The sequence below is a fragment of the Phaenicophaeus curvirostris genome, chromosome 6, assembly GCF_032191515.1.
Source record: "Phaenicophaeus curvirostris isolate KB17595 chromosome 6, BPBGC_Pcur_1.0, whole genome shotgun sequence".
In the NCBI taxonomy this organism is placed as follows: domain Eukaryota; kingdom Metazoa; phylum Chordata; class Aves; order Cuculiformes; family Cuculidae; genus Phaenicophaeus; species Phaenicophaeus curvirostris.
This window is the reverse complement of record NC_091397.1, coordinates 5,924,141-5,996,229: the sequence shown is the minus strand read 5'-3', so window position 1 is coordinate 5,996,229 and position 72,089 is coordinate 5,924,141. Positions and strand designations below refer to the sequence as shown.

General features: G+C 37.0%; 1 protein-coding gene across 1 annotated transcript; it reads right to left on the bottom strand.

Annotated features, from left to right (window-relative positions):
* Positions 1-24,071: 24,071 nt before the first annotated feature.
* LOC138721810 (sodium channel protein type 5 subunit alpha-like) lies at positions 24,072-63,721 on the bottom strand. The gene is made up of 25 exons (XM_069859257.1): positions 63,452-63,721; positions 61,947-62,065; positions 59,515-59,604; positions 58,306-58,434; positions 56,744-56,835; positions 54,491-54,697; positions 53,836-53,899; positions 53,037-53,181; positions 51,554-51,748; positions 49,620-49,811; positions 47,438-47,540; positions 45,528-45,766; positions 45,250-45,402; positions 43,718-44,071; positions 42,524-42,973; positions 40,485-40,596; positions 39,454-39,608; positions 37,629-37,802; positions 36,307-36,444; positions 32,873-33,127; positions 31,748-31,801; positions 30,678-30,819; positions 28,559-28,659; positions 27,509-27,773; positions 24,072-25,785 (listed from the first exon to the last, which is right to left on the bottom strand). The coding sequence occupies exons 1-25, from the start codon at positions 63,719-63,721 to the stop codon at positions 24,635-24,637; spliced, it is 5,349 nt and encodes a 1,782-aa protein (XP_069715358.1). The 3' UTR covers positions 24,072-24,634.
* Between the last annotated feature and the right edge of the window lie 8,368 nt (positions 63,722-72,089).

The window sequence follows — 72,089 nt, the reverse complement described above, 5'->3', positions numbered from 1 at the left end:
TGTATGGGATCAAGTGAGATCATGTAGAGAGAAAAATCAGAAGGGCTAAAGCCCAGCTAGAATTTAACTGGTCAATCTGTGAAAGATAATAAAAAATCTTTCTACAAATATATCAAAAACATAAGGAGAGCCAAGGAGAATCTCCATCCTTTATTGGATGCAGAGGGGACAATAGTGACAAAGGATAAGACTGAGGTACATAATGCGTTCTTTGCCTCAGTCTTTAATAGTAAGGTAAGATGTTCTCATGTTCTCTGGGTACTCGGCCTCATGAGCCAGAAGACAGAGAGGAAGAGCAAAGCAAAGCTCCCAATATCCATAAGGAAATGGTTAAAGACCTGCTCAGCCAATTAGACATTCAAAAGTCTATTGGGCTGGATGGTATCCACCTGAGAGCATTAAGGGGGCTGCCAGAGGTGCTTGCCAAACCCTTTTCCACCACCTATCAGCAGTCCTGGCTGACTGGGGAAGTTCCACTTGACTGGAGGCTGGCAATTGCTACACCCATTTACAAGAAGGGCTGGAGGGAGGATCCAAGAAACTACAAGCCTGTCAGTCTGACCTCAGTGCTGGGGAAAGTCATGGAACAGGAGATGTTGAAAGCTATCATATGGCACACGCCAACACAACTGGATGATCAGGCCCAGTCAACACAGGTTTATGAAAGACAGGTCCTACCAAACTAACCTGATCACCTTCTATGACAAGGTGACCCACTTACTGGATGAGGGAAAGGCTGTGGATGTACTGTACCTGGACTTTGATAAAGCCTTTGACATAATTTCTCACAGTATTCTGTTTGAGAAACTGTTTACCTCTGGCCTGGCTGGGCACAATGTTTGCTGGGTAAAAAACTGACTGGATGGATGGGCCGAGAGAGTGGTGGTAAATGGAGTTAAATCCAGCTGGAGGCTGGTCACAAGTGGTGTCCCCAGGGCTCAGTGCTGGGTCCAGTCTGTTCAATATCTTTTTCAATGACCTGGATGAAGGGATTGAATGTACCCTTAATAAATTTGTGGATAACACTAAGCTGAGTGGAAGTGTCGATCTGCTTGAGCAGGGAGTCTCTGCAAAGGGATCTGAACAGGCTTGATGGATGAACTGAGGCCAGCGGGATGAGCTTCAACAAGGCCAAGTGCTGAGTCCTACGCCTGGGACAGAACAACCCTGCACAGGGCTATGGGCTTGGGGAAGAGTGGCTGGAAAGCTGCCTTGCAGAGAAGGACCTGGGGGTGTTGGCTGACCGCCGACTGAACGTGAGCCAGCAGTGTGCCCAGGTGGCCAAGCATCTTGGCTTGTACCAGAAGCAGCATGGCCAGCAGGACCAGGGAAGTGATCCTGCCCCTGTACGTAGCACTGGTGAGGGCACACCTCCAACACTGTGTTCAGTTTCAGGCCCCTCACCATATAAAAAGACATTGGAGTCCTGGAGCATGTCCAGAGAAGAACAATGAAGCTGGTGCAGAGGCTGGAGAACAAGTCTTATGAGGAGCGTCTGAAGGAACTGGGATTGCTTAGCCTGGAGAAAAGGAGGCTGAGGAGAGACCTCATCACTGTCTACAACTACTTGAAAGGAGGTTGTAAAGAGGTGGATGTTAGTCTCTTTGCCCAAGTGAAGCCAGGGATGAGAGGGAAAGGCCTCAAATTGCACCAGGGGAGGTTCAAACTGGACATTAGGAAAAACGCCTTCACTGAAAGTGTTATCAACCACTGTAACAGGCTGCCCAGGGATGTGGTTGAGTCACCATCCCTGCAGGTATTTAAGGGATGGGTAGATGAAGTGCTTAGGGATGTGATTTAGCAGTGGACAGATACAGTTGGAGTGGATGATCTCAAAGGTCTTTACCAACCTAGTGATTCTATGATTCTTTGTATTTGCAATAGAAGCACCACATATTTAAATAATTAGTACTGATGTAAAAACTCAGATGAACAATCCATCTTGGTGGTGTCAGCACAGGAACAGACAGTGTCCAAGCATAAGAAGATATAACTCATGACCCAGAGAGTCAGTACTGAGTGACATTGTGGGAAAAAAATTGCTTCATCTGGTAATGCTTGATATCAAGTACAAAGTCCATATTTTATGCCCGCTTTTCAGGATACCAAAATTATACTAGATTATACTAGAAAAGTGCTTTGCATTGTTTAATGGAGAATTATGGTCAAGTATTGAATAGGATCCATTCAACTGTGTGCTGATTGTGTCCATACTCTGGCAGTGCAGTGAATACAGCATTCTGCCTTAACACTGTGAAAAGCTTCAAAACAAGGCCATGAGGTGCACATATATAGACAGTGAAAAAATTTAAAATTGTACTCAGAGTAAGACAATCAAGACCTGCATCCTTGTGCTAAACTCACACAAAAGCTCTTTAAGGAAATTCCTCTAAAATATTTTCTTTGCTTATGACCTCAAGAATGATGCTGTACGGAGTCCCAGACCTATTCAGTGAGTGCAGTCCAACTTATGGACTGGTCAAGGACTTTACCCAGGATCACTGCTGAATCTGCATGGGAGAAGATGACACACAGCCAGCTCATTCCATCCATGAGCTACCACCACCGCTTCAACGTGTCCTTCAAAGTTGACTCCATCACTAGCAGTCAGAGTTTAATCTTGGAAATATTAAGCTGTCCTTGCTGGACAATATCCAGATGACCTGCTCGTGCACCTTTCCTCTCCACAAACCATATTCAACATGCTGAACTGTAGGAAATCACTGCTCTGAGAACAATCAGAGGCCAGTGATAAACTAACTGTGGAGAAACCTTTTCATTTTGTAGTCTGCTTGCCTCTCCAGTTAAATAAGCACACAAAATTATAAATATGGAAAGTAACTCTTGCTTCCAGCACAAAATAGTAACATTTCTTGGAGACAACGAGGACGTTCAGACAAGAACACTCATTATTTTACACTTCTCAAAATCAAGCTAACAGTCTTGTAGCTGTGTGTAATATTATAGCAAAAATGAAAACAATAACATCTATTCCCAAGTTTTCAAGTCTTCAGCTAGCCAAAGTGGTATTTGTTTAGTTGATGCTCAGAGTAATTTAGATGTTGTGGTATCAGTAATGAGAGCTGTGAATGATACATGAAATGACACCATTTCTCTGCAATGCACAGAGGGAATACAATAATTAGTTTATTCTGCTTTGTGCCAAACCTTCCACACATATCCATCCCTCCACGGAGCACTTCCATAGAAGTCTACCTGATCTCAAAAGTTCACCATTAAAATTCTGGATTTGTTGCAGATTTCCTTGTGGTTTTCTCTCCTCAATTCCGTGAAACCATCTTCCAATTCCAGAAAAGACTCTTAGAAGGCAAAGCAAAATCTAGGAAGACAAAGTGTTGCTAGCTAAAGCCAAGGATGGGGAAATAGGAGGAAGCATGAGGGCGTGTAGAGTCTGCAGGCCCTTGGCCAGAGATGGAACCAGTCAGGGGAGTCTTTCTTGGTTGTTTTCTAAATTGCTCCACAGGTGAGCAAACATTCTCACATGATAATAGTGAAATTTCCACTGATGGCAGCTGCCAGCAATGAAGTAGAATATTAAAGTACACTTTTCATTCACGGGCAATTCTGAGCTACTTAGCCTTGTCCCAAAAAATATCTAATTATTAAAAATGGAGCAATCCAGAAAAAAAATGTTTTTGATTCATTCAAATGTCTTTAAAAATACCCACAAAATTATTTCTGTTACTCATAGTCTCAGGGTAGCATACAAAGTACAGCTCAGGCTTATTTAACTTTTATATGTCCAGGGCTGGATTTACCAATTTGACCAAAAGAAGTAGAAAGAATTGACATAAAACCATTTTTGCCCTTGATATCATAGAAACAACAAAGTATCATTTTGGCCTTTTTTGAAATACCTACAAAACAGTGTGACATTTAATACCTCTTTAAAGTGAAATGTTTTCTTTTCCTTTGACTGACAAGACCAGAGAATGCTTGATAAAATTGACATGATTTAATAATAATAATAATAATAAACCAAAAAAAAAAGTATATATGAATTGTTCTTTTAGCTATCAAATGTATTTTCTATGAAGTATTTATCAAATTTCAAAATGTGTAGCCAGGTAGCTTTCCAATGTAAGATTGTTTTCTTCCAGACATATTTTTCTCTTTGGGAATATTCATTGTGACTAGGAAACAAGGTTATTGTCAAAGATGGTTTGTTTCCTTCTCTTACTATTATGATCACCTCCATTTAATCCTCAATTAATGAATGAAAGTTGTTCTCAATTATTTGGTTTCCTGGCTTCATGATTTATTATGGAAAGGACTGAAAACACTTTGACAATTACTGTGATCAGCACAGCTGAGGTAATTATTGTGATCAGAGTGGCGAGGATCACTTTATTATATTTTTTTTTAGATTGGATGGTTAATATTCTTGTCAGTTAAAACCATACCTTTGATTTAAAAATGCTTTCAGAATATGCATAGAAATTATCTCTTAAGTAGCTGGAAGACTGTATGTGAAAAGCCTTGTTCTATTGGAAAAAAACCCCACATTTTTGTTGTCTTCAGCATAGTTGATTTTTCATCTCATCCAGTCATAATATCCAATCCCTACAGAGCAAATTTAGGGAATCTAGACTGATTGAGATGTTTGTACCTCCTGTAATTATTTCAGGAGCCAAAACCATCAATATAGACCTGGGAAATCCATGTCGACTGAGTTACTATGGAATCCCTGGGCTGTGTTGCATCTTTCTAGATCTGAATTTCCAGGAAAACAGGCAAAACTTTCTTGAACTGAATAAGAAAAGGTTTAATTGAGAGCAGTTCTGAGCTTATGTAGAACTGTTCTATTCTTTCCTGTATTTTCTGTATTCTGTGAGGCAGATTATTTAATCAAACCAAACTGACATTGTCTTAATGATCTTTAAAACATGTATGAAACTAACTTGTATATCAACACATGCAATTTTTTTATTATAGAATAATTCAAGTTGGAATGGAACTCAGGAGGTCTCTAGTTTCACCTACTGCTCAAAAATGGAGTTTTAATAAATAAATGGAAGAGACAGGTTAGTGCTCAGCCCTCTCTTAAACTGAATACTATGTGTTCCTAGAAATCCTGAATGAAATAACATATCTTGATTCAGAAGTGCCAAACCAAGAAATACGTGGTCTGGGAGCAGATCTAAGAATCATGGTAAGAGATGTGAACTTCTCATCTTTCAGGAGAAGGAGGAAGGGAAATTCTTTCAGTTCACTAAGCTTAGTGGGTTGGTGGATCAAAGGAGCATGTGCTGCAGATTACATTCAGCAACCAGGAGCAGGAAAATCATGATTTTTAGCCAAATATTTTCTATAGTGCTGGACTGAACCTTCTGTAGTTTAAATGGATATTCAAGCTGTGCAGCAGAGAAATTCACTTCCCTCAAGGAATGAGAATTAAGCTCTCACTACCTAGAATTCAATAAAGGAATAAATTTTTCCCCAAAATCATAACAAATGTCAAATATTCCCTGAAATAAGTAAGAAAACATTTAATGTGTAAGTTAATAAAAAGCAGCCCAACAAAAAACCTTATCTTTAACATACAACCTAAATTTTGATTGCCAGAATTTCTATCCACAAGTTGTACAAAATTTTCAAATTACATAGCCTTTTGTTTGTTGTTTTTCTACACAGAAACATTTTTCTAAATAGATTTAAATGTGTCATCAGAAGTCAGTTCTGAACAACACATTTGCATTACGTATGTCATTTAATAATATTATTTAATAAGGACGTGTCACTATTAGATTCCTCACTTTTCATTATTAACTTCACTGTTTGGCCTTTTCATCAAAACAACTTTTCTCCATCAATAAGGAAAATAGTCTCTGGTCAAGTCAGTAACAAAGAAAATCAAAATCTAGTGCAACAAGATATCAGACCCTATGGCAAGAACCATGGCATGAACCTCCTGGGCACCTGCTTCTGTCAGGTCTCTGTTCTGGTTAATTCCACAGTTTATCATCCTTATCATCCTAATAAAGCATGTTTACATAATATACAGCTCTATTCGACTTAAAATCATTTCCCTGGAAGCTTACCTGTTGTCTGTGTGGTAAGCTGAACACATGCATGCAACTCCTAGCGGATAACAACTATTGCAGCTGCTTCAAATGCAAACCTGAGGCATTTACTGTCTTCTGCTTCATCAGACAGACCTGTTTCTGTGAGTTTTGTTTTAAAACTTTCTTCTTTTCTATTGCTAATTCACCCCCAAACAGCCAAATCTGTGTTCTCCTCTTCATTGCATCATTTGTTAGTATACTTCTCCACTAATATTTTATTAGCACCTACCCCACAATTTATCTTGATAAAAGCACTCACCACAGTTCAATATTTTCAACAAATAAAACAGATTAAAGTAAGCCTTTATTTACAAACAATTCAATTTAAAATAGCAACTGTATTTCTTAAGTCTCAATGAATAAATTTTATTTATTTTATTTTAGTCTATTTTATTATTTATTTTAGTCTGCATCAGAACAATTTTCTTAAGCGTAAGGGAGAGTGATGTTAGAAAACTTAAGGTTATTGAAATTTGCCTGTCTTGGAAATGAAAATTACAACTTAGGAATCTGATTTGTTTATATAAAATATATATCTCTGCCATTCTTATGCATGGAAGAAAAACTTTACTTATATACCTCTTCATTCTTTTTTGTGTTATTTTTGACCCTAATTAACATGTCTTAGAAAAGTAAGAAGTCAGAAATATAGGGGGAACTCCCATGCAAACATATTGCACTGGAAAGAATAAATATTCACTCCTCCCCACTTTTGTTTTCTTTATATGCCACTCACCTACAAAAGAATGTTTCGTCTCAGTTTCTTTCACCTTTTTAGGCAAATAAGAGGTCAATAAATCCTATAGAAGACCTTACCACAAACCACCTTTTGTCTAAGAAGAGAAAGTGCAGTAAACCGCAGGACTTACATTATTTTCTATCTCCTCTAAGTGAAGGTTCAAGGAGTCACTTCTTTCTATGCCAGAGAAACATAGCTCAGCCAAGTTATCTCCCAAAGAATAGTTGGAAAAAACTCCTCACTGCCTTTATCATTTCTATTTCCCCTTTCAGCAATCCCTCACCACTCTGGCAATTCTCTTCCTTCAAGGACTGTGTTATTTGTACATGGGGGGTGTTGAGGGAGGCGTCTATTTAGCCATCAGAGTAACTGACGTGATTATATGATGTCTCGTGGGAAAGATGGTAATGTCAGTAAGCAAAGCTGGGGAGGCTCCAAGCAGAGCTTTTCTTTAAGACACTGTTCCATTCCTTGATTTCTGAGTGTCTTTCACAGAAAAACAGGAGTGAAGCAGAACAAAATGGATAGAAAACACGGGGGCAGATGTGTTTGTCAGCCTCACTTTGAGAGGCTGCCTGTCCGATAACAGTTTTTTATAAAAGGCATTGGAATTTACATTTTATTTAAAGATCTCAGAAAATATATAATGCCGGATCTATAAATTATACTGAAAGACTGTGATTGAAGTGGGTAGGAGGCAGGAAAACTGAAGACATTTACCTCTCTCTATTTGTGTGAATATACACGTGTGTGTATATGCATGTATACATAAATAAAATGCCAATGCATATGTATGATTCTTATAATAGTATATTAAAGAATGAAAGATTCATAGAATCATAGAATGGTTTGGGTTGGAAGGGATCATCTATTTCCAACAACTCTGCCATGGGCAGGGACATATATATAAACGACATATAAAAAGATTAGGTGGGGAACCTGGAAGTCTTCACTGACTCCTGAAACCTACAACTCCTCCATGGCTGAAGCCACTGTAGGGCAAGACTTAATCTTTGAATCTATGTCTGCACTACTCAAAAAATGTGACAATGCTCATTCCCTGTCCCTGAAGCTAAATGCAACAGTAAAATTATGTTCATAAAGCTAAATTTTCTTATGCTTCAAAAACAAGGAGGGAAAACAGAAATCCTTCTTTCCAAGGAGCAACTCACAATTTTAGAGGATCCTGCAGGAGAACAAAGATTTCAGTTACTGAGTGTACTCATTTCTCCATGTGGTTTTGCTTAGGGACACAGACTGTGATCTTGCTTATAATCAGTCTGATGCAAAGGATCCTGAGTATTCTACTTCTGAATTACCCAGGCTGCTGAACTTCTTAGGGCAGAAGGAAGATTCTTTCTTTGCACTAAGCACTGGTGCACAAGAAAAAAAAAATCTTCAGATACTAAAGAGAGAAGTTAAGGCTAATATATTCATTTCAGATTGCACTTCATTTTGAGAATGTCCAATGTTTCACCAAGTTAAAATGGTATGAATCAAAGAAACAAGAACCAACTGACCCCTGGACAGAATATGAGATGGTACCTCTGCAGCATGAGATTGCACTAAAAATGTGAGCACTGTTTTGAACCAGAAGAAATGGATGCTGGATCCTTCCCTATATTAAATACAATCAGGACCAATGAAACAGTTTTCTGTCTCATCTGTATTTCCTCTTTGGCAGCTTTCATTGAAATGGAAAACAAACTTTCGAGGAAAGAAGTCTTGCAATATACTGAGACAAATGCTATGATATTTTCTGTTGAATTTGGGTTGATTGCTGATCTATCTTTATCTTCTTTCAAAGTAGGGGAAAGAAGCCATAACAGTACACCAGATCCCCAATTTTGATATGTTGGAGGAACACTGCTGTCTTTTGGCAAACACTTTGGTTCATTAGGCTCTAAATTTAATGAGAGTGTTGCTGTAGGAAGTTAAACTGTCTCAGATGCTTTGGAAAGGGCACTTCATAGGAGATTTAACTTAATGGGAGGAAGCATATTTGTAATGATCAGGAAGACTATCCACAAATGAAATTAGGTAATCTCATAGCAGGTTAAAAGAGGTAAAAGATTTATTAATTCATCTGGCTTCACAATTGTCACTCCTATCACTTTAAAATAACATAACTTATAGAAATTAGCGTATTCAGATCAGTAAAATGTATATCAGACTTCATGACTCGGTTCTTGTTATCTCTTGTTCTGTGTCTGTCATAGGTCTTAAATAGATTTAAAACCATCTGACATTAATTTTGTGAAGTCTGAGCTATGGAGAACTTTGATTAGATATCCATGAAAACAGGTAAAGTTCATCTCCTTTATACAAATATCTACACCTTGCATTCATGTGGGAGGAAGGGACATACAATAAGGGTAGATTTTAAAAGATATTTATGACATCCAAAGAAACATGGATGCCCAATACGATTTCCAATGTCTGAATGACATTGCAATCAATATGACAGTTTCTAAACACTTTTAAGAATGTGGCTATGAGCTGTCTTGAAAGTCAGTTACGTAGATAGCTTTCATATCTATCTCCAGCGTTGATTCACTTGCACAATTTACTTGCCTTTCAGCTAAAGTGACAGATGAAGAGTAGACTTGAAACAGCAGCTAGTCTTGTCTTCCTGCCTATTAGTTATCCTCTTCTGCTTTAGGGGAAAGACAACCCACATTTTCTAGAGACAAGAAGGAATTATTGTAATCTATGGAGGAAAAAAAGCAGGAATGGCCTCCCATGTTTATCTCAGATTTTCCCAGGTCCCCACATTAACCTTGATATGGGTTAGTTACTTGTCAGGTCTGTCCCAGTCTGAATCAGATACAAACTTAGCTGTCAGTAACTAAAAATATCCCAGGGTGTTTTTGAAGGACACAACTCCCTGTGCGAGCTGCAAAAGGCTACAAATAACAAGAAAAATGCAGTAATAGAATAAAATGCATGTTTATGTGAAGGTGAGATAAGTAGCTATCTATGTTCTGTTGATTGTGGTGATGAACTGTCCCCTGACCATAAGCAAGAATTTAAGATGTGTTCCACCTCTTTTTAATTATGTGGGAAGGAAACAGAGATGCTCTGCTGGACAGGGAAAGGAAAGCACCTTTGGCAATGACTTCTCCTTCCCTGCTCATAATTAAATTCTCATTTCACCCACTGTACTCACAGCTGTGCTGCTTGAGACCCCTCTCCTGTATCAATACGAAAAGTGAAGAATGTCCAACCTTAGCAAATTCAAGTTAATGAGAGCAGCTGGAGAGTAAATAAACCTCAAGCAAAAAGAAATCTGAAAAACTACAAATGCAAATGTTGCCATGACAAAATCACAACCTTGCTGTATGAAGAAGAACCAAAAAGCATACCCCATTTGTAAAGAAAACAAAAAAGAATACTACTATGGACATAGTCCGTAAAAAATCTACTTGTTTAGAGGGAAAACGTATAGAGATATTTGAAATGTTGGGCAGTATCTGCATTTGCAAATGACACAGAAACGGTTTAATGCAAGTGGGCAAATATTTATTGTTAATGGATATTTGAACTGAAGGAAAATTAATACTTAAAGACAAATGAAACATATTCATGTGATGTAAGTTTGCTATTAGAAAAGAAGAATACTCATTAAATGTAAAGTAGTTTAATCTACAATAAAGTTGAACAGTCAGCTTAAAGCGAGACTCAAATTGCCCTTAGATTTTACCCTGCACCGTGCAGCCATTACTTTGGGGTAGGGAATGGGTACTTAAAAATAGCACAAAATGCCTTCATTTTTCAGTTCTTTTAAAAATTACCAACTTATTTCTGTATGATTCCTGATGATGCTGTAATTGGTATGTGTATACATACCTATCTGTAATGATAAATTATGCTATTTTATAGTAATTTAAGATATTATGAATGGAAGATAGATAGTAAAAAATTATATATTTGGTGCAGCAGTCAGTCATATCTATCCAGGTTTTTACATAGATTTCATCACTATAGTAACAGGGACACAGAATCACACAGAATCACACAGAATCACAGAATAACCAGGTTGGAAGAGACCCACCGAATCATCGAGTCCAACCGTTCCCATCAAACACTAAACCATGCCCCTTAGCACCTCGTCCACCCGTGCCTTAAACACCTCCAGGGAAGGTGAATCAACCACCTCCCTGGGCAGCCTGTTCCAGTGCCCAATGACCCTTTCTGTAAAGAATTTTTTCCTAATGTCCAGCCTAAACCTCCCCTGGTGGAGCTTGAGGCCACTCCCTCTTGTCCTGTCACCTGTCACTTGGGAGAAGAGGCCAGCACCCTCCTCTCTACAACCTCCTTTCAGGTAGTTGTAGAGAGCAATGAGGTCTCCCCTCAGCCTCCTCTTCTGCAGGCTAAACAACCCCAGCTCTCTCAGCTGCTCCTCATAAGGCCTGTTCTCCAGCTCCCTCACCAGCTTTGTTGCTCTTCTCTGGACTCACTCCAGAGCCTCAACATCCTTCTTGTGGTGAGGGGCCCAGAACTGAACACAGGATTCGAGGAGCGGTCTCACCAGTGCCGAGTACAGAGGGAGGATAACCTCCCTGGCCCTGCTGGTCACGCCGTTTCTGATCCAAGCCAAGATGCCATTGGCCTTCTTGGCCACCTGGGCCACTGCTGGCTCATACTCAGTCGGCTGTCAACCAACACCCCCAGGTCCCTCTCCTCCAGGCAGCTTTCTAGACAGACTTCTCCTAGTCTGTAGCACTGCACAGGGTTGTTGTGCCCCAAGTGCAGGACCCGGCATTTGGCCTTGTTAAACCTCATGCCATTGGTCTCAGCCCAGCGGTCCAGCCTGTCCAGATCCCTTTGGAGCCTCCCTGCCCTCCAGCAGAACAACACTTCCACCCAGCTTAGTGTCGTCCGCAAACTTGCTAAGGGTGCACTCGATGCCTTCATCCAGGTCATTGATAAAGACATTGAACAGGGCTGGACCCAGCACTGAGCCCTGGGGAACCCCACTTGTCACTGGCCTCCAGCTGGATTTCACACCATTTCCCACCACTCTCTGGGCCCGGCCAGCCAACCAGTTTTCCACCCAGGAGAGTGTGCGCCTGTCCAGGCCAGAGGCTGACAGTTTCCCAAGCAGAATGCTGTGAGAAACTGTGTCAAAGGCTTTGCTGAAGTCCAGGAAGAGCACATCCACAGCCTTTCCCTCATCCAGCAGCCGAGTCACTTTGTCATAGAAGGCGATCAGGTTAGTCTGGCACAATAGCAAGTACAATGGCAGCTTTAATTGGGAGAAAGCAGATGAGTTGCAAAAGTGCAATCATTTTTGCATACATCTCTGGAATCTCACAGCACCAACAGATTTAGTAAAGATTAAGTTTTTCATCCTTTCTGAGATGCTAGATGTAGTATGGAAATCTTAACTGTAAATTCCTTTCACATTTCACTACCATCTTCTTTTAAGGATAGAGCATGGGTTTTCATTTTGTAACCAATACTGGTTTCTCATTTTGTAAAGACGCATCAATCAGAACCGTTTCAACTGCACTTAGAGGAAGACTAAATAGTGAACGATACTGAAATGTTAATATCTAATGTGTAAACTGGATCTGAATTCTTTATATAGGAAAGGAAAAATATCAGTGTTGTGATACTCTCATCTTCACTGTTGCTAACAATATTTCTTGTTAAAATTCTCTGTCAGATTTCAGATATTCAATGCAGAATTGTATAGCCGTTAACTAAAAGAAACCCTGTGTACTCTAAGCAGCATACCTATAACTAAAATAACAAATGATAGCTTTTCAGTTGTACGTACCGCAATTTCTAATGCCAGGCAACACAGACTGGGAAAAAAAAATCATTTTGCACCTTCTGTGTATGTACTATTTCAGTATAACAATTTCAGTTAATTTAGGATTGCTTAACTGGTGTGATTTTAAACAGATAAATTAAGAACCATGTTGTCCACCTTATGCCTTCTCTTTCCTAAGAAGAAATCAGAATGATTAGATTCATATCATAAAATTTTCCTTTTTTGGGATGTGTTGTTGATGCTATTCTGTCAATGAAAAAAATATGGTATAGAAACTAACCTTTAAAATGCATAACTGCTTGTCAGCTCAGAAGCTGTGTTCACCTGTACAATCTACAAAACTAGAACATTTTTAGTGTTGGGGTTTTTTTAAATAACACTTTTATAGTACAATGGAGACTGAGAGCTTCTGGTCAAGAGGAGAGACACCCATAAATTGCTGTTTATGGGGCAAGAATTAACATATGTGAGATTCGTAGCCCAGTCTGAAACCGAGGAAATTATGCTGCAGAGAGCTTTTAGTGATTTATGAAGACCTTTTACTGCACAGAGATTAGAATAGCTTTTGTTATATATTACATTGCTGCTTTGTTTTAAAAGAATAGCTGAAGCCATTTTCTGATCCACATAATAGTAAAGTCTAAATGGTATAAAGTAGTTAATTGGCATCTTTGTCAAAATAAAGACCTGGTATAAAGGAATCTCATTTCCTTTTATCAGAGAATGAAATTACAAAGAAAAAATCATGATGATGTAAAATTCAGAATCTTTTGAATGGATAATTGGTATTACAGAGTAACAGGAAATTGCTTTCTTTGTAAGTATGAATTAAAATCATTCAGTTACATACAGTAATCTTCAGCTTTCTAAATGGTCCAATGCACATTTCAATCAGGAAAATTTGCTTATCAGCTACTCAAATGGAAAAATATGGATTGCTCTTTTCTCTCTCCTCAGTGGTCTATCAAAATAATACTAAAAGAACTAGGGTAGTGAAGTAAATCATGATAGAAAATTAATATTCCTAATAATATTTCATCAAGCAGAATTAAGTATATATAGAGATTTGCCTAGCTGTATCACACACTAGATATTTATTCTTTTTTTTATCCATTATATTTCTATTTTTTTATGTGGAAGCAAAACACAAAAATCTGATTATCTGATGTAAATAAGAGACAACTATAGTTAGTTGGAGATATAGCAGCCTAGAATGAAGGTCTAGGCTGATAAGAACAAACTATATCCTTCAGGATCATCCAATTTTAAGGATCTATACACAGAGTATAAGTGGATAAGCTATTAAATACATAATAAGGTAATTGACTAAAGCATCTGTTTGGCGGAGGATAGTGATTTAGAGATTGTATTATTCATCAGATTGGAATAGCTGAATAATATGAGTGTCAAAAACACTGTTTAGAAAATGAGGTCTATATCCTTTATTCTTTCCACTTTATCTGAAACAGAGGAGTCTGTCACTGTCTACTATCTTCAACATTTTTTTGTGGGAATTTTCACTTTTTCCATTTTAATCTTGATAATGTAATTCTGCATCTATTACATCATGTTGTGAGGTCTTTCTTCATCACCTCCGCCTCTTATTTTGTGTTTTCCCATCTGATGAAAATCTCCTAGCACTTGCAATCTATGGTAGAAGAGAAGTGAGAGCATTTGTATTTTCCAATTTGTATATGTTTTCAGTTGACCTTTAAACTTCTAATGTACCAAGAGGAGTGTGAGAAGAGGTGAACTTAATAGCCAAAGCACCGGTTCACTACCACAAGGCTTTCCAACCTAGTATCCCAAAATCCCAATTGAAGAGCCCATGTAATTCTAATTTGAATTGAGTATGTTCATTCTGGGTGAGATGTCTAAGTCCTCTGATGCAGGGCTCAAATAACTGCTCTTTTGCATGGTCTACCACTAAATCTGGGAACAGCAGCAGAAATTATTTGGGGAAGGAAGACAAGTTTTGTAAACAAGGAGCCAAATTAATTATTGGATAACTGTATGAGTATTTGCAAATAGAGAAATTGTTGTATTCTTTGAGCCAGAAAAGCAATTTAATTTGATGATATAAAAAAAAAAATAATTATATTTTTAGATACATGGGAATGCATTCTTTCAGTAATTTTATTTTTTTTTTAAGTTATGCTCATATGGAAATGAAGATCTTTTAAATATCAGGCATCAAGAACTTTCTTTAAAGAGCAACAGGAAATGACTAATACAAATATTTAGTGAAACTATTTGGTCATTTACACAAAGGGACCTTCCTTCAGCTCTTTAATGGACTAATGCATGGTGAATTGTAACAGGGCTAATTTGCTCAACACCTACTTATAGAGAAAGTGCTGGGTGACTGATTTTTCCCCTCTCTTGGGTCTGAAAAAGCAATATATTGCCTACACAAAAGCATCTGTGACACTTTGATAGATAGAGTGAGCTGCAGCCAATACATAATTGGACGATGCTGAGAAGTTTCTAAATTGCGTCTCAGATGACATGCTTTAAAAGTCTATCAAATTCAACAAACAGAATGGAAAAAAAATCTAGGATTTGTTTCATTTCACCTTCATCTTTTAAAGCTAAAACTAGTGATTTGGATTTGTGGAAATAGGTACATGCAACAAGAAGTTCAAAGGGATATTCTCCTGCTGTTGAAAGGTATTGTGTTCTAAGCATCTGTGTTTTGTCAGCCACGAGTAATTTTTTGTCAAAACAGTATAACAGCCAGAGAAAGTAATAATCTGAAATAACATCAATGTCTCACCTGTGTTAGTCATCCAAATAGTTCTTCTAAAATATGAGCTTCATTATTCTCCACAATAATATATTCAAGCAATGTGGCTACTGCAGTCGGCACTCGTAAAATACCATAAACGCACAAGTGCATTTGCACACATAAATGCATAAATTTGTTGAGGATATTTTCCACAGGTAAATAAAATGTCCTGCAACTGAGGCCACACTTTTATGTTATAAAGTACTTTCATTCTTTCTTACAAGAGTACAAACGTTTCCTAGGTACCAGACAAAACACAGGATATTTAAAGGCCAGTTTAATTCTAATATTGTAGTGATCACATTGTCACGCAGTTTTATCATGCAGTTTCTTGCACCACATAATATATAAATAAATTAAAGTTGAATGCAAGAAAAGATGGGACAAGAAAAGGCGAGAGGGAACAGGGAGGAAGTCCTTGTATTTATCTACAAGTTTCATACAGCACCTTATTCAGTTACTGAAACCAAATTCAGTTTCTTTTTTTCAGAAAGGGAGTTTGACCTTTGGTGTAAAGGCTCTTTTTTTTATTGCAAACAGAATCATCTGTTTGTGATAGCAGATCTAGTGCACCAAGTAGAGATTACTTTTTAAAGTAGTAAGATCTGCCATGTTTCGCACATCAAAAAAGGCTTTATAGCAACTATTACTTTAGTATATTAAAAGCTTTTATTTGTGAAGAGTTTGGACCATAAACATTGACTTAAAATGCAAGATACTGGGTATCTAAAGGGATAATGTTAATAGTTGGGTTGATTACATCCAGAAGTATTGGGAGTTTACGGGGACATGCAAGCATGCTTTCACTCTTCACTTGCAACACTGGGCAACCATGAATATCTCTTTATTACAAGGGGGTGATATACCACCAGTTGCTAAGTGTTTAGGAAGGACAGACCTTCTTATAAGATTTGTGTGTTTTTACTTCTCTTCCCGGTGTCAGAGGCCATCCAGAGACTTTCCTCTCTGCTGTGGTATAGGGCTCGAGGATTCACCTTTGTGTTTAGTGGGACTGGCACGGTAGGAAGGCCAGCAGCATTGTAAATCCTATAAATATTTTTGTGCTTTTCACACCACAGAAAGATGGAATGAGATAAAAGCCTTACAAGGAGTATGGAATTGCATTTGGTTATGTAGAGAAGTGGCTTTACTAAATCACCTTCAGAAAGGGTCTTGTGAGGAAATGGCATATCACTCCACAGACATTTACAGTGACAATCATTGCTTAAATCTATTAAATCTGGGCACTGTTTAAGCAGTAGCCACAAAGCCAGATTTGCACCATCACGTTTTCCAGTGAGAAATGGCTTGTTGGACAGTAGGCACTCTTATAACATGAGTGCAGCACTGATGCAGCACTTGGAAATCAAAGTCTCTGCCAATCAAGCCCATTGTTTCCTCCTTTACTATGTCTGGATGTAGTATTCAAATCCACTAATCAGCATCATCAGACTAGGAAATATGGAGATAGATTTCACTTTACTTCTTATATATTATTCATGGCAGGCTATGAAACATTATCAAGCTAATTTAATTGCACTGCAATTAAAATACCTGTTTCTGTATACATACATAAACATACAAAATTTATAACCTTAAATGAAGATGGCTGTTGTCACTGTGTCTATAATCGTTACGATGAGCAAATAGGTTGCAAAATCATATCTTTTTCTTTTACCATTACCCCACCTTTAACAGACAGAATAGCCTTTCTCTAAATATTTGCTCATTTATATTCTTGACTCTGGATAATTGCAGAAAGAAGAACAGATACGCCTGGATAGTAGAGTCCAATCCTCTCTGATCAGATTCTTTTAGATATTCAAGACATGCAGGGTGTGACGTTCAATATCAAATTTACTTATTTGAAGATATTTGAAGTTACATGGGATTTTTGATTTAGCAGAGTGATACCTAACATGCTGAAATCACAATACAAATGTAAGGTTACACATAGCAAAATATCGTAAATGCAATGCACAGTTCAATTACAATACCAAGGTGATATCTATTGCTCTCTTTAATATACTTCCCATCACGATGCTGGGCATCCCCAGTCATTAGGAAGAAGTACGTAGGTTAAAGCAGCTCAAGCCCATTTATTATCTGTTCATTTTTCACACCCATTGTTAGGTTAAACCACAAATACCCTCCTCTCATGCTGTTCTCTCCAACTCAGAGAGATGTTCTCTTCCCATGAACTTGGGGAGAAACTTCTACACTATCAGGTGATCCAGCCAAATGTTAATAGCCGTTGGTCTATAACAAAGACCACCCTCCAGTCCCTTTTGTGTTGAGATAAAGTCAGGTTTCTTTGCAACAGTTTGTGGTCAGTACCCTAGTCATTCCCTGAGCTTCTCAGGCACAGCACCTCACCCTGTCTCCTCTGAACCATCCTCTACTGCAGGGTCATATATGAAGAAAATGTGTTTGCCCTGGGCTGAACATGGAGTAAAAACAGACAATATCAGTTTAAAAAGCAACAAGCTTCTTTTACTGGCAGCCTGGTATATTCATGCCATCATGCACATAACAAAACAATATAACACAACAGAACAAAATAACGCTGAGATAAATTTTTATGTTAAAAAAAGATTTCTATTTTATTTGAGGTGGTATTCAGCTGAAGAAGAATAGCAGTTTAAGCAGTTTAAACATTATCAGTTTAAGCATGTTTCAGGCTGAAACGCCAGGCTGTAAACTTATCAGAACATATAGTGCAGTATACTTCTAGATAAAGTATTCTCAAATGAATACCAACTGAGCAGCAGAATTCACAAACCCCTAGTTTTTCCTATGGCTTTGTATACTATTATGTTGGTGGATTGCCAGGTGTATAAGAAAGTGTGGCTTGCACTGACTTTATAATCAATGCTTACACATTAATAGTGTCTCTTTCCTATCTGCATTTTTTTGGTTTTTGCCATCTGGATTATTGGCTGTTTGACAAGAAATGAGCTCCCTACTCAGGGGAAAGTAGGAGACCTTAACTGTTTCCCATTCTAGTTGAGGTTTTCTCAGCCATTGGCTATACTGCCTTTTGCACAGCTGGCAGACAAATTAAAATTATAGGAGGAAGATGAAGGTAAGTAGGGAGAGCATAATGGACACAAGCACAGGTTCTGTATTTAATAGGGTGTCAGAGAGCCTGAGTAATGAGTGATGGGGACTGCATATGCATAGGGAGGAACTGAGTGCCATTCTCCAAAGGTTCTGTGGTGAGGTCTTATTGCAGCCGTTTCGATTAAAACTTAGAATCACAGAATCATTTAGGCTAGAAAAGACCTTTAAGATCATTGAGCCCAGCCCTTAACCTAGCACTACCAAGCCACAACTAAACCATGTCTCTAAGCACTACATCTACGCTTTTTTTAAACACCACTGGGGTGTTGCTTTATTGAAAATGGGGGGGGAATTTTCTACAGACACTGTTCAGAAGGGTGGAGAAAGCTGGAAGTATTTCGTTGAACTTCTGTGTATAGATATTGGAGAATCTGTCTTCTTACACAAACATGGATTTCTTGCTGCAGTAGAAACAGCAGCAAACAATATAACAAGTGAAGAAGAAAAGGATGACTTTCTATTTTTCTCATTATATCGGGGTTATTACTCCAGCCATAGCCACACAGGAAAAAAATAGAAAATTGAAGTATTATTATTAAATCTTTGCTGATAAATTCTGCTAATACTGGTAGTATAGTAGGACCACTATTAAATTATATCTCCAGTTCTACCCTCTTCAGTTCAAGAAGGATGTGAATATATATAAAGATAATTTACATTGGAATTGATCTTTCTAGTGACTACTTTATCTACAAATTCTACACAATATTTTGTCAGCAAGGTAGGGTGTCTGTTGTCTTAAGCCTAACACAAGAATCTCTAACCTTTGAATTCTCCTGTGTAAGCCCATCGTCCCAGGAGCCCAGAGAGAAGAGGAAACTGCATTGCCCTTAATCTGCTCAGAACTCTAGCAGCTCTGCATTAAGGTAATGACTATTACCAAAATCAGCTTGGCCTGCCTTGCTTTAGCTCCATGGAACATGAAGCAGAAAACTGCAATGGATTTGTCCAAACAGCTATATTTTCCTGAGGGGTTGCCAAAATATCTCTATTGCTCTTTTAGAAGTCTCTATAGATCAATAAAACCACTTACTAAGTTGATGCCTTCACATATTTTCTCTGGAATTGGCAGGGCAAAGAGCCTAAACTTGTACCACTACATTCAGCTCTGAAACCATTCAATACCTTTACCCAAATATTTATAATGGATGGAGGTACAGAAGAAATGTTAGAAAGAAATCTGACATGATTTTGTAGAAGTTACGGAGGACTAATAATTTGGTTCCCAGGGGTGGACACATAAGAAATCTCTTGTTCATTTGCACTAATTTGTCATCCTATCATACAGAGAGACTAGAACTGCATATCCAAAATATGCAAATAATACAGATTGGTACATCTACCAAAATAATACAGATTGGTACAGACTCAGACTCTCAGATAATACAAATGGCTGTTAATCCATGTGGGTAAGTTTTGTTTAGCCATAATGTTTAATTTCAAAAAGCATGTGGTGACTGTCATGGAGTCATAGAGTACTTTAGATTGGAGGAGACTTCTGAAGTTCATCTAACCCTACTCAAGGCAGGTCCACCTTCAAAGGTCAATGGTGTTTCTTACATTTATCTTGTATCAGTGGTAACTGTGATAAGTGAATTGGCTAATGGGATTAATGATTCTCTGTTCTTAAGTTCCTGTTATATTTCTGTATCATTCTCAGTGTTGATGAAACACTAGTTGTGCAATGACTTTCATAATGCTACTAAAAATACTAATAACTATGAATTTGTGAATTCAGCAACTGTTAAGGTACTAAATTTGAAAAGAGGAAACCTAGGACCAACTGATGAAAACTTTTGATTCATTCAGATATGAGAAGAAAGGATTAGGGAGAGGAGGCAGAAAGTCATGTAGATTGTTCTTCCTACATTATTATCTACATCTAAGATCCAAGTTATTTAATATGCACATAGTCATAAGCAGTCTTTCCTTGGGCTTCCACCGCCCAGATGTAGTAGAACATACATCAAGCAAATGTTAAACAGTAAAAAGGAGGAAGGCTTCCAAACCACAGAGAAAGCTCACTGGCATGAGATCTGTGCAAAACGTGGTGATCCTACATGCCTGGGCAGCAGCAGACTTGCTGAATTAGGTCTCAGTAACTGCAATATATCTTTTCAATTCCACAGGGCAGCTCCAAGGTAGCTCCTAGGTGGAAAGGGACTGGTAGCTGGAATGGGTATTACTGATAAGTAGATACTGTGGGATAGAGTCTAGGGTGTTCATACTGAAGGCAGTCCATGTTCTAGGGAGCAAAACAGATGGCCAGCTCTGCACGCATCAGACCCATTTAATTGTTCATCTCTGTGAAGCATTTGGTAGACTCTTTCCTTGGCAGGTGAGGCAGTGAGATTTCAGAAAATGAGCCTGTAGTATGCTGCAGCAAGCCTAAGTCAGACTTGCTACTAGCCAGCAGTAGTTAACTCTAGTATTTCAATACAAATCCTCAATCTTTGTAATGTCCTTTATAGATATTGAAAAAATTGTTCTACTCCGTTTCAGCATAACATGATATACCTCTTCTTCATAGCTTCTAGTAGTGATCCTGACCTCCATCTAAAGTTGCTACAGGCATTGAGTGTGCTACACCTGTGGGAACATTCACCCTAAATATGAGTTAGGAAAGCATATCTTGATGCGTCTTCTGGCATAACAGAAATTGTAGGGATTTCTCAAGTTGAGATAGAATATTCACCTCAGCGATGTCTTTGGAAAGTGACATTGAAGATGACATATTTGTCAAGCAACATAACCTTTTGTAGGTTTGGGGAAAAGATGCCATGACAGTCTCTTTCCGGTACATTTCAAACGATTTAACTACACATGGAACCTCTTTGAGTCCTGGAGAAACACTATGGATAGTGCAAACATTGCAAGGTTAGCAATAACTGAAGAGCTCCAGAAGTGAAAGAACAGTTTCCACAAAACCTTCATGTTGCCTCTTCTCAGGGATACAGAGCTATCACAAAAGTAGGAGAAGACGCTTAATTACTGGTAGGGAGTTGCTGGCTATTTCTACACACAAAAATTATAAATGGAAATATAATAATGGAGCCCTGCACCACTGCTAAGGAGGTAAGGTTGCTATGTATTATATTTCTGGTCCTCAGGAATACACTGATAGCTTTACATACACAGTTTCCTACCTGGAGGGATCCAATATTCCTTTGGCTTTGCTGCTCTCTGGTTTAATTATCAAATTTGATAAACAGAAAGGAATACTCTTCCACTGTTTTTCCAGCATGCCTGACCACTTCTCATGAAGTTCACATATGTCCAGGCAGTTTTGCTGGAAGAATTACATTTTCAGATGCTAGGATTTTCAAAAATTCAGACCTGTTCATTGCTGTTAGCTCATAATATTATATAGTCTTCTTAACAAAACTATTTGTTGCCTCAACAGCTGAATTCACTTCAGGGCAGTTATAGCATCTCCCATCTCTTCTCCCATGTAACAAGTGATAGGAGGAGAGGAAATGGCCTCAAATTGCACCAGGAGAGACTTAGATTGAATATAAGGGTAAATTTCTTTACCAAAAGAGTGGTGAAGCACTGTAACAGACTGTCCAGGGAAGTGATGGAGTCTCCTTCCCTGGAGGTTTTCTAAAAGTGTGTAGATGTGGAACTCTGGGGCACGGTTCAGTAGGCAAGGTGGTGCTGGGCTGACGGCTGGACTGGATGATCTTAGAGGTTTTTTTCAACCTTTATGATTCTATGATGATAAGCCGCAACAGCTGGATATCACCACTCTCCTTTGAAACCTAGAATAGTGTGCTAAGGCTACTTTAAAGCAATACTAAAAAATTAGTCAGACTTTTAAATTTGCACTGTGGTGAATTCAGGTGCTTTTGTATGTTTCTGAGGCAAAATAATCACTGAGGATGTGTTCATGCCAAGTGGGGGTTTGTCCAAAATTGCTACCCCTACAATGGAAATAAAGCATTAATCTTTGAAGTATTTCTAATTCTGGACCAGGGCACAACACCTGCTGTCACACTCAAGCACCATTTTAAATTGTAAGAATCACATTAATATATAAAAAAAAAGTAGTGGCATTTTGTTATGTATTATTAGCGGTTAAAATTCTCCCATAAGACTTTTCCAGCCTTTCCTTCCAATGTGGAGGAATGAAGCACTCTTACCTCTTCCCTAACAAGCATTTCCTGCAACAGTGCTATATAGATGTTCGAAACTACTCCTGGAAGGTCCAAGTGCACATGAGAATGTTTGTTTTTTCAGGAGGTTGTACTTCACAGTCATTAAGGTCTGTCAGTCTGTCTCATGTGAAAATCAGAATATTCAGCGAACAGGCACTTACTGAGAACTGTGGCTAGCTTGAAAGCCCAGGACAGGGAGGGTAAAGAGTTATGACATTATTTTCTATAGGTATTTGCAATTAATTTAATGCCTCGATGTTGTAGTGTAGGGGTTTGACATCTATTTCACTCTGACTGGCCATATTCTAAAATGTAGTAAATGCTGCCATCTAACGGAATCTGATAGATGAACCAAAGCAGTCAGCTCATTCCAGCTCCCACCAAACAGAAGAGTTTCACCTCAAAAGCATTGCTATGCACTACAGGAACAAAAGCAACCTAAGCAGGACCCAAGCAGACCCACCAAGCTTCTCTGCATCCAACTACCTAGTGCTGCTGACACAGAGGGCAAATTCCTGAGTTATCCCAAGTCTGCAGACCTTCTTTGTCAACTTTTTTCTGAATACAGCTGGTCCTGAAAGCAATAAAACTCATTCAAAACATACTGTATCAGGACTCTTTACCTCTCAGCTTTTATGTGCCTTTATTTGTTCTCCACATAGCTTAGATCTGCTGAGATCTGTCATATTTTAATAGTACTTAACAAGGGAAACAACAGTAAAAATTGAGTCATTACCTTATTGTTCCTGCTATTCTTGGCCTGAAAATGCTAAATCTTTTCTGATTCCCTTTAGAAAGTAAAACATTTTAATTTTTCATGTGCTAATAAGTAGCTATTTTCTGAAAATTATATTACTGTGGTTCTATCCTTCTAATAACAGATTATGTCTTGTAATAAACTGAAACAGAAGACACCTCTTACAAAACAGACAGAGAAGTGTAAGCATCTGAACTCTTTATTGAAGGATCTAAAACAGTTTCCACAGTAGTTCTGAGGCCAACATGACACTTCACCTGACCAACATAAACTGCTAAAACCCAGCAAAAGTAATATCAATACACATTATTCATTTATGTATTTTTGTCAGAGCCAATGAAATAAATACTTCCTTTAACTTCAATAAATGTTGTCTCATAGGATATAAGATGAAGTCCTTTTTGGATTACTAAGTAATACTTTCTCTGACATTTGGATGAATTATAGTGGTGAAATTTAATGTACAATAATTCTCAAGATTTTCTGGAAACAATACCTCTTGCATAACACTCTTTGACTTTGGTAACTATTATCACAACTGTTATACACTGAATGATACAAAGAACAAATTGTATACAATTTTTAGGCACAGGCACCTGAGGATGACATGTTAAATCTATTTAGATGCATGTATAAAGACACCTTAAAAATTCTTAGGCATAAATAAATCTGTTCAAAGGCACTAGCAGGAATGTGGTCCCAAACAATACAGAAATTAGTGGCTGACTATACTTCAGTGTCCTGAGTGAGCTCTTTCACAGAAAATGCAGTAATTATTTAATTTTGGTACAATACCTATTTTTTCAAACTAGGCTTTTTCTCTAAAGAGATATACATTGTTCTAGAGCCTTATGTGCTTCTGCATCATATTAGAGTTACAACTGATCTTTTACAGATTTCTTCTGTTAGTCTAGAAATATGAAGTAGTAAAAAAAAAAAAAATGAGGGGTATAAAAATTAACTCACCTACTCCAGTAGCTGAGGAAAAAAAAAATCTATGGTTTGATTTTCTCTAATATTTATGACATAGTTGTTCAAATCTTAATTGTTTTAAGGTGTGTTTGCAAAACTGAACAATCACAATACTTAAAGGCTGCCATCGGTATTCTAAGTATAGAGTTGCACTATCAGATCAAAACATTTTCTCCATCTGAAAATACCTGACATCAATTTAATAAAAAATGCTGCAGCCTGAGGAAACCTTATGAGTCCACGCTATCACTATCTGTTCTAGCAATACCATCATAATATAAAGGGAGAGATATGCAAGATGCAGTTCGTGATTTATCTAGTTTCCTACCATTATTTTCATTATGCATTGATGCAATAAGACTTTCCTTCTCACGTGTTTCTTCTTCAAAGGTGGCACTGTTATAATGTTTATGACGGTATAAGAAAGATTTATTTTGAAAAGAACGCTGCGTCATATACTTCCTGAAGGCCCTTTGAATAATAAGAGCCGATATCTCCTCTTGTTTTCTTTTAAGTGTAGTAGTAATTGGCTTGTAAGATACTTTAGATGGATTGGCAGCCATAAATTTTTCTTCCAACTGTAATTCCAGACCAGTAAAATCCCCAGTTTCTCCTAAGACCCTTTTAGTGAAAGCAAGTAAGATATCCAAGCAGTGGATCTTATCTCCACTAACTATAGGGAGGTCCATTGCTATGAGCTGAATTTTATTAGGCTTTGGAACACGTAAGGGTTCTGCCAGAGCATCTGCAAAGTCTGAAAGAGCAGAATATGGAATAAACTGTGTTGCCTGAGGATCAAAATTTCCCCAGATCTCATAAAACATATCAAAATCATCCTCACAAAGAGGATCTGTGCTTTCTTCAGTGGCAACATTGAAGTTCTCTAAAATGACAGCTATGTACATATTTACAACAATTAGAAATGATATGATGACATAGCTTACAAAATATAAAATACCAACCTCCTTATTTGTACAATTTTTTTCCTGTTCAGATGTTAAATTTAAGTTGGGAGCACAGGAGATAGATTTATTAAACAGAGGGACCAAAAGACCATCCCAGCCAGCAGATGTTGTAATTTGGAAGAGACAGAGCATACTACTAACAAAAGTTTGAAAGTTGAAAAGGTTATCAATCCCACCTTCCCAGCCAAGACAGGCAAAATTTGTCATGCCCACAATGGCATAAATGTACATAATCAGAAAAAGCAGAAGACCAATGTTGAACAGGGCAGGAAGAGACATCAGTAATGCAAAAAGAAGGGTTCTTATTCCTCTAGCTTTTCGAATTAATCTCAGGATTCGGCCAATTCGTGTCAAACGAAAAATTCTCAAAAGTGAAGGAGAGGACAAAGCCCGAAAGCCTTCAGAAAGTCCAATACCTTTGAAATGAAAAAGAAAACAAAATGTTCTCAAGCAGTATCAGTGAAATGTCCTGTTTATGTCCATTTTGTTATAGTCTGTGCTTCAGGTGTTGAAAGTAACATTGATTATATTACATCACTTTCAATACAATTATTACCATAAGTACTGCAATTGCTTACAAAAGTGCTTAGGAAGAGGAAGACGAACTCTAATACCTTTAAATCATAGAATCATAGAATAGTTTGGGTTGGAAGGGACCTTTAAGACCATCTAGTTCCAACCCCCTGCCATGGGCAGGGACACATCCCACTAGGTCAGGCTGCTCAAAGCCCCATCCAACCTGGCCTTGAACATCTCCAGGGATGGGGACGCCACAACTTCCCAGGGCAACATGTGCCAGGGCCTCACCACTCTCATACTGAAGAAATTCTTCTTTATGTCTAGTCTAAATCTGCCCCTCTACAGTTTATACCCATTATCCCTAGTCCTACCACTACAAGCCTTTCTTATTATTGCTTTTTATTATTATCATTGTTATTATTATTATAATATTTATTATGATATATCATTATTAAGGAAGTATCAAGATTATGTATTGTTTGGAAACTGCATTCTCCCAGATTTCTCTAATTCAGGGGATAAAATTACATATTGCTCAAGCACTTAAAAAATCCTTTCAAATCCCTTCAACGCCTGTGCTGGAAGATACGGGGCTTGTCTCTCAGCTGCTGTCTGATTCCTGCTTCTTCTACAGGCCTATGCCACATGCCAAGCTTGAGACTTTCATTAACGCTTGGTACTGGAATGAGACCAGAGAAGATCACGAAGAAAATAAAGGCAAACTGTTTTTTAGTATTCATCCTCCATCACAGCTCATTCCTGACCCTGCTATCAGAGTAATGAGCACCTTCAGCGATACAGTAGTAATGTAAACGATTACAAATAGAGGGCTTCCAAAGTCAGCCTTTTTCTGGACTGCATGGGACAGTGAAGGGGTCCTGTCCTGAGGGATGAAGCTACAAACTCAGATCACGTTTTCTTTCCCATCCCTTATATTATGATGCAACCTCAGCCTGAGTAGGAAGCACAGACCAAACAAACTGTACATGAAACTAAAGCAATATATGATCCTTTGTAGAGGAAACAATAAGCATCTAGACTTATTTGAAGAGCAAAATGAAACCAAGCCAGTTTTAGTAAAGCTTTTCGTAGTCCCAAATACTGGCCCAGACTTAGAATGGTGCTTAGCAACTGAATTTTCTTGAGATTTCTAAATCTGTCCTCAGGATCTTCATTCTCTAAAGAAAGTTCTGGAAAATTAAATAAATCTTTCCCATTTTTCAGACAAATGGCTTTTTAACCTGAATTTACTCTTACTGTGAAAACAACAGTTAATGCAATTATGTGCAAATCAAACACATTACAAAAATTAAGACAATATATTAAGTACAATAAATTAGCCAAGATGTTACTGCATTAAATTCCTATTCTATTAATTATTCAATAAAACTTATAGTTGAAAAAAAATTATACCTATCCATTTACCTTTTAGTACTCTGCAAAAATACCAGGGAAACCAAAATTATATTCTTTCAGGAAGATTCACTTAGCATATGGTTTGAAAAAGTACGATGGATTTGGAATTTTTTTACCAGATATATGTAAGTGGTTACTTCATAGAGAAATTTTGCTTAATATTAGTAAGACAGTTTACCTGATCTAAAAATGATTGATACTTACTAACTAGTGAAAGGATCACAAGAGCTAAATCAAATATGTTCCATCCACTGGTGAAGAAGTAATATCTTAGAGCTAGTATTTTTATGACACATTCCGTAGTAAATACTGTCACAAAAAAATAGTTTATCTTATTAAGAACATCACTGTTGCCTTTTTCGCTATTTTCTGCCATCATAACGACCATATTTAGACAGATGAAAGTCATAATAGTAATGTCGAATGATTTGTGCGATACTATATCAAACAGTAACCCTTGGAATGCATTCTGTGGAGAGAATGAGAAGAACTGCTTAACGCTCCTTCTAAAACCCAGGCTACATTCAAATATTTATCAGTAATTTGTGCTTAGAAACAGAATTTAAGAGAATATAAATTTAACAGTAAGCTACAATAAGCATTTTTAGGTGATTTTTTAGAAAACAGTGCTGAGCTAAGTATTTTCAGGTATCATGCAAACATATTTCCTTATAAAAAAGTATACAGCAGGAAAACATTCAGAGTACACTGTGATTGCTCTTGTAATAGAAATACTTATTGAAGCAGACATTTTAGGATAAGCAATTCTAATTAAAAAGTCATAAGCAAGAAAACCTCTGCATAGTTACTATGTGAAGCCAGGCCTGGAATTCAATTTAAGAAACTATAAGAAATAAAGCATAAGATTATTTAAAAGTAAATAACAGCCATGGGGAATGTACCGCTTGCTATTCATTCTCACCTGCAATAATCCAATCTCATTGCTGATGCAATATCATGCAACTTAAGTAACCAACATCATGTTATGAATAGCAAATACTTAATATGAACATTTATAAGTAGGCTGTTCATTTCAGTAGGTGACAAATAGGCTGTACATTTCCTTAAATTAATAACCACAGACTGCATTAGATGGAATTAAGAAAAAAAAGAGAGAAAAATGTAAATGCTATATTGAATGAGAAAGGTGATGGGTTCTAACATGAAGTTTATTTGCAGATGCCTGGCTACTGAGTTTAAATGTGGTCACCATCTCCTTATTTTCTTATCATATTCTATGTAAGATGGTCTCACCGATGGTCTTGGGATGGGTTTTTGAGGTTTCTTGGATCCAAGTTTTTTTAGGGCATTATAATACTTTTTCTGGTCCTCAGTCAAAAATAGTTCTTTTCCACCTAAGTAAAGGGAGAGAATACCATTTTCCAGCTGAAGTTAAAGTAGTCAACTAGATAAACATCAGCAAATTTATGTAAAAAAAAGGAGGTTGCAGCTGTTGTGAGCGGGAACTGAGAAAGCACAGAGACAAAACGTCTTCACCATTTCTCCTTTTCCCCTTGCTCTTTGAAAAGATGTATTGCAAAAAGCTGATTGGAGTTTGATCATCAAAGTCAAATCTAGGCAGTGTTCCTGAGTCAATTTCCTCAACTGTGGGAGACAAAAATTTTACAAATCTATTTCATATTGAAAAAATAACATAAGACTCATCAACAAGTAACATACTTTCCATTTATATTTCTGGGAAAAATAGGAACAGAAGCATATTCTTGGGCTAGCAAGTGAATGGAGGATTATGAACAAGCACTTTGGGACCAGTTTCTATCAGGGGTTCCTGGTAATGAATTTCTGGTACTCATTACCATCTATGCCACCTGTATTACTCAGCAATCACTTTGAACCAAGTATCCAGGAGAAGGCATTCATCATAAAAGCCTTAAATGATTAGCAATTTATAACACAAATATGCAACAATGTTCTGTAGGGTATCTGTACTTTGAATCACTCTGGAAAACGTTTGGAAATTCAATTTAACATCACCATAGGGAATGTCAATGAAAATTCCCAAGAAGCAGGGAATACGATCTTTAAGGTCTCTTCCAACCCAAACCGTTCCATTATTCTATGATTCTATATGTAACAAGAAAAGAAAGAAGTTTTACATCCACAGCAACTTCTACTAAGTTTTCAGGCTCATAAACCACTTAACCAGCATTGTTTCTGGCTGTTGGGATTATTGTAGCTGGGACATTGTTACAAAAGGAAATTTTTATAGTGAATTTAGACTGCTGTTCCTCAACACCTACATATCCTTTCTCTGTTCAAATGATGAGAAGAACTTTCTGTGGGCCTCATTGCTTTCTTATCTCTACCAAGCACAGTAGTTCTTTGATGCTTGGCGTATAAGTCAGCCTATGCAAATAATAAATGGCTGCTGTAGACAGTCTTTCTTCTAAACGTGAACCTGAAAACTGGAAACCTCCTGTTGATGTCTGCTTTTGTGATTTTTTTTTAACGAACAAGATGCCTATTTGTTTTAAGACCTCTAAGTGGATTAATTGACTCAATTTTCCTCCATATTCTGGATATTTTAACCCCCTAAATGAATCAGGGAAGGAACTCAATTGACAAATAAGCTTGGCAAAAAGAAGTTGAGGTGTACCATGGGAGGCTGACTGTTCCTTTTCTTTGGTTGTTGCATTTTCCATTCTAAGATTTTGTCTGCTTACTGAACAGAAAGAACAGAAAATCTAAAAACTATGAGGAGAATAGTGGAAGCAGTCAGTGCTTCTTGAGCTTTAAATTTCTAGATAGCCTCTTCCTGGGGCCATGGCTTGGATCTTAATGCAGAAACTTAGAAACCCAGTAAATCTATCTGTAGGGTTACTTTATTGACAACAGATTTTTTTTAAACGTAGCTAGTTTTAGAATAAGTTCTGATTGACAAGATCTTTTTAAATTTCTTTACCAGGAAAACAATAGTTCCTCCTGCCATGACCAGTAGTGTTCCTTGATTATGCTTATCACATCTGTTAGATGTTTATTCTCAGAAAAAAAAAAAAAGGTTATTCTGTTCTCCAGAGTAAATCCACAAAGCAGAAGAAAAGAACTCCACTCTCCTGTTGTAAAGCCTATATAACTTTTTTTGCTTCTCCTTTCTAAAACTACCCACTCTTTCCTCCTCCTCCTCCTTAGAATAAATGAAGGACTTGGCACAAAAACATAATATACAGGTAAATTACTAAAAGCATTGAGGAAAAAGAGACTCTCATTTAAAAAAAAATGGTATCTAAATATTATTTTAAATTTTCACAGTCAAATAGTCATATGAAAATGTTATACAAATAGATGTCAAATCAGCATTCATTTAATCATGTAATTGGGATAACAAGAGACCCTGAATTAGCTCATGTAGTACTCATCTTTTTCCTTTGCTGGTTAAAATTGCTGATAACCACTCCAACGAAAAGGTTCAGCATGAAGAAAGATCCCAAAATAATGAAAATCACAAAATACATATACATGGCTAAGAATGCTTCAAACTTTGGCTGTTCATTTATCTGTTAAAAAAAACCCCACAACATAAAAATAACGTTAGAAGAAATCAAATAATCATAGCTTTATCATGTACAACTTATAATAATAAATCATTTTATTGTCAGGAGGAATAAATTACTTCTACACATTTAAACATGTATTTAAATATACAAGTAGAACAAGTGTTTTGTTCTGTCTTGTTACTGTTTGTACTAGATAAACAATTTAAATCAGGAGTAATACTGTGAATGCCCACATCAGAAAAACAGCTTAGACTAAATATAAAGGTGAACCACCATCTCCTTGAATGCTATGCTGGACAAGAAGCAGTTTCAAAAAGGCAGCTCAGTATGATTAGCCCTACAAGGAATGATCTCTTTAATTAGCATCTATTTCACTTCATTCAAGAGTCCAGCATCACAATACTTGAATGAATATGGAAAATGCAAATTAAATTAAACACTGAAAAGCTGAAACACACTGAATAGTGAGAGAATGAGAGACAGCATGTGGAAACAGGGAAGAAAGAGTAAGGATGTCAAATATAGGGAAGAAAACCTCCAGAAAGAACTGCTAAGGATGCATGCAGTTTTAATGTTGCTGTACACATTTAAAAGAGAAGGAAATTTACTTCAGAGGCACAGTCTCTCCGAGACCAGCAGTTTCTGTTCCCAAAATAGACTTGTCCAAAAGTAGCAAGATCTTGTCCTCTGAATTCTTGATATAGCAGGTTTTGATGTGGTGTCATTCTATTTTGACCAGGGTATTTTTTTTGTCTAAATTCCAGATAGCTGGTACTCCAAGGATCATTGTTTCACTGTGTAGTGTGAAGCATTGATCTGCTTGTATTTACAGCTTGATATTGCAAACAAAGCTGAAAAATGAATTACATTGATAGAAAAAGGAAGAAGGAAAGGCAAACCAAATAAAAATTTCATTTTACTGACTCACCCCACGTGAATCCACTGCTGCATACATAATATCCAACCAGCCTTTAAAAGTTGCCTGAAAAAAACGTGTTATTAAGGTTAATCTCATTAAAATAAAAATAAAAGACAATTAGTTAGAGCTAATATAAACATGTTAAGAGTTGTGAAAATCTGAGAAGTGTGCTATAAAATGTGTGCACCACTTTCAAAGATCTGCTTGGAAATATGATTCACTGGAGTTTAGCAAAGAGAAAAAAATATTAACTCCTGAAAAGGAAAAAAAAATGCCATGAATCCTGTGAAATGTGTTTTAATGTTAACCCTTATTAAACTGAAATTTTTGTAAATTCTTTGCTTTTTGAAAAAGCAGTACGAGTTTCAGCCTAACTAGCAAATATATCCTTAAACAACAAAAATAATTTCTAAGAAAACAGCAGAAGATTCCTTTCTGCAATTTTAGCAGCTCTGCAGAATCAGAGGAATTAGAGGATACAGGGCAAAGAACTTAATCTAGAAAAGACACTGGGATAACAGCTGCCTTTCTCTCCTTTGATGTGGTATTAAGGAGATAAAGAAACTAGCATCCTAATATTTAATGACTTATAAAATAAAAGAAAATATAGAAATATAGAATCATGGAATCATAGAATGGTTTGGGTTGGAATGACCTTAAAGGTCATCCCTTTCCAACCCTCCCTGCCATGGGCAGCAACACCTTCCACTGGATCAGGTTGCTCAAAGCCTCATCCAACCTACTCTTGAACAGGTTATATGTATATAAATAAACTTCATCATGCTTTTGTCTTTCTCATACACTCTGAACTAATTTTCACAACAGAAAATGCGAATAACACTAAATTCTGTAACACACAGACTTCTTCAGGCTTCGTATGCTAATGAAAGTTAAAACAAAATTGAAAAGCTATGAAACACATGCTTGATTTTAACACAAAGTTGTGTATGCTAAAGGGTTCTTTGCAAGGAACTGAGCAGGTTCTGATTCTGTGATAAGAAAAATACTTAATGCAAACTAAAAAAATCCCCGATTTCAGTGACATAAACACAAGCGTAGTGGTGTCCCATGGCTGGGATGCTCAACACATTTCCTTGAATAAAACAAAATTGAGCATATTTTCATAGCACTTACCACTTGGAGAAGAGCCAAGTATCCTATCCCAACATTATCAAAGTTTACATCATTATTTTTCCATGTTCCATTATAGAAAGTACAATTATCTTTGTTATCAATTCGACTGTAATTTCCTTTCTCGAGTACGCATTTTGAAAATTTTTTTCCAAGGAATTTAACTCCTGCAATGTTAAATAGGAGCCAGAAGACAACGCAGACGAGCAAAACGTTCAAGATTGAGGGGATAGCTCCTAAGAGTGCATTCACAACAACCTTAAATAAATAAAATAATTTAAAAAATTAATTATTCACATTCAATAGAATACCCTCCCAGAAAACTACTTATTTTTTCTTCTTCTGTATCTGTTGCAGATTCTTACTCGTATAAAAACTAGTAAATGACAAATTTGAAGCCAGCCTTCAGCCCAACTTCAAGCTCACCTTAACATTTTATTCTATGGTATCTATCTTGCATCATTGAGGAAGGAAGTGAAATAGATGGCAACCAGATTTATCCATGGGTAAAAGAAATACACCAAATAGGATTATGAATTGGTTGAGGTTATGGGACCTAATAATCAGGTATAGGGTAATGGGTTGTATGATCTGCATTTACTACAATATCATAAATAACCCTCTCTTTTGTTTCAAAGGGGGTTTGCGAGAGAATCACAGAATCATAGAATCACCAGGTTGGAAAAGACCCACCGGATCATCGAGTCCAACCATTCCTATCAAACACTAAACCATGCCCCTCAGCACCTCATCCACCCGTCCCTTAAACACCTCCAGGGAAGGTGACTCAATCACCTCCCTGGGCAGCCTGTTCCAGTGCCCAATGACCCTTGCTGTGAAAAATTTTTTCCTAATGTCCAGCCTAAACCTCCCCTGGTGGAGCTTGAGGCCATTCCCTCTTGTCCTGTCCCCTGTCACTTGGGAGAAGAGGCCAGCACCCTCCTCTCCATAGCTTCCTTTCAGGTAGTTGTAGTGAGCAATGAGGTCTCCCCTCAGCCTCCTCTTCTCCAGGCTAAACAACCCCCAGAAATGTTACCAGTGAAAATGGAATTCCAGTTTTTGGTGTTTGTGCTGGTGATGTCAAGGGACCTGACACAAGCAGTAAGAACTTGTATTCATGAATGCAGCACATTGGTGTGGACAGGCAGGACCACGCTTGTTGCCAGTGAGAATTTGAGGACTATTACCTACTTTTTTCACCATTTTCACCAGTCTGTCATTGGGCATAGTGAAAATCTCTTTGGGTAAGTTTCATTACTATCATTATGAGAAAATTTTGATGGCTTTTTTCCTGGCCTTGGATATTATCCATATACTAGAAATACACAGATTTAAGCACATTGGAAGGGACCTCTGAAGATCAACTGTTCCATCACAGAACAAGTTGCTTGGCATATTGTTCAGTCAAGTTTTAAATTTTTCCAGGCATGGAGATTCAACAGCTTCTCTGTTGCAATACTGTACACCCACTCTGTCCTCTTTTTTCCCAGGAAGCTACTGGAACATTGCTTACAGCCAACAAGTTCTCTCTCATTTTCTCACTGTTGGCCAACCAGAAAACATTAGCTCTGTTTCTTGCATAACCTCCCACTAAGTAGTTAGAGCCAGCAATCAGATCCTCCTTTTGACTTTTCTTTCTCCAGACAGAACAAGCACCACTCTCTCAGCCTCTCCTTTCTAGTCCCCTGACCATCTTGGTGGTACTTTGCTGGATGCTCTCCAGTATGTCACTACTTTTTTCACAGTGGGGAGTTCCAAACTAGGCACAATGCTCCTGATTCAGTCTAACAGGTACCCAAAACAGAAGAGCAAATTGCCTCAATGTGCTGGCCAGACTTGTGCTAATACAGACCAATACGTGGTAGATCTTTGTTGCTCTACTGATTCACATTTAACATGCTGTTAACCCCAGGTCCTTTCCTGCAAAGCTGCTCATTTCTTCATGTGCTACTGTTGCGTGGGGTTATTCTGGCTCAGCTGCAAGATTTTGCATTTGCCTTTCCTCAGATTCCTAAGGTTTCTGCAGCCCATATTTTCAGTCTGTCAAGCTTTTATTGCAGAGCAGCCTTGTCCTCAGTGTATTAACTGCTCACCTCCAATTTGGCATCATCTGTGAACTTGCTGAGGACAATTTCTACCCCCTTCTTCAGGTTGGTAATTAAGTCATTCAGCAGTATTGGTCCTAGGACTAACCTCTGAGCCACTAGTAGCCAGCTGCCAATTGAACTTCATCCTGATGATCTCTGCACATGGACACTGATAATTCAGCCAATTTTCTGCCTAGCTTATAGTTCAGCTATCCAAGTCAGATATACCTGGTATCCAAGATCTCAGACGGCTCTTCCCTCCCCCAGCCATCTCATCACAGAAGACATTCAGATTTGAGAGGCAAAACATTCCTAAATTCATGCTGGCTGTTTCTAACTAATTCCTTCTTGTCCTTCATGGCTTCCAGAAGGATTTGCTGGATATCCATCCCAGGGCCTGAAGTTCTTGTCTCATCACATTCTATACTTTACCAGAGGTCAGATGATTTGCATTATACAATTTTTTACTTCTCCCTGTTGACATTAGATTCCATATAGTTCACTCAGAGCAGCTTTTAAAATTGCGTTAGAAGAATCCCGCTCTATTTAAGTTTGAAAGGATTGTTATCTTTCAGATCCACTATGGAGAATCTGAAATGCAGCACTTGAAACTGTCTAGACATTTGTCAGGATAAGTTTATATAAACAGAGCAGCCTAAAAAAGGGGAATTATGAAAAGAAGTTCAAAAAAGTGAATAGTTTCCACTGAAACAGTGAATTAATTAATCCATTTTTCCATTTCCCAACTTCTTGCCTCAGGCAATGAGAAAAAATAAGAAAGGACTGTGGTCAATACACTTCTCATGCCAAGGATATTGATAAACTACAACTTTCACAGTACAGGTTTCTTCCTTACTTTATGGTTTGTTTTCTGTAGTAACTATAGTCATGGCTTCTTTTCTACTGACAAGTAAATAAAAATGGTTCCTATTACATTCAAATGTATTAATTTTTCAGAAGAATTTGCCAAGTACACTGGGTGAAATTTTTCCATAGCTAAGATAAACTAAAGAACGGGTTGCAGAAATGTAAAAGCCAAAACCCTGTTTAGTTTCTTCTGCAAATTGCACTGAAAATGGAAATGCAGAAAAATGTTCTACTGTTAACATTACAATATGTAAGAATTTGTTGTGGCAGCACATTATAACTCACATTCCTTATTTCATTTGTATTCATAAATGTCTGTAAACGTTAGGTAGTATTTAAAAACATAAACCATAAGATGTAAGTAGGCAGTCTGAGCCATCTTTATGCAATCAAGTCCTGTAATAGAGACTCAAGCTGTAATTCTTACAAAAGTTTTAAATGCAGCTACTACAAGATATGCAAACATACCCCAAACATCCTTACCTTTATCCCTTCAAATCTTGACAAAGCTCGTAGAGGCCTCAATGCTCTAAGAGTCCTGAGAGATTTCAGGGCACTCCCAGAAGAACAAAGTGATGGGGCTTCAGAAACATTCTTTAGTCCCCAAGAAACAAATGACAGCTGTGTTCATTGAATGAAAACAGAGATTATTAAATGATATACAGAAATCCATTTTATTTGTGTCAGTAGACAATCACAGGCTGAATGTTACCGCATCTTTGACCAGTAAGTCAAATGTAGAAAATACACATTCAAAGTTATCACAATATAATTTTACTTCACTCTTTTTTTTATTATTTTTCAAATAACAGAATTATTTCACTATAATTATTTCACTATAAAAAAAACACTTTTTTTCTTTTTATTTCCAAAACCAGTGCATTGTTGACAAGCAAAAATACTACATTCTTCTATGGCAAGATTGTATTACTTAACTTTGTCTGAATTCAAAATAACTATGTTTGTACCTTCCATCTCACTGTTGATCATTTGGATGGGCTCTGAGCAATCTGATCCAGTTGAAGATATCACTGTTTACTGCAGGGGAGTTGGACTAGATGACCTTTAAAGGTTCCTTCTAATCAAACTATTCTACGATTCTCTGATTGTATTATTTCAGCATTTCTCTTCATAGCTGTAAAAAGGGTGGTGAGGCGCTGGAACATGCTGCCCAGGGAAGTTGTGGATGCCCCATCCCTGGAGGTGTTCAAGGCCAGGCTGGATGAGGCTTTGAGCAACCTGATCCAGTGGAAGGTGTTCCTGCCCATGGCAGGGGGTTGAAACTGGATGATCTTTAAGGTCCCTTCCAACCAAACCGTTCTATGATTCTACGATTTCTTAGTTTGCATATAAAACATTGTCGTAAGTCTTCAACTGTCTGGTAAATTATTTGTCCAACAATACTTTTCAACTCAGTTTATCATCTGAAGTTATTCTTCTTTAAAGAAGCAACTTTGCTTTTTTCTGTTTCTAAATGCAGGAGTTGCCAGCAGCCTCATATTTTTCTGTTCTCTTAATTAATTTATTTTCATTTTGGTTTTGATCGCTAATTGCACTGTCTCTACATTCAAAAAGGATTTTATTATCAACATGATTCTTAATGACAGTTACACCTAATAAGCTTTCCTTAAGGAAATACTGATTATTACTCACAATTGCCATTTAAATTTGTTCTAAAGTTTCTTTTCATTGCATTTTTTTCAGCTGTCTTTTACACTTATGTTTATTGATAATCAGATTTTGCATGTAGTTGTATAGAAAATATCAACATTCAAAATGTAAAGCAACCTGACTATAATACTTACACATACAATGATGAAGTCAAGCCAACACCAGGCATTCGTGAAATAACTGTGAAAACCATAAGCTACCCACTTCAGAAGCATCTCCATAAAAAAGATGTAAGTAAATATTCCATCTGCATACTCTAGGAGTAATTTCACGTTTTTTCTGTTCTGAAGGTGAATATCTTCAAATGCCTGGAATTTCAGAGTTGAGTTTTAAAACAGTTCAGTAGTTTTATGGAAAATTATTTTAAGTTGCACAAGAATACACAGCTTGGATTATTATAACCTTTTCATATTAAGTTACGGACAAGCACCACTTAGTTTCATACTTAGAAGTAAAAACTTAAACTGTAAAAGAAGCACAATCTCATTTTCAGGGTTTTTTTTTACATTTTTCACATACTTTCAGCTGTTTATGCTCAAGATTTCTTAAGAAAATATGATGGTAGTCAATTGTGGCTACCAAAAATCTTGGCTTCCCAAGGCAGTGGATAATTTTAAAGGTGTTGGTCTAAAATTCTTCAAAAATAAGTTGCATAAATTCTTATAAATAAACACATTAATCACTGTCTTTCAGGCCTAGACCTTCCAAAAGAGTAATTTTTTGTCAGCCTGCAGAGCTGTAATACAGATATGGGAAATACGATGAATGCTTTTCTTGAACTGAACTGATCACATGTTCATTAGCAGTGATGCTCTTTCAGACCTCTAATTACTAGCTCTTCATTGGTCTGAGTACTCATCACATTCTTTTCTATGCATCCTTTCTGTGATCACCATCTCAATTAATTTTATTTCAAGCCATGGAGATGTCTGATGGTATAGTATCCCTTCATTCTATCAGGTTCAGGAAGTTTCATATCTGCAAAAATTTTATGAACAAAGAGAAAATGGACAAGACTCTTTTTGCAAGAGGACAACACTATCTTTGAAATGTGAAAGTTCGCAAAACCACAACACATCTTCTATTAAAAAAAAATAAATCACTAATGTTTTGTTATTTTTGCACCTGGATACCAACTAGCTTTGTGTTCAACTGATCCTACAGTACATTAACTAATAACTTGGTCTCCTTCCTTACTTCAGTTTAGTTCCATATCAGTACAGAGGAGCCCTCATTGGAACCCCAGGGAGTTCCCCTAGAGATTTTGCCATGGAAATATTGAAGAAGACAGTTCAAATCCATGGTTCAGTATACAACCTACACTTAATACGCACAGAACAGATTTTATTTGGAAAATTCTGATATCTACCATATATATCACTTACACACTAGTTGGTTACATTCCTTCTGCATGACATACTGTAGTATTTAATAAATTACTTTCAGTACACTTCATGAATATATTTTCAAACCAAACAAAACTTCCCTTATTCTTCATTAGAAATTGATATAATCAGAGTAGCAATGGAACATTAAGTCACCTACCAGTTAAAAGCCAACTTTACTTTTAGATTCTGAACATCTTAATGTTTGAATACTTTTCAATCTAAATATTTACTGAGTAGTTAGTCTGCTTTACAAATTTAGAAATACTTTTTTTTTTTTAAGCTTTCCTAAGTAATTTCAGACCCTCGTTTAGCCTCCTAGTTAAGCAATTAAGTTTGTGAAGAACAAAGTTCCATGAAGAACTATGAAGAAGACTATGATTCGTTATAATCAATTATTTTATCCAAGTAGTGGAGAGCCTTGTCACATCTAAGGGATACATGTATGATACCCTCATCTCTTTCTCAGGAAAGGAATGCAAGAGTAGAAGAAAAAGAATAAATAAAATAATGTGATTCTTTCCCTTTATTCATAGGCATTAATTCAAAATTTGAGAAATTAAATTATATTTACCAGTGCTGCGCTGCTCAATACTATAATAAAAATTATAAAAGTTTCAAACCAGCTATGTTTAACAATTCTGTAACAGGTTTTTCTAAATTTCCACCAAGTTCTGCATGGAAATTTAGTGATATCCACTGCACAACATGGGAAACATACAAGACAACCTGAAAAGAGAAAGAACAGCATATTGGTTCCATCAAAAATGTAGAGACATGAAATCTAAAAAGCATAAGACATCTTCTACAGCTTCTACAGACTTTACAAAGAATGTGCTGGTTTACCTATGAGGTGGTGCTGTGGCTGAAACATTCTAAAGTTAAGAAAAGACAAAATTTTAGGCTGAAATAATCTGTTTTAATAGAGCAATGTGTACATGAAATAAAGAAAAAAAGCCACTACTTCTAACTAAAAAAAAAGGTTTATTTTATTTTCTGCATTTTGCTTATTTTATTTTCTACATTTATTTTCTTTGTTTTGAAAAGAGAAATCATCTTACTATTGGGTTAGTAAATTATTATTTTTACTGATTATTTCACTTGATTGCACTGCAGGGAGTCACTATAACTAGTTTCTCTGTTCACTAGTTTGCACCAGAAACACATTTATTGATTAATCTGTAAAGGCAATAGGATTGAACCATGAGAGTCAATGAAGTCTAAGGAGCCATACACAGACAACTAGAGTCTGATGCCTCAATATAAGACTGAATCACACTCAAAAAATGGCATTTTGCTACCTAAGCAGAGGGGTTTAAAAAAATTTTGGGCCTTTTCAGATACTCTGCGGCTTCTGAGATAGTTCTGTCAACTTCATGCATTGTCTTGCATACTCTCAGGCATCTCATATGGTACAAAATGCTTGTGTTCAGGCATCCCAACCCTGCTCTAAGTCTGTGCTGCCTTCAGGTATATTTATTTGAGCTTTTATGTTTATAAACAAGTGTCTGAGGCAAACAATTCTGCCAATTTGGGAATGTCCCAAACAGGTATCATTGAATACTTTTTCATTTGGTGTCACCACAATAGATAAAAGATTCTTACCCTCCGCAAAACAGTCCTTAGGAAGGTCTGACTTTTTAGGCTGGGAAATCATCTCCAGAAGAATAACTGGATCCACAGTGCTTGCTTCAGAATAACTAGCACCATCACATTTCTGCACAGAAGGCCAACAAAGGGAGTGTGTTTGTTTTCATTAATAAGATTACCAGATTTAAAATAAATGAAATCTATCACCCTACTCCTTGCCAAAAAAAGAGAAATATGTAGTGTATAAATTTCCTTATGTTGCTGAACTATCCAAATAAAATCACAAATAATAGGACTGAAGAGATTAATCACTAATCTTTGTTTCCATGGCTTGTTTCTTGGTTTCATTTAGTCATCTACACTGGACTTGCAGAGAGGAAAAAGTTTAGAAGAGATTATACCATGATACAACTTTACTTTAGAGAACATTCTACTTTCTTCATGTCAATCCAATTCTCTTTTCATTCTTAGAGATACAAACTATGTCTCAACAGGTTTGAAGATGGGAAGGCCTAGCAGGAAAGAAATGTACATATGGTCGATGCATTTCAAAGAATTTTACTTGTAAGTAGGTAACCTACACATCTATAAAACTAGAACAAATAAGGAAAATAACCATAAAGAAAAATGAATAAAGCAATCTATCAGTCATAAAGTATAAGTGCCCTGTACGACACGGGAAGGAAAGATGTGATGATAGGAATATGAATGAGAAGCCAGAAGAAGGGAGAGCTACCTATGTTGACAGTCATGCTGCTCTGCAGTAACTTAAGGTTCTAGGGAAGCTTCAACATAGACACTAACGCAATTATTTAAAATCATGGGCATTTAAAAATTTTTATATTAATTTTTAATAATATAAATAAATAATATTTAGTAAATAATGTATAAACCCCATCTTATTAAAAGTATAACTCATGACTAAATAGAATAAAAAAAAGTAAAAATAAAGAATAAATATAATGAAGAAACAAAATGGGAGGAATCATGAAGTGCAATAGTGGGCAACAAACCAGCACTACGGATGTTCAGCCAGGGATACTACTAAATGCAGTGAGGACATAAGGGGTTTAATTCAGTTGCTTGCCCCAAACTGCTTAGTGCCTTTTAAGATACCTGGAGGTACCCAATGCATACAGATAATGTAGTTAAATATAGTATAGGATCGACACAAACCGACAGACACCTTTTTGATGGTGTATTTAGAAGCTGCGTCAGGCCAGGCCTCAAATGGTATTTGACATCTATGAGGGGAGTAGTATGTGGAATCTTGAAATTCAAATACCTAAATGGAATAATCTAACTGTGGCAGATACCTAGTGTCATCTGGTGTTTCTACATACCCGTGGCCTCCAAATGCCAAGAAAAGCTCCTGTATCTCCTGTATCTTATTTGTTAGTCCCATATGAATGCGACAGTCACCTGAAGTATCTCAAATATCACTAAATGCCTATGTATGGGCAAATTAATTGCACCGTTACTATCACAGCAGTTTAAGTGCCTCAGTCACATGCAGAAATCTGTATTTAGGTATCTGTATTTAAGTGCCTAAGACTTGAGCTTAATCTTGCCCAACACAACAAAATATAAAGGGGAGTTCAAAGTATCATAGGAGTGAATAGGGGATTAAAAAATATTAAGGAATTATTTTTTTTAAAGTGAAGCTTTCATTTGCATTCTCCCTGGATGCCACGCAACTGAGAAGCAACACAAGAGGTCTGGATTCAAAAAATTCCAAGTGCCATCTGTAAGGCAAATTAAACAAAAAGAAAGACTCTCTGTCTTGATCAAACATCATTTAGCAATTGACAGTATTAAATGGAAACTAAACAAACCAAAGCAGAATTAAGGCCATCAATAAGGAGAGTGGATATTCACCATCTCTTACTGGTTAACTAAGACTATTTGTAATTTCTTGCATTTTGAAACTACTGGAAGAACAAACTAAGTTAAATGGCTGAAATGACAGAAGAGAGAACATTTACTGTTGTGTCTTCAAGTTTATATTTACAGATGCAAGTTACAATAATTTTTCAGATATTAATACTCCTTACCTGTTTTCTGTATTCAATGTCTGTGCATATACTGTACTCATCACCTTCATCAGTGTAAGTCTCTGCTATTGCAATGGGAGCACAGGTACCACGACTGCTTAATAATTCTTCATATTTCCTTCTTATTGAGGAACTTTCTTCAGAACTGTAATACTCAATGTCAAAGCAATTGCTGTCTAGGTTTTTTCTGACGTCTGTCATGGCATAGTTATTTTTCTCTATATCTCTGGCAGAAATTCTCACCAAAGTCTTCTTTCCGGCTGTTGTTTTGGGGCTTCGTTTCATTATTTTGCCACAGTGATCCACAATACTGTTTTTCATAGACTGTAGACCCTTGAAAATCTGCGCAATGGCAATCTGACTTTTAGTCATTTGTGCAGTGTCCTCTTGTCCAAATGAGGAGTCAGTATTGAACGAACTCAGCAGCAAGGCAATGAATAGATTGAGCACCTTAAAATAATTAAAGTAATTTAGAGACAGTAACAGAAAACACATTCAAGAAAACCCTCCTTAGATAAAAAGATCTCAATCTCTCATCAATTACTGCAATCAAATTATTTACTATTATACTGAAATATTAATATGGCTCCTTCTAGGAGGAAAAGCAAGAGAAAGAGGGAGGAAAGTGAGGGTTTAAGTATATCAAATACACATTCACTTGCTCTGATGCTCATAATGTGTAACAAGGTAGATATCTTTAAAAAGAGCAGGCAAAGAGATTTAATAACATCACCATCAAAAAGGAACTGATATAGAACAATAAATCCAGCAGACAAAAAAAGATTTCATCTACCAGTATTTAGACATTACATATAGTATTTGTCATACAAATCAGAACATCTGGGTGCTGTAAATTTCTGATAACGTAAGGATAAGTTGATAAGAATTAAAAGCACTGAACAGTTAGGTTATGTGGTTCTAACAAGCAAGCGGGCACCAAATTATCAGAAGCACTGCAATTCCATAATCTGGGTAGAACAACTAATTCTTTGTATTTTGCTTAGCAGTTACCTATTATGTGGGAAAGACAGGGGAAAAGTTGGGGGGAAAAGGAAGAAGAAAAACATGTATTAAGTAACATCCAGAAAAGAGAATACCATGAATACTCTTCAAATGATAAAATTTGCCTTGGATAAAAAAGATGCAAGTGTAACTGGATGCATTCAGTAGGGACTGAAAAATAGTGAAACTCACCACCAGGTTTCCTATCACTAGGACTAGCAGGAAAATGGGAAGACATAGCCCTTCTCCAGCTACTTCCATACACTCCCACATGGTTTCAATCCATTCTCTGCATAATATCCGGAATACAATCAGGAATGAATGATAAAAATCCTTCATATGCCAGCGTAACTCCCCATCAGTGCTTATTTTAAGGGCATTTGTCTTATAACAATTGCCCAAAACCTGCTTTCCTACTACAGCAAATATAAATACGGTGATAATCAAAACCAGAGTGAGGTTACCCAGAGCACCAACTGAGTTTAGAATTATTTTCATAAGAGTATTCAAGGCTGGCCAGGACTTTGCCAGTTTGAAGATCCTGAGCTGTAAGTAAAACACAAGAGAATAATGTGAGTGGTGAATATTGCATAGATAGCATAGCACGCAAAAACCCAGACCCTATGTATTTCTTGCTGTCTTTACTTCAGTAAAACTATATTTTTTCTCCCAAAGAAAGGTTTTTAATTTTTCCTATACAAAAGAACTGCACTTAAGCATAGATAGTTAACGTTATTGCAAACAGAGAACTGCTAAAGGAAGCTGTCAAATATGTTTGTGCTAAGATAGATATGAGCCTGTGTAAGTGTATTAGTAGGAATAACAATAATAGCAATAATTATCAAGTTGCTAAAGAGTACTTGGACAAGGCTTAGGAAATGACTGCATTTTGGACTAAATCAAAAGTAATCAGAAAAAAAATGAAAAAAAAAATTTCTAACTCTGACTCGACAGTCTTAAAATAGGATCTAAAAAGCCAGATGGGTTCTGTTCTATGCAACCTCATGAGTAAAAAAGGATGGTTTTAGTCAATTAGCATTCAGAGCTGTTAAAAACTCTCAGACATGATGCACAAGATGAAACAGAATTCAACTGAATTTCTAGGTGCAGTGACTCCAAAAAGGTACAAGGAATGCTAGAGGTGATTGGTAAACTTAGCATTCTAAATGCACAGTAAGGATGGAGGCAGAAAAGTAGCGTTATACAGAGACATGTCAGAACTACTCCTCCTTTTCCTTGTCCAAGACAGAGGAAAGCTTTGAGGAGACCTCAAGGACAAGTCTAAGCCTTCAGGAAAGCTACGTTATTTTACAAATCTCAACTCAACAGGAAAAACTGTGATGGAACATTTGCTATCCTTAAGCTCATGAAAACATTCAGATAATGCATTTTCCTTGCTGAAGATCTGAAACTTAGTTGAGCACTAACACTGTACAAACCTAACAGAGAAACAGTGAAGTCTCTGCTAGGTCAAATATTCAAGGAAATGCACTGAGCCAGAGGATTTGTAGCATCCAATACACACAGTATAAAAAACATCGAATATATTCTGAAATATCCACTGAATATTCACTCTAGTTAAACATTCATGTTGGCTTACTATGTACTAAGAAAGAGAAATGATTTAACAGATTCATCAGTAAAATAATTAGAGGGTATTACATTGTATTGTTACAACTCTATACCATACATGTACTTTTTGAAAAGAATAAAGAAATAATTACCACCCTGAAATATGAGAGATTGTCTTGAAAGCTTATCAGGCCAATCATAACAACTATGCTATCAAAAATATTCCATTTTTGCTGAAAATAGTTGTAAGGATCTAGAGCGATGATTTTCAAGATCATTTCTGCTGTAAAAATCAGAGTGAAGACCTGGAAAGAGGAAACAAAAATTCACCAAAAAAAAATCAATGAAAAATATGCCTCATTTATGGGACCTTCCCAGTATAAATATGGAGTTATAACACTGTATTCATACTAATGTAGATCTAACTTACCTTGTCACTTATACAGATCATTCGTCGGTAATCCCATGGCATGTCAGGGTGCTCCAGAGCCATGAAAATGGTATTCACAATAATGCAAATCGTGATTAAGAGATCAACAAATGGATTCAAAATTACCAATTGCACCTTCTTTTTGACTCTTTCCCAGAATGGGCAACAATTCCAAATTAGATACTTCTGAGCAAAACGTGTCCAGAACGAAGGACATTTCAATTTGGACTCTTGTAGTTCTAAAGGACAAAGAGGGAAAGTGGCATACAAATAATTTTTTACTATGAAGAAAAAGACAATCAGTCATAGAAAAGATTGAAAAGAAAAACCAATCTCTACTGAGCAGAATGGCATCATTGAAAAAAGAAGTTTCACTTGTTCTACACGAAGTAATCACAGGCTTTTTAAAGGTCACCATCAACAAATCTCATAATCAAACAGAAACAGGGGATACTACCCACCTCTTCATATGTTTATCATACTGTTTAAGGATGAAACAGGATCTGCATTAAGGAGAAATTACTGTCTGGGGGAAAACTGATTATTTTTTTCCTATGAGTTGCATCTATGCAGCCCAAGGATGCAGCATGAGGTGAAAAAAAAAGGCCATGATATAATAAAGAAGGGTGTTTTACATTCCTTGGGGTTCATAGTTGAGGACAGGGTAATAAGATAAGTCAAGTTGAAAGGCACCTCAGGAAACCTCTAGTGCAACCCCCTTCTCCAAGTAGAGGTCAGAGACTGCATAACCTGTTCCTCTGTTTGACTGTCCTCATGGAGAAAGCTTCTCCCTACCCATAGTTTAAAGCTCTCTTCTTTCAATGTATGCCTGCTGTCTCATATCCTCATAGCACCACTGTGAAGAGCCTGGCTCCATCTTCTTGATAATGTCTTCTTACACACTGGAAAGCTGATGCTAACTTCCCCTCAAAAGCTTCTCTCCAGGCTGAACCAGCACTGGGCAAGCGTTCCGCCACTGACTGGGTCGTCCTGTACTGAACTTAATGTGTTTCTTGTGCTGGGGGGCAAACTGGTCATCGTATGTGATCCAGCAAGTGCTTAATAAAGGATGATAATCAATTTTCTCCTAGCTATGCTCCTTTTAATATACTTCACAATATTGTTAGCCATTGCTGCTGCTGCTGCTGCTGCTGCAAGGGCTCATACTCAGCTCCCTGGTCACAGGACCAATAGATCCTTTCCTGTAAAGCTCTTTCCCACCCAGCCAGCTCCCAGCATGCATTGTTCCAAGAGATTCTTGCAGATATGCAAGAGTTTACATTTGTTCTTATTGAATTTTCGTAAGGTTCCTGGTTTTCCCCCAGTTTGTTCTCATCTGCAAAACTTAAGAGCAAGCCCATCTTTGCCCCCTCCAGGCCATTTAGGACAAGATGTGTCCCAGCATACACCCTGCGGTACTCCACGTGTGACCTGCCTTCAGGTAGAATACAACCTGTTCAGCAGACTCTTGAAGTCCAAACATCCAACCATTAACAGAATAACAGAATAACCAGGTTGGAAGAGACCCACCGGATCATCGAGTCCAACCGTTCATTGTTTTTGTCCAGCTGGTTGTGCACCCATGCAGAGCCTAACATTCTAACTTCGATGAGAAAAACACTGCGTGAGACAGTGTTGAAAGCCTTGTGAAAGCCAAGGTAAATGAAAACATTGCTCTCTCCTACAAACTCCAGTCATCTTACTGCACAGGGCAGTCATGTTGGTCAAGCATGATTTACTCTTGGTAACTGCAAGTTACAGTTGTAGTTATGTGAGATATGGGAACACTTATTTTACTGAAATTTGCATTTGATTGCAGCATTATTCCCCTAGAGACTTTAAAAATACTGCCGACTGTGACATTTTGATCTCTTAGGTCAAGCTACACAATCACCTAAAGAATGACTTACGCAAATTATCTGTAATAACAGTGGCTGCACTCATTAACCTCTGTCTTCGAAAGGGATCATCAATGGACTCCACTGACAATTCATAGGACAGTAGAATCTGCCTCTTTGGTTAGAAAGAAAACAGAAGGTAATATAACAAGGGAATATGAAGAAACAGCAATATAAAATTATGTCTAATAATAACTTTTATGAAATATACCTTTTTAAATGAACATTGTAATGAAAGAATGTAAACCAAAACAATAAAACAATGTCATGTGTGTACCTTTGAAAGCAAAGGACATTTCATCAAAACCAGTATTATTTTTCAAGAAGTTGTTTTCTCCTGAAACTATTTAACAATAATAATGTCATTACATATGAAGTATATAATCATTAACAGGGAAGCAAAGGAAAATATCATTCCATCTTTCCAAGGACTACTAAAAAGCACACTAGCAATGTAGTTGAATAAATTATTGGCTATTTTACCCATGAATCACGGATTATTAAAAAATAACAAGTATTTATTAAGAATAGCTGGTTTGTGAATCAAAATTAGCAGTTTTACCAGGTTTATTAAGCCTATCAAGATTTATAATAATATTGAACTCCCAATAACTAGGGATGGGATCAGTTTTGTCTGCATTAGAAGTTACAGAATGCTCAACTTTGTGTTCCTCACGTGTGCTGAAGAATAGACAGGACAACACCTCTATGTTATGGGACATACTGAATTATCATCAAACATTAAGTTAATGACACATTAATACCCCTGCACTCACATATACTCCTTTTGAAAACTAAGTAGACAATTGTATAACATAGGCTTCAAAGAACAGGAGAGATTCTGAGGCAGAGAATAACAGAAAGAAGGAAAATTCCAGGACCAGGGGGAAGACAATTAGAACTACCAGCTGACTGGGAGTTACTGAATGACCACATTACAATGCACAGTACTTTAATACACATTTTCAGCACATCTTGATTTGTGTCATTTTCTTTTTGTGGGGAGGGTACGTAAGTAAAAATATGCCTTATCATTACTTCAAACTACTATGAAAATATGATTTTTATAAACGTATTCTATAAAACTTATTCAGGGAATTAAACTGACATCCTTGGCCTCTGGGGTTTAATAATAATTATTTCTTTTTCTCTCTCACCGTATATTTAATGACTTAAAAGCTGAGCAAAACTTAGCTGATAGAACTGTCACAGAATAGACATATAAAATTAATTTATTGCTAAAATGTTAATTTTTCTATCTGTATTTTTTCAGAAAGGTTGAGAGAATTCATCACCACTGAACTGGTTACTGCTGCTCATCTGTCTTTATTTGAAGTAAATAACTTGTGATGAAAAGTCCTCTGGCTAATTGGGATTTAAAATAGGGACGTGCACTAGAGAAATAGTCATGTTTGTACCCTTCTGTAGAGTGGAAGCCAGGTAAGATACTCTAGAAATTACTAGGTATCAACCCAACAATTCCAATCTCCATTCAACTCTGGGAGTTTAGAACCTAAATCTCATGTAAGCACCTGCAAATAAAAACCTGGACCACAACCCAGTTGCCTAAATCTAGGCTTTTAGTAATATTTGAGATACCATAATGTATTTGAGATGTCCACACAGTGCTGGAAGATGCGTCACAGTCATCAAAGATATCCAGGACATCCAATCTGTCCAAGAACATCTAAAAAGGCACTAGATGCTTGGATGAGTGAACCATGCCCCCTAACAGTAGAAGTCTTCATACTGAACTGATCAAACCCTAAATAATTAGGCCAGAGATTTAGCTGTGTCTACAAAAAAAAAAACCAAAACAACAAAAAAAAACTCATAACAAACCAGAATAAAAGGTTAGGTCATGAGGGAAATGCTAAAACTTATGGGATTTTATATGTCTGTTTATGCAGCACAATAGAAACACCCAAAGATCTTACCATAGTTCTAAGTGCAGAGGACTACAGTGTGTCATAAGTATGCTACTGATGGTCACTTTGAACCTTCCTTTCAAGTCCACATAGTGCTGTCTTCCTCCCTTCCCAAATCAGATTGCTTTAAAAAAACAGTTAACCCAACGCATGCAAAATGGAATTGGATAAGGGGAAAAAATTGCAATATGGAAACTTTTCTGGCTCATCAATTTGTCACATCACATGCAAGCCTAATGAATATATATTCTATTTCAAATACTTACTAGCTTCTTCTGGCAATGACCAGGCTGTGAATGAAATACATGGTCCTCTTTGCCACGATCACCCAAAATTAAGCTTTGTTTAAATGTAGGTGTTCCTTCTTTCATCTTTTTTTCTTTTGAATTGTTCAAGTCAGCAACTGACATTTCAGATGTGACATACGTGGCCTTGTTACCCTCTCCAGCAGTCAATATCTATAAAAGAAATAGCAAAAAACCAGTCTACTAATACAAGACAAATGGTCAAGGATTCTACAGAGTTGCCTGGAGGAGAGGGACCTGGGGGTGTTGGTTGACAGCCGACTGAATATGAGCCAGCAGTGTGCCCAGGTGGCCAAGAAGGCCAATGGCATCTTGGCTTGGATCAGAAACGGCGTGACCAGCAGGTCCAGGGAGGTTATCCTCCCTCTGTACTCGGCACTGGTGAGACCGCTCCTCGAATCCTGTGTTCAGTTCTGGGCCCCTCACCACAAGAAGGATGTTGAGGCTCTGGAGAGAGTCCAGAGAAGAGCAACAAAGCTGGTGAAAGGGCTGGAGAACAGGCCTTATGAGGAGCGGCTGAGAGAGCTGGGGTTGTTTAGCCTGGAGAAGAGGAGGCTGAGGGGTGACCTCATTGCTCTCTACAACTACCTGAAAGGACGTTGTAGAGAGGAGGGTGCTGGCCTCTTCTCCCAAGTGACAGGGGACAGGACACGAGGGAATGGCCTCAAGCTCCGCCAGGGGAGGTTTAGGCTAGACGTTAGGAAAAAATTCTTTACAGAAAGGGTCATTGGGCACTGGAACAGGCTGCCCAGGGAGGTGGTTGATTCACCTTCCCTGGAGGTGTTTAAGGCACGGGTGGACGAGGTGCTGAGGGATATGGTTTAGTGTTTGGTAGGAACGGTTGGACTCGGTGATCCGGTGGGTCTCTTCCAACCTGGTTATTCTGTGATTCTGTGATTCTGAGTTTAATTATTTTGCTATCTGAATGCTTTGGACTAATAATTTTTACCTTTCAAATATTAAACTACTATAAAAAGACTTTATAAATAAAGTTTGTCCTTGCCACTTTAGATATTCTATTTTGTAACTGAATTACAGAATATTAAGTTGTATCCTTTTACTCTCTTTTTGTTGCTTTGGAAGGGAGCACTTTCTTCACTATTGATCCTGCTGAAAGAAAAATAAAAGGCAGAAAAAGCCTAAGAAAATCTTGGCAAGCTGGAATTTCAAACAGAGAAACATTACAAGCCTGACTACAGTTTTAGAAGAGGAATTTGGTAAACCAGTGACGCCTTCTGTTTAATGTTGAAATTGAATAGTTGCTAGAGCATACCTGTATTTCCTCTTACAAGTCTGACTCTTCTGACTGTTAGCAATAAATCAGATGCATCTTTTATAAAAAGTTAGAAGACAAACTATATTTTACAATGATGTTCAATCTATCACGTTGCTCCAGCTCAAAGCTTCACTTCTCAAGAACAAAATAAAAATTAGATGATTCCTTGTCCCCTGCAGGTCAAGGAATAAATGAATCTAGGCAATACTGTGCCAAGAAGAAACACTATCGAAATCTGATACGCGTCTATTAGCTCTTCATAGGCAATACCATAAAAGCTATATACTCACTAGCAAGCCATTCATATACAATGTCAGGTCTGCAAATCATAAATACTTAATATGATTTAACTTGGACTAATTACATTTGTTTGTATCACAGATATGTCTGGATATATTTAAATATACATATACATACACATACACTTGCATATATAGAGAGAAAGAGAGAAGAAAAAGAGAGAGAAATGAAGTCTGGGAAAGTATTGTAAAAAGTACAGTTATTTAAAATTAAACATTTAACTGAAAAACTTATTTCTCTTATTCATAAAAACTTATTCATAAAAAGAAGAAATCTAAAAGAACTACATGTTATATATTACATATAATAATTTACAAACCTTTTCCTTCTCTAGAACTTGCTGGGCATTTTGAAGTAATTTTTCCTTTGCCTGTGTTTCAGCAAGAGTAGCTCTATTTTGCTCTTCATATGCCATAGTCACTACAGCCAAGATCAGATTGAAGAGGTAAAATGAGCATAAAAAGATGACCCCCATAAAAAATACAAAGGAGCTCTTTCCAGATGTACGGATAACCTGTGAGGAAAAGGTAAAGGCTATAATAAAGTCTTAAGAAAGTAACATTTAAAATAAAATTTCAAACTAACTTAAAAGAATTAATTTTCCTGTACAGTACAGAACATCAACGTACTGCACTGTTTTCTTCAGACAACAGTAGAACTTACCTCTGGTCTACGTTATACAGAATGACTACAAATAGATCTAGTTGGGAGTTCCCTTGACCTTCAAGTAAATAAATTTCTGCTCTTAAAAACTTTCCTGTGATCATATAAATTTTCCTCTTAATGTAACAGACCATCAAACATTCGTAACAATGCCATATGTGGCAGAGGAGAATGAACAAATCCCTTCTCAAAATTAAATTAAATATATCCCAGCAAATTAGGCAAAGGATCATCAGAGTTTAAGTTACAAGAAGAAAAATTCAGCTGTAAAGAGAGATACAGGTAACTACAGAAGAAATTAATAAAACTCAGTAGTAAGGATAAAAGCTAAGATTATCTAAACAGTCATGAAAGATGTTGTCATTGTTGAATCAGAGGCAATATTAAGACTGATTGCTTATTCTTACATCTTTTTAAATGGTTGGAGATGAGGTGGGTCAAATGTAAGCTTTGAGATATTAAAAACTAAAAAACATGTGACCTTGAAATGCCAAAAAGATGAAAAAATCTCAGTTAATGAAGGTTGCTGGTAAAAAAATTAAAATGGACCACATGAAAGCTGTAGTACAAGGCAAAGGATAATTTTCTTCTAGGAAAGGCACTGCATAGATGACCTTTGTATCATTTTTGTCAAAAACCCGAACTCAGAAGTTACACTCAGCTCTCTGAAACAAACGTAAAGGCTCCAATTTTTTAGTACCAGTTATTAAATATTTTCTGAAATCTAAGTGCATATGTTAAGCCAAAAGGTTTGATGAGGAGACAGGACTGAAAAGGAAGAGAAGCAGAGTATGTTACAAATCCTCATACCCTCTGCAGCATCAGTGACCTCGCTAGTCAGACCTGCTAAATATATGCCAGTCCTTTGATAGGTACATATTAATAGTTAACTATTAATCACTTATCCAAGTGCGTTGTCTCACAGAACTATGAGCATTCACAACAGGATTACTCTCATCCAACAGCACTTGCAGAAGGTGTTATAACTTGATCATTTGAAGTTATTTGCTTAATATTTATGTGGATTTTAAAAGAAATTTGGTACCAGTAACATTAAAGTAGGAGCAAATTTTCCTAGTGGATGCAAAGGTCTAAACTGCATATCCAAAGTCATTCTAGCAGGTAATAAAAGTACCTACTTGTCTGTAGAGACGCTCCCAGTAATCCTGGGTCATCAGACGGAATAAAGAAAGGAAGGCCCAGCCAAAATGATCAAAACTTGTATAACCAAAGTCAGGATTCTCCCCAACCTTCTGGCAGGTATAGTTTTCTGGGCACTCTTTGCTAACCACAAAAGAAATGTTAAACAATACTTACTTGCAACATTACATTGTACCCGAAAGCATCCAGTACACAACATTGAATATAGATTTGTCCAGTTTATCTAAAAATCCAATTATTTATTCCCCAACATAATTCTACCAGAAAGGCTGATTTATATCAGACAATCCTAGAAAACCACTCACAGAACTGAGAGCTTAGAAAGCCTACTCACAGAAACTAGGCATAAAACTCTAATTAAGCCTAGGTTCTGACTAGACAGAAACTCTACACTGATTTAGGAGACACATAAACAAATACATAAAGAGGCGAAAAAATAGCAACATGTTTATTTTTAAATAATTCACCAAGATGAGGAGAGAAGATTTTATTAATATGTCACAACTCTACTGTTCTGTTCCCCTCCTCCTTTATATCATTCTACATTACCATTATATTATCAGTGGTTATCAACAAAGCACACTTATAACTGCTTGCCTCCAAGTATTTTACTTCATTCTTCTTCTGATGTGAAATATCTGTTTTTTAATTTAATAACCCATACACAAACATTCCACCCTCCTGAAAAATCATCACAATTCCCTTAGGCCAAAAATAAAACCACAGTACACCTGGAAGAAAAAATAAGAAAGTACTAAAACTGCCTTGTTCACTTACTTGGGATCCGGAGTGAACCCACAGAGCAATATGTCAGAAGATTTATTCATTCTGGAGCAGATATCTAATAAAAAATGCATCAAGGAATCATAAAATCAGAACTTGTCTGTTCCTGCAGCACTCTAAGAGTAAAACACGCATTACCACACTTTTAAAAACAGCCTGATGGACCAAAACTCTTTGAAAAGCTCCTTCCATAACAACGAGCATAAAGGGATGTTTCTCAGCAGATTTATCCCTATGGCAATTTTATAAACAAAAAATTATTAACTACAAAGCTCAAAAGATAAGATTATATTTGTTCTCCAGTAAAAACAAGAATCCCAAATCCCTACAATAATATAGCTTAAAGTGATGAAAAAAAAATCATTCTCTGTGCAGCACTCCTAAAATTAGGAAGCCTGTGCAACGTGCATAGGTAACGAAGTAAATGCTTATAGAAAACACACTCTCTTCCATCCCACAGACTGCCAATCTTTCTCCAAATCCCATATTCACTAATCTCAGACTGAGTTGTCCCAGGGAATTCATATTATTATTTGCACCTTTCATGCGAGAAACACATGGAAATTTATTTTAACATCTCTGTGAAAAAACAAGACATGCATAGGAAGACGTACAAATAATGTAAAGGAAGAAAAGAAAAAAATATTACCTTCACCACCTGGCACATATATTTTGGCATCCTTACATAATGACTCATTGAATGTAGTATTACTGAGGACACATTTGGATTTTAAATTGCCCATAAAAAGCTGGAGGCCTATTAGAGCAAATATACTCAAGCAAAAAACAGTCAAGATCAACACATCAGTAAGTTTCTTAACAGATTCAATAAGTGAATTTACGATGATTTTCAGACCTAGAAAAATAAGAATCAATAAACACACAAAATGAGAAAACCAATTCAGTAGCATTCCCATATAACAATGTACAACAGTAGTAAGTTTGTTAAAAACAATCAGTGTAAATGGTTTTGCAAATTCAGAGTATTAAATGAGGTAAAATAAAGTCTTTTTAGCTAAATTTCCTAATCATAACTTATTTGGCTTTTATTTCCTTCTAACGTTAATTTTACTAGCTTGAAAATTCTAAATTAAGATTGCATCTAAGCAGCCTTTTAGGAGATTTACTGAATCTGGACAGATTTCTGAGCTTGATTACCGTTGACCAAGTTCTTCACATTGTGCCAAATACACATTACAATAAAGGGTAGTTTCTTCTGACCTAGGGAATTTCTGTCTCAGAAGATGATGCCTTGCAGATGTCACCAGTTTAAAAGAAAAAGAATGTTTATGACACTGGGAAGGGAACAACTACATGTAGGGGATCGCGCAGCTGGAAAATAACTTGGCATAAAAGGACCTCATTGCCCCAGTGGACACCAGGATGGACATGAGCCAGCAGTGTGCTCTTGCTGCAAAGACAGCAAACGGTATCCTGAGCTACATGAGGCAAAGCACGACCAGCAGGCCAAGGGAGGTGATATTTCTCTCTGCTCAGCATTGGTAGGGCCACATCTGGAATACTGCTTCCAGTTCTGGGCTTCCCAGTAAAAGAGAGACATGGACATACTGGAGACAGTCCAGTGAAGGACCAGAAAAATGATGAAGGGGCTGGAACATCTCTCCCATGAGGAAAGATGAGAGAGCTGGGACTGTTCAGCCTGAAGAAGAGAAGGCTCTGGGGTGACCTCATCAGTGTCTCTAAATACCCGAAGGGAGAGCACGAAAAAGGATGGACCCAGGCTCTTTTCAGTGGTGTCCAGTGCAGGACCAGAGGCCATGGGCACAACCTAAAACACAGGAGGGAACCTCTGAATGTCAGGAAATGCTTCTACTGCGAGTGTGACTGAGCACTGGCACAGGTTGCCCAGGGAGGTTGTGGAATCTCAGTCCTTGGAGATAGTCAAAAGCCATCTGGATGTGGTCCTGGGCCATCAGTGCTAGGTGGTCCTGCTTGAAAAGGGGGGCTGGACCAGTTGACCTCCAGAGGTTCCTTTTCATCTCAACCATTCTGTGATTTTGTGAAAATGGATTATATATAAACTGAAGAATAGTATCGTGGTGGAATAACTAAGATTTAATCATAACATAGGCTGAGAGTGATATTCAAGATTTTTCTAGAAGTCTTTCATGAGAAAAATGTAAGGTTACATTCAATTTCTGTTCTCCATGGTAAATATGAAGGAAAGGTATTAACAGGTGGTTTTGACATTTGAAATGAAACAAGTCCTATGCTTAATCCTTGTTATAATTCCAGAGCAAAATAAAAAAAAAATCTGCCAATACATAGAAACGGTAAAGTTAATACATATTATGATAACAGGATATATAGCAATTTACATATTTTTGCAGCTAGATTTTGAAATCCATCCTTTGATATCCTAATAAGTGGTACAACTTACAAAAATATAGAATATCTGGACAGCATATGCAAAATACTGTTGATTAAAGTATTACGCTCAATTCAGATAGCTGCTGTGGCCAGTAAACAATAAAACCCTATTAAATATTATGAAGTCAGCATTCCAGGAAATAAATCCTAGAAGATTAAACTAATTAAGTATACATGAAACCAGAAATATTGTGGTATAGCCATCATTATGTTAAGACAACATATTGAATAGGATGCACTGCTAATCAAAGATAAAAGTAAAAAGACAAAGGCACCGAAATAAGTAAATCTGAACATTAGCAATGGGATAGAAAATGCAGAAAATTAAAAAAATATATATCTTGCAATCAAAATAATTTTGAGGAAAGATGATGAAAAATATTCTGTTACACAGAATATTCTCACTCTTTGAGAGCCCATCGGCTGTCCTAAAAAGTGTCCAGAAAACCGAAGACAAGAACAGGAGAGTGCTAAAACAGGGAGAAAATTAGTAAGATATGTCCTTCCTCACCTGGTATTACTGAAACAGCTTTCAAGGTCCTCAGTACTCTGAAAGTTCGAAGAGCTGAAATCTTGCCCATACTTTTGCACATCGTAACATATCTACAAAATCAAATCACCACATAACTCAATAAGAAACCTACTTTTAGCATATGATCTCCAGAGGTCCCTTCCAATATAAATTATTATATACCTCCAATTAATTACAACAAGACAACTGAAAATTACTCAGAAATGACAAATGACAGAGTTTTGCTTTGAAAGCTCTGAGACTAGACATGAGTGAATCTACTCACTGCTACAAGTAACACTGTTTTACTTTCAGGATTAATATGTTGTATTCATGATGCAAATTCTGACTTGATTCCTTCCTCTTTTCTTGTCTGCTAGTTGGTTTTGATACGAATTTAAAATGGACCACAGCAGTGATCCATTCAGCCCATTACCCTGTCTTCAAGAATGACCCACAACAGATGCTTTACAGGAGAGTTTAGAATCAAGACAGTGATGCTTCCCAGATTTAACTCTTCCAGCATATTTATAGCCCAAGGACTTCCTGAACAAGACGTAGTATCTTTGTTTTAAAAATAAACCTTAACATGTTTTTATTCAGGACTTTGTCCAAAAGCTTTAAAAAGTTTTTTGCAACCACAGTCTCCTATGAGAATACACCTACAAATAGTGTGAAAAACTCCGCACTTCTTTTTCATTCTGTCATCTGACAACTTCATTTCGTGCCTCTTGCTCTTGTTGTAGGAGAAAAAAAATAAATTATTTATTCTCTTTCTGGCTGCATGCCACAGACTTCAATCGTGTTCCTGCTTTGTTTTTTTTTTATGAGAGTTCTATTCTATTTAGTCTCTTATTATGTGGAATAAAAGATATACATCTTCTCAATATCTTTCTTAATTCTGTTATCTTTTGAGATGTCAGGAGCAAAGCTACTTACAGTCTTGAATTAAAATACAGGTCACAGTGAAATGTCTGTGTGTTCTGCTTCTTTCTCAGTTTCTTACCCACAATGTCCTCATTCTCTATCTCCGTCTCTGATCATGACTGCACAGTGCAGCAGTGTTTTCATAAGATTGTCTATTTTAATCCTAACATCATCTTCTCAACAAGTGAAAGGTATTTCAGAGCCCGTAACTGTATCTGTAAAGATACGTCTGTTTTTTCTTGAATATCACGTCACGTTCTTGGGATTTCATCTGTTATCACCACGTCATTCAACACCTTATGACCCACTTCAGATCTTCCTCAAATGAGTTTCATCTCATTCAGAGTACAAGTAGGTATGTGAAGTGGCATACTTGGTTTTGGTTGTCTATGCAATCACATCTTAACAGAATTTAAATTAATACTAAACTGAGAACAATCAAACAACTTTAACATGAGCTTTGCTTTAAGGTCTATGACTATTTTTCTCCTTGCAACTATGCAAAGACTGATTGATCCACAGTAACTTTTAGGCAGGTAGGTGTCAACTGCTCTAAAGAACTTCAGCAATATCAAGTATCATTTTAGCTGCATGTTTGTCCATTGAATGCAAAAGAACAACTGAGTTTTACTTACGTTATGACAATAACAGCAAGATCCAACCAGTTCCATGGATCTCGAAGAAAGGTAAATTCATTCCAAAACAATCCTCTTGCTAATACTTTTATTAGTATTTCACCAGTATATATGGCAGTAAAAACATGTCTGAGAAGAAAAGCGCACATTAAAGTTACAGAAATAAATACATTAATGAGACCGAGACACACTCAGGCACATTTTTTACTTTTCCTAAGGTTTAGCTGATAGACGGAGATGAAAGTAGAAAATGTGAAGTAAAATAAGACCAGTCATATTACTTTCAGAATATCATGGGTATAAGGAGATATTCCTTTATTTTAGTAAGATTTCTGTGTAAATCTATAATCACAAATAAGCATCCCATACCATTTCTGCAGGAAGGATAGCTCACACTGCCTTATGAAAAATGTTTAAGACTGTGTTTGTGTTCTAAAGCAGGCTGGAAAATTTCAAATTCTCAACATTTTAGCAGAACAATAGCAGCAAAGACTTATTTTATCCTGTAAAGTTTGCACATTTTATACAATTATATAACTCCATAACTGAAAGAAATCCTACATAAAACCAAGCTATCATCATCACCATGTTTACCTCAAAATTAGAGGAATTAAATTATACAACCTCTAAGGCCCCAGGCCCTTTTTCAAGATTTAATTCCAGAACATTAACTTAAGTTACACTGGATACAGCGCACAATTACAACAGATTACAAGACACTACAAATTGATGGATTCCTAATACGAACAACTGAACTAGGGATGTCATCAGGAAACAGCCAGAATGGAATAAATATTTATCCCTTTATACTTTTGCATGAGCTGGTCTTAACAGATATTCAGGGTATTGACTTAGAATGAGAGATATTAACTTAGAATCCTGCTGCAAAGCCTCTCTAAAAGGCTTAATCTTTAAAAGGAAAAGTAGGGCAAGCTTCTATGCTACACCAGATGGCAAAATTAGCCAATGTAGAAGAAAGAGCATATGGTGTAAGCCTCTAAGAAAAGGCAATGAAGCTCCACAGAAAAGTGTGTGATATAATAATAACAACAACAACGACAACAAAAACATCAATAATAACTATTCCTCAAAGGTCTGTCTGAGAATTTTCACATCCTAAAATTGGATCATCGCATCATTTAATTTTTGCAGTCCAGCAAGTTAAGAACCTTACAAAAAGACTGAACAAACAGCAATTGAGGTACTCACTCAGTCCAGCTGAGTCCTTCTGGAAGGTCATTTACAGCCATGGAAGCACAATTGAGTATCACAGTACATGTAATAAAGCCCACAAATAATGTGAATATTAAGTTAAGGAAAGTGTGCTGTATTAAAAAACAAGGATGTTCAGGAAAGTGCTGATCTAAACACAATCAACCATTCAAATATTCAAATAATTACTTTGGGTTTGAATATGCTCAGGATCTTTTATGTGTTTTCCAAAGAAACTGATGTCAGATGAAACTTCTGTTCAGCTGGGTAAGTTACAAGTTACGTTATTTAAAATCAACAATTAATTACCTGCATGAGGAAATAGCTTTGGGTGTAAGGACATTAGTGGGACATAACATATTTAACATAATATGAACAGAAGGGATTAGGAAGAAATTGTTACTGTGAGTGTAGTGAGGCACTGGCACAGGTTGCCCAGAGAAGTCGTGGCTGCCCCATCTCCGGAGGTGTTCACAGACAGGTTGAATGAGGCTTTGAGCAACCTGATCCAGTGGAAGGTGTCTCTGGCCTTGGCAGGGGAGTTAGAACTGGGTGATCTTTAACTTCCCTCTCAACCCAAACCACTCTGTGATTCTATGATGAGGAACTTAAATAAATTAAAAACATCTGAGACCTCTACTGTGTACTGCTATTTGAAATTTAAAACCCTCCAATTCTACCCAGCAGGAGCATGGAATAAAGAGAAATGGGCCACAATTCCATAATAACTAGGGGGTTTTAAGCCTAGGAGAACGAGATGGGAAAGTGTAGTTATCAATAACCAATGTCCTTTGAAACTGGGAGTCCACATATACATTCCCACAGAAGATACCCATGCTCTGCCATGAATTCAGAAAAGATCTCATTGTTTGCGGCAGGCAATGAAAAAATGTAGAAGAAAAAACATCCTTTCATGAAAGTTTACTTATCACTTAGTAAAAGTGAGGATTTTTTAAAAACAACCATTGGACTTAAATTTAGGGTTTATTTGAAACTGAACAGGAGATTTAGTCATTTCTAATAGCATGAATACTGATTTAAAGTCAGCCATCAATTCTCAGAAAAGGACCTATTGCTACAAATTAATAATTCGAATTGAATTCCAGGTGTTTGGCACAAAAGAGCAGTAATTACTCAGCCTGTGGCCAAAAGATGCAATCCGTCCCATTTTTATATTCTTCAAACTACATTTACATTTTTGCAAAGATATTACAAATGGGTACTCTTCGTAACTTTTTTAACTTGAGTATGAAATTAATTTCCTGGGGTAGGTACTAATTCTTTCAGCAAAGCATTGTTCTAAATCACATTCATCTTTTTTTTAACAAGTGGGGATTCATTGTTTTGAGTTTGGTTTTGTTTTTTTTTTAATTTAAGCTTTTAATCACAGTAGAGATTTAGAAAAAGTTCTGGAAAAGTGCTAAAATATCATATAGTAGCGCCTAAATGTTATTTCATAACAGCATTTGGGAATCTAACTTTAAACAAGAGCTTTTTGACTTTTTTACTTGTATCAATACCATGTAAACATCTTAGCTAATGTGAAGCACAAGAGATTGCGAGCAGCCCTGAAGAGAAGGACTTGGGGGTGCTGGTGGATGAGAAGCTCAACATGAGCTGGCAATGTGTGCTTGCTGCCCAGAAAGCCAACTGCATCCTGGGCTGTATCAAAAGAAATGTGACCAGCAGGTCAAGGGAGGGGATTCTCCCCCTCTACTCTGTTCTCAAGAGATTCCACCTGGAGTGCTGCATTCAGTTCTGAAGTCCCCAGCAGGATGTGTTAGAGCAAGTCCAGAGGAGGCCACAAAAATTATTCAAGGGCTGGAGAATCTCTTGTATGAGGACAGACTGAGAAAGTTGGTCTATTTTAGCCTGGAGAAGGCTCCAGGGAGACCTCAAAGCAGACTTCCAGTACTAGTATGGGGCCTCCAGGAAAGCTGGGAAAGGGGCTCTTTATCAGCGAGTGCAGGGATAGGACAAGGAGTAACTGTTTTAAACTGAATGTAGGCAGATTGGGATTAGATGCTTAGAAGAAAAGCTTTCTTGTTAGGGTAGTGAGGCACTGGAACAAGTTGCCCAGAGAAGTCATGGATGCCCCATCCCTGGAGATGTCCAAGCCCAGGCTACATGAGGCTTTGAGCAACCTGATGCAGTGGAAGCTGTCCCTGGCCATGGCAGGGGGTGGAACTGGATGGGCTGGTGTCCCAGGTGTCCCAGTTTGGAACTGGATGATCTTTAAGGTCCCTTCCGAGCCAAACCATTCTATGATTCTATGTTTCTATGAAAACAAGATTCAATATAACTTTTAAAAAATCAATATCACAGCCACATAAGCTTCCATCTTCATTAGTATGAACAGAGGAACAGAACGGCAGAAAATGGCACAGTATGGTTTAAAATTGATATAAGGCAAATCATTAAAAGGATATGAATGGATGATAACTTTAATGGCTGCTTTTCTGACTGGATTAAAAGGACCAAATAAACACAAGGCAGGTGTGGCAGTAAACCGGAAAATGGTCCTCCTTTTATTTATCACCATAAAAGTCTATTAAAAAAATATTCATAGTACATATATTAACATATGAAATACTTTAATGAAACAAAATTTCCCCCCAAAATTAAATGTTTAGGTTTTTAAACTGGCATCTAAAATAATATCTAACTTCAATTATGAGTAAAGATTTCCTTTATTCATACTTGGAGCTGTGACCTGGTAATGTTACAATTCAAAAAAAGCTATCAGCTATATAGAAGTTTATTATTTTCTGTGAGGAAGAAGTAGTAATGGGAATGAATTTGAAGAGCAAGCTATCATGTTCACTTGGTCAAAGTAACTGAAGTTCGGGGACAGCAACAATGGTGTTAATCATAAACAAAAGTACCTTAGCCTTTGATAATTTTATAGGATACAGGAGATTATTTATAAAATATCTACAGCTAGGACTGCCAGAATCCAGTCCAGTCAAAGCAAAGGTCTTAATTTTGAAATAACTCTAAATTATCAAGTACCGTGGAAAATTCCCTCTAAGCTGCCTTAGGATCCATGCAGCTCAGTACTTTTAGCACATGAAGTAAGAATGAAATCTCTCAAATCAGCACCACAGTTCATTACCTTTTACATAAATTTCTTCAACTGAATCAGTCTTAGTTTCTCTTCATAAATAATATCATTTTGATTATATCGGAAAAAAAAAAGTCTGTGGCAGAACAAAGCTTTTTGCATGTTTCTGGTTAAACTATTATATTCCAGTGACTTGCTGGTATACATAAAAGAAAACAATCATACAACAGACATTTCATTTAGGAGGGCTTCCTAGTGCATCTACTTTACACAGTCCTATAGGCAACAACATAAAAAACTCCAATACACATGCAATAGCATGGAGTATATGCAACATAAATATGATGCGATAAACAAAGCTGATGAGAAATGAAATAACAGAAAATTAATTTACTATAAAATATAAGGGTTTGCTATATAAAGAACTGGAAACATCTCAGTTGCGTCTCCCCTGATTTTATAGCATCTGGAATTCAGTAAAAACAGCTGCAGTAAGTCAGCAACTCCGGTGTGATCTGGTGTTTGATGGACACTGTTTATATGACAGCGTGTTCAGCCACACAGACATCATAGAAACTAATGTAGAAAACAAAGTATCCATTTTCACAAAATGTATTTCCTATCAAAGTGTATCTATCAAGTGTATCATGTTTACATAATTAGATCTGGTTGTTGACTGGAACAGAAAATACCTTTTCATTATATAATGTCGAGTGTATCTTAGCACTTCTGCCCCAAAAATTTGTTAGTAACAGTAAAAAACCTGTCTATAGAACAGTCAAGACCCAGCATCTCCTGAAAGAGTTTTTACTATCTCTTAAGAGTTCAGCAGACAAAATTAAATTAAGAAAAGCTTTTGAAAGTTTTAACCTTGTGATCACTGTAGTATGGATCCAAATCTTCCAGGGGTTCCCCAATGAGTTCTGCAGGAACATCCCCATACAGAGATGGAAGTTTTTTGTACGTTCTCAGATCAAGCTGAGGAGTAAGTTTAACTTCTTCAGCTCCTTGATCCTCATTCTCCTGTTTAACTTTCGCTTGCTGTTTTTTCTCAGCAATTCTTTCCTTGATTGCTGCCAAGGACTCAGGGGTGAAACGTCGGAAGTTGTTAGCTTCTGACGGCCAAAACAAGAGATCCATTTTTCCTTCTATATGTTTGTTTCCAGCTCTATAAGTAACTTGAAAGGGAAAGATATTGGCAATTAACACATTAAAAATAAATAATACACAACTTTAAATTAATACTCTTTAGATTAATTATTTCTTCTGTCTGTGAAACCGGAGAGGAGAAACTGTCAGCCTCTGGCCTGGACAGGCACACACTCTCCTGGGTGGAAAACTGGTTGGCTGGCCGGGCCCAGAGAGTGGTGGGAAATGGTGTGAAATCCAGCTGGAGGCCAGTGACAAGTGGGGTTCCCCAGGGCTCAGTGCTGGGTCCAGCCTTGTTCAATGTCTTTATCAATGACCTGGATGAAGGCATCGAGTGCACCCTTAGCAAGTTTGCGGACGACACTAAGCTGGGTGGAAGTGTCGATCTGCTGGAGGGTCAGGAGGCTCTGCAAAGGGATCTGAACAGGCTGGACCACAGGGCTGAGTCCAATGGCATGAGGTTTAACAAGGCCAAATGCCGGGTCCTGCACTTGGGGCACAACAACCCTGTGCAGCTACAGACTAGGAGAAGTCTGTCTAGAAAGCTGCCTGGAGGAGAGGGACCTGGGGGTGTTGGTCGACAGCGACTGACCATGAGCCAGCAGTGGCCCAGGTGGCCAAGAAGGCCAATGGCATCTTGGCTTGGATCAGAAACGGCGTGACCAGCAGGTCCAGGGAGGTTATTGTCCCTCTGTACTCGGCACTGGTGAGACCGCTCCTCGAATCCTGTGTTCAGTTCTGGGCCCCTCACCACAAGAAGGATGTTGAGGCTCTGGAATGAGTCCAGAGAAGAGCAACAAAGCTGGTGAGGGGGCTGGAGAACAGGCCTTATGAGGAGCGGCTGAGAGAGCTGGGGTTGTTTAGCCTGGAGAAGAGGAGGCTGAGGGGAGACCTCATTGCTCTCTACAACTACCTGAAAGGAAGCTATGGAGAGGAGGGTGCTGGCCTCTTCTCCCAAGTGACAGGGGACAGGACAAGAGGAAATGGCCTCAAGCTCCGCCAGGGGAGGTTCAGGCTGGACATTAGGAAAAAATTTTTCACAGAAAGGGTCATTGGGCACTGGAACAGGCTGCCCAGGGAGGTGGTTGAGTCACCTTCCCTGGAGGTGTTTAAGGCACGGGTGGACGAGGTGCTAAGGGGCATGGTTCAGTGTTTGATAGGAATGGTTGGACTCAATGATCCGGTGGGTCTCTTCCACCCTGGTGATTCTATGATTCTACTCGGATTTTGATCCAAGTCTTTGACTTGCTTATTCATGCTGACAGGTACTGGTCAATTCTTCCTCCCATACCAATATGGGAAAAGGTAAATATAAGCAAGCAAATTCACTTTCTCATGTATTCACAAACATGGCAATTCTTCTGTAGATCAGCAGATGTTCTGGCTAAACTGTGACAGCAGAGTACCTTGAAATCTTTATTTTCAACTATTCCGCTTGAGATTAAATCACTGACAAAGGGGAAGAGTGGTGAGGTAATGAGAAGCACTGAAGTGACACAAAGCAAATCACTCTAAATATTTAGTTCACAATGACTTCTGGTCCAAATTTACCACTTTACTTGCAGATGACAGCAATTTACATGACTGCAGTTCTCACCCATAAAAGACGAAGAAAATTTTGACCCATTAAGGGATGATTTGCCTTTATGACTCATGTCAACACTAACCACTCCCAGCTAATAAACACTTACGGTTGCTACTCTATTTTTCATTTCCCAGAGTCCAGCTGTGCTACTTCAGTTTTGTAAGCCCATATCAATTCTCCCTTGTAATTACATCTATCTTCTTTAAATGCCTAGATATATTTCTTTTAAAAGAATATGCACCTACCTGAAGCCACAAAAATTGTGCAATGTTTTTGGGCTTGGTTTAGGGGATTTTGTTCTGTTTTGCTTCTTTTCACCTCTGGCATTTCACAAGCAAGAGAGTAAACTCTCTGTTCAGTGGGGGTTTTAGAATGTATTTATTAGATTCCTTCACTTAGAAACAAAGAACAAAAATTGGTCCCTGGAGCAGGATTTTGTTTGAAGGCACAAAATCAAATAACTATATGATTAACATAGGTCAATAAGCATATTAAAATGAATAAATAAAAAAGAATGAAGTATAGCAACACTTACCATGATATTCACCATCATGACTGTAATTATTAAAATCTGTGTTCTAGCCCTGTTTCTTTTTCAGTTCTTATCCATGGTATTGCAAAAAGGCTTATTTTGACCAATCTGTGTATTTGTCAAAAGTAATTTTAAGTGGACATATGCAAAAGCAAATTTTAATATATCTTATATACAGTTCAGACAATGATGATAACAAAAAAATCTTGAACCAGATATTGCCAAGCAGTTCATGAAGGGGAACTTAACCACACTTAAGTGCATATATTTTGGTTCATGGAACAAAATAGCCTTTTCAGATACATCAACAAAATTGGAAGCCTTTTTATTACTAAAAAAAAATACAACTTCATATTAATACACAGGTTAGATATACAGAAACTCAAGGATGCTATGGTTGGATACAGTCTGTAGACAAAGATATCTTTGTTGATGTCCTACATGTGAACAGGCATCATAACTCCCGTTACAGTCAGTGGTATGTATAGTCAGTCGAGGTTGTAGTGATATTCAAATAACCAAAGAGAAACAACTACTTTATAATCACCTAAAACTTCAGTGACATCAACTACATCTCCATGGACTGTCATGGGAGTTCTAGCACTCAGATCACAGACAGAGAACTGCATTTAGACCCCTCAACATAGGTATCAGTCTTGCACTGAATCTTTTCATAGCTGCCACTATTTTCCTTGCTCCTAAGCGGAGACCTCTAACACTCTGGAGTCACCTTCCTGTAGGACTCACAAGAGCAGAACCAGATGTCAGCAAAACCAACAGACTGCTTCAGCTATTTCAGGTTTCAAACTTTACATTCAATCAGTTTACCATGCGTAACATGGAAACACAGATCTGAAAACTCTGAATATTATAAGGATCCCCATGTGCATCATCACCATGGATGCACTAGATAAGTATACTGTAATGAATGCACATTATTAAGAGTAAAAACTTACATTTTACCAAAAAAAGTATTAAAGAAGGAATCAAAACACTATTTTTCATATGCAGCTCAAATATTTTTGAAACAGTTGGTCTGCTGTTCATCTGGAAAAAGAAAGAATGAGAAAGCAGCTCCCAGGAACTCTTTATGAAATAGGCTAGGAATTCTTTCTGTGTTACACAACATCTTGAAAAAAGGTACTGCTATTACCTACTTGATTTCAACGAAGAGAAAATACGTCTGCTCTCTGATCACCATTTTCTTCTATTTAACTACCAATAATTATCAACAGATTTAACAGATTTTAGTCCTTTGTAAAATGAAACTTGAAAATTTTATTGGAGTACTGTTTCTAAAATGGCTATTTCTTCCATTTACTACTTTGTTCCCCACTCTCCATTTCCCTTCTCCCCCACCTCAGACCCACAAAAACTTTGTGTTTGAATAAATATCTACCAGTGGAGGGTTTGAGGGGGGTGGGTGGTTTGGTTTGGTTTGCTTGTTAGATTTTTAAACAGACATAATATAAAAAGTTAATCACAGTATCATTGTAATATAATAAAATATATTCACTCATTACTTCCAAAATTAGAAATATACGCAACAGGCTAGACTGTGCATTCCTTAAACATCCTAAAAAAAAAAAATCATTCACCACTTTTTCTTGCGAAAAAAACATTCCAGATTTGTGTAGGTAAAGAAATTCCACTATGTCAAGATAAGCATGAGTCAGATTCAATAGTACTAAAGTCAATTTGAGGACTAATCTGCATAGCCGATATAACAAAACAAGAAGAGAAATAGTCAGAAATTAACACAAGAAATATATTAGTGTTTAGTAAAATGTTAAACTGCCACACAAAAACTTAAAGATCTGCAAATTTACAGCAATATAGTAGTTCTACTTTAAAGACACATTTTCTTATGTACATGCTTACATACCTAAAATAAAACCACAGCTAAGACTTAAAGCATATATGCATGTATTTTTACACATATATGTTTATATACACATGTATGCTATGTCCATGAATATTTTGATAAAACACACTTAGATTTCAATCAAGAAAATTAGCAATTGAATTTTCTCATAGTATACAAATATTTAGCAAAACCAAATACTTACAATATCCCTTTCAAAGCAGAAAACCTTCACACTGATTTCTTAACCTGACTTTTCTTAGCTTGTATCTTCAAAGAGACAGAAAGTCTTCATTTTCTCACCTTCACTGTTCCATTCAAACTATCATCCTATCTACCCAGCTAGCTCCTATGTAGAAAGTTTTCTTTTGTATTGGGATGCCTGGGGGAGGGTTGAAGGGAGGAGCTTGATTGCTCTTCTGACAGCAATAAATTAAATTTTGTGATGTCACTTAAAAAGAAAAGAGTGTATGGTTGATATTTTTGAAGAATAATTACCTAAATATTAATAAATTATTTTATTTCTGCTGAAATAATAGTTACATTTGTTAGAAGCAAAGAGGGTTTTTTGTTCAGTTGGAAATACACATGTAAAAACCTAAGAAAGCAAAAGCTGTCCTGCTTCACATTTCATTCTGAGGCACAAATTTTGCCCTTTATTAAAAGCTTTTGGTTAGAAATTCAAGATACTGTTTTTCATTCCTTAATTTTATTTTTTTCTTATTCCCAGGCTATGATATGTGTTCATTGTACCTTGTAAAGACAAAACCTCAAAATCAAACATACGATCTTATATATGCAAATCAGAGCCCCAAATACATTCAATATCACATTACATCCTAAGTTCTGTTAAAACATATAAACCTCATTTGAACAAAACAGAAACCACAACCACATCCCAATATCTGAAATCACTTACATTTATTAAAATAAAAGTTACGTATAAAGCCTGCTAGCAACACATATTGGACAATAACTTGTATAAATTAACGGTAAGTTCTATCACTAAGTATACTTATTTCTCTTACAGTTATATCAACAGCAGCCATTGCTGTCCAAAAACTACTTTATTTGGTAGATCCTAAATCTTTTGTATTGTTTTTCCTGATGATGAGAGAGTTTTTAAGGGTTTTGCTGGAAGAAGTGTACTGAAGGAACTAAAGCCTTAATGCATGCAAATAGAAAAACAATTGTCATCAAACCCTTTGCTTATAGGTATCATCAGCAAAGGAAACAATTGAAGATGGTTTAAAAGAAATAAAATACTAAGTGTTCTGTAATGCAAGCAACAATGAACCACTTAAAGTTCTAGTGTAAGATATTTTTCCAGCAAGTAATATCATATTTTCAAGACAAGTTCAATTAAGAGGGTAGAATTTTAAAGATCAGTCAAGCATCATTCTATAATGGTACTGTATCTGCTATCATCAAAAGTAATGCTGTACCAGCTAGTATCTCTAAAACCAAAAAAGATTCTTACCTGGACATATTTTTTTCTACTATATTGTCATCATCAATCTGCCCCTGTGAAAAATGGGGCACAAGGAGTAAAGACAGAACTCAAAGGAGAGAAAAGAGTTGGACGCCATCTGCCCTTTTTGCATGCTGTAGTATTTATGACTGGAAAAGAAGAAGGCACAGAAAACAAGACATTTACCTGTAGTGGTTAAAAGAAAGCCTTAGGACTTGCAGCTGAGATCAAAACACTTTAGACAAGTAACTTTTCTTGTGTTACTATATGAAATCTACTTTCTCCCGTTAGGGGGTAGGAGGGGGCAGAAAACTAGCTTCACAGTAAGAACATTATTTTCTTCCTAGTTTTGTTCATTATTCCTCAGTATAGTGAACAAAAGAAAAAAAAAATCTGAAGTTTAACAACAAAAAGATAACGTTCATTATAGAAATTAGGAACTCTTAATTTGGTCACCATATTCTTGACATGGGTCTGTCTCTTCCACTAACTGCAAAGTATGGCATTCTTTTTTATCCTATTTATTGCCAGAGCACAAGAAAAAAAATTTTCTTGGTAGCATTAGTACACCACCATTAGTCTAATGACTAAGAGTGTGCAGATGTCAAGAGCTGAAAAAACAGATTTTTTTGTAATTAAATGTATCTTGTGACTGTGCCATAACTCTAAACACAAGATGCTGCTTTAAATTACTGATCAGATAAATGCAGTCATTAAAGATATCAAGGCATTTTACAGTTCATCCACATTGCATGACCCTCTTATCCTCAAATTCTATCCAGCTGCCTCATCTCATTCTCATTCTATCTACTGAGAAATACTCAGTGGCATAATCCTAGAAATCTGTGCTCCTATATTCAGTGGGACAACAGACACACAACGGCCTCTGTCTTAGAAGGAGAAGGATTCATACATGGTTTCTCTCCCTGTTTTTCCCATTTATAGGACTGACACTGCTATTTAAGATCCTAAAAACTGTTCTCCCTCCTTTTCCTATGTGATTGAGACCTTCCCTCAACAGCTCACTGACCAGGGAACCCTACTACTCCTGGGAAGTCTGACAAGTTTTGGGTCCTTCACTACAAGAAGAACATTGAGGTGCTGAAGCATGTCCAGGGAAGGGCAATAGAGCTTGGGAAGAGTTTGGAGCACAAGTTATGAGGAACAGCTGGGGGAATTACGGTTGTTTAATCTGGAGAAGAGGAAACTGAGTGAAGACCTTATCATCCTCTACAACTACTTGAAAGGAGGTTGTAGCAAGGTGTGTGTTGGTCTCTTCTCCCAAGTAACAAGTGATGGGATGAGAGGAATTGGCCACAGGTTGTGCTGAGGAAATTCAGACTGGATATTAGGAAAAAAAAATCATACTGAAAGAGTGGTGAAGCATTGGAAGATGCTGCACGGGGAAGTGATGGGGTCTCTATCCCTGGATGCATTAAAAAACATGTAGATTTGGCACTTCAGGACACGGTGTCCATCATACTCAGTCATTCAGATAAGAATTGGAGACCTGGCTTGACCACCTCATAAGGACTTACAGATGTAAAATAGATTCAGTAGTGGATGTCTCCTCAACAAACAAGGGCTCAGAGCTGAAACTAGTAAAATATGGACAAAGCCAATGGCACATGTATTTAACAGCATGGACAATTAAATACCAAAACCAACCAGAGAACACTTGTGGCCTTCTCAGATACTTCAGGTCATTAGTGTTTGATTACATTAGACTAATGTAATCAAATGTAATTAGACTCATTTCTAATCCCCACTCAGCTCTATATATATACATACACTGTTTTAGAACTGACAGCAGATTTTCATATCACAATATTTCTTTATAACACATATTTGGAGCAGTATAACATTTATTAAACCTGATGCTTATGGCTCATAAATGATATTTCTTACAAGTTGATGTAATGGAGGCAATTCATTGCTTAGTAATAAAATTTCATAGTCATTCTTAATACAAGCATTTGTATTAGACACACTTGCAATGAAAATCATTTGCAGAGACTTCTGTTTACTACAGCTGCAAAGCATTTGTGATCCTCCCTCCTCTCTGTAACCTAAACCAGCAGACAAGGAGAGAGGCATGCCCACAATTTGGGAAATACCATAATCTCTCACATATTGCATTAAGACCTATCTCTAAATAATGCACACACATTTATTATGACGGAAACTCAAATGCATCCTTTGTGGGCTGAATTAATTCAGCTGCTGGCCAGAAGCTTCAGGATTCACCTTAATTTCAAGCTCTACAGAAGATTACAGGAATGCTTCTTATAAAATATCATATCCCTGGAACAAGAGTAATGTGAGACAGGAGACAAAAAGAAAAGTGATGGGGAAATACATCTTATACTTGGAACATAGAATAATTACATACTACATATACAACAAAGCCAAAACCAACACATGCACGCAAACTCCTATATTACAGAAAATATCTAAAGGCATGAATTTGTCACAGAAACAATGAGTGGCTCTAGCTAAGAAGTATCTCTGAGATAAACTAAAAGTGTGCCCCAATCCCTCTTAAAAAAGACTCTAATAGTGCAAAGTACATGCTGTATTTATCAGGATAATAATTTATATGATTGTCACCTCCCTTTATGCTGCATAATGAAACAAGAAATCACAAGGATGTGAAACTTGGTATTTGGTAAATAGCTAATTGGCTTTACAGAATAACAGGAAAAAGCTTTTATGGTAAGTACACATTAAATGCATTGTCACACAAAGTAGCTTTCTGCCTAATGACCTAATGTACACTGAATAAGACTGAAAATTAGCTCAGTGCCTGAAGTTCAAGTTATTTCATCTGTTTCTTCTTAGTATTCTGAACTATTCTGAGTATTAGTATTTTTAAAGCATTTTATATTTCTCAAAAGTAAGATGCTA

Excerpts from the sequence above, each read along its gene's own strand:
- LOC138721810 (XM_069859257.1), bottom strand. The coding sequence starts at position 63,721 with ATGGATCTCTTGTTTTGGCCGTCAGAAGCTAACAACTTCCGACGTTTC. Across the intron at positions 45,767-47,437 it reads TGTTATTACAGATAATTTGC|AACTACAAGAGTCCAAATTG; the intron begins GTAAGTCATTCT and ends TTTGTCCTTTAG. Across the intron at positions 36,445-37,628 it reads TTGACTTCATCATTGTATGT|CTGTCATTTGTTTCTTGGGG; the intron begins GTAAGTATTATA and ends CAATGAACACAG.